The 71,034-nt window shown below is 46.2% G+C and overlaps 3 protein-coding genes across 3 annotated transcripts; all 3 read right to left on the bottom strand.

Moving 5' to 3' along the window:
* Nucleotides 1-10,033: 10,033 nt before the first annotated feature.
* On the bottom strand, nt 10,034-19,661 carry LOC149525970 (protein maestro-like). Its single transcript, XM_089775758.1, has 7 exons — nt 18,850-19,661; nt 17,659-17,841; nt 16,620-16,775; nt 15,453-15,587; nt 13,134-13,236; nt 12,096-12,161; nt 10,034-10,175 (listed from the first exon to the last, which is right to left on the bottom strand). The coding sequence occupies exons 1-7, from the start codon at nt 19,036-19,038 to the stop codon at nt 10,102-10,104; spliced, it is 906 nt and encodes a 301-aa protein (XP_089631884.1). The 5' UTR covers nt 19,039-19,661; the 3' UTR covers nt 10,034-10,101.
* Nucleotides 19,662-22,604: 2,943 nt separating this feature from the next.
* LOC149525971 (maestro heat-like repeat-containing protein family member 2B) lies at nt 22,605-34,761 on the bottom strand. The gene is made up of 9 exons (XM_089776549.1): nt 34,643-34,761; nt 33,062-33,185; nt 31,704-31,813; nt 29,452-29,604; nt 27,532-27,686; nt 25,851-26,013; nt 25,211-25,407; nt 23,781-23,918; nt 22,605-23,572 (listed from the first exon to the last, which is right to left on the bottom strand). Exons 1-9 carry the CDS (start codon nt 34,757-34,759, stop codon nt 23,455-23,457), a joined length of 1,275 nt encoding a protein of 424 aa, XP_089632675.1. The 5' UTR covers nt 34,760-34,761; the 3' UTR covers nt 22,605-23,454.
* A 7,816-nt stretch (nt 34,762-42,577) lies between these two features.
* LOC142825327 (maestro heat-like repeat-containing protein family member 2A) lies at nt 42,578-54,209 on the bottom strand. The gene is made up of 7 exons (XM_075917283.2): nt 54,073-54,209; nt 51,019-51,161; nt 47,567-47,689; nt 46,571-46,733; nt 45,972-46,070; nt 44,318-44,469; nt 42,578-43,384 (listed from the first exon to the last, which is right to left on the bottom strand). The coding sequence occupies exons 1-7, from the start codon at nt 54,110-54,112 to the stop codon at nt 43,220-43,222; spliced, it is 885 nt and encodes a 294-aa protein (XP_075773398.2). The 5' UTR covers nt 54,113-54,209; the 3' UTR covers nt 42,578-43,219.
* Nucleotides 54,210-71,034: the final 16,825 nt, after the last annotated feature.

Consider the following 71,034-nt stretch of genomic DNA (forward strand, 5'->3'; position numbering starts at 1 on the left):
TGCCTTTCTAGCTGACCGTCAGACCCGGGACAGCATTGCATCGGACGAGGAAGACGAACCGGGCCCACCTTGTTTTTGCTCAACACTGATACAAAGCATTGAAGAGAACGCCAAGGATGACGGCCATGAAGAATTCAGGAGGTGGCTGTGCATTGACCTCGTTGAGCCAGTGCCACATCATAAGCGTAAAAAAGTTATGCGCTCTATTGTACGCGTTGGTGTTTATACCATCCTTAGTCACTGTCTTAGGGAAAAGCTTTTTGAGGACTGTGAGGGTTGTGTCATAAATGCGCCAGCTCAGCGGTACCATGACTGTTTGACTTGGACTCCAGAGGGTATAAACTGCAAGCTCCGGGGCCTATGTGCTGAACTGTGTTTGGAAAGCTTATTAAATACTGTTATTGCCGTAGGTCCGTGGTCCCCAACACGGTGCCCGCGGGTGCCATGGCGCCCGCAGGGGCATTTGCATGCACCTGCCAGGTGCTTGGGGTTGACCTGGCCCTGGGTACATAGCGTGTGGCGCTTGCGCCGGGGGGGGGCGCGCTGGCCCCGGGCGCGCGGTGCTTGAGGGTGGGGGTGCCGGCCCCGGGCGCGCGGTGCTTGGCGGAGATGAGCATTATTATGGGGTTCTGGATGTGAAAAAGTTGTTCGGAGCGAAAAATTATTGTGAGTTTTGCCACACAGTGTACAGTCATGACCACTCTTGCAGGTATTGTTGCCGCCTCTGCTTGAGCGGAACGTGCTCAGACAGCGTGGGCGTGCCGCTGCGGTGTCCTAGCTGTAGACTATTTTGTCGAGCCAAAGAGTGCTTAGTCAGACACATAGACTGCGCATCGAAAAAACAAGTTGAATGCCTGTCTAAAACTTTGTGTGATGTGTGTCAGTCTTACATGGACAAGCGGCACCGCTGTAAAGGGCGACGCTGTAAGCAGTGTAAGGGCTTGCTTGTTGGCAACATTGACAATCATTTCTGTTTTATGGACAGCCTTAGAAAGCCCGAAGCCTCAGAAAAGTATATTTTTTATGATTTCGAATGCACGCAGGAGACGGGGTTGCACACTCCCAATTACATTTTTGCTCTGGCCCTAAAGCCAGAAAAATCCTGGGAATTTAAGGGTAGCAAGTGTCTTTCTATGTTCGTTAAGACCTTTATTGGCAAAGAGTTCCGTGACTACACATTCATAGCGCACAATTCCAAAGGTTACGATGCGTACTTTGTCGTGAGACAGCTACTGAAGGAAAAGATGTGCCTAGAGCTGATCACTCAGGGTAGTAAACTAATGTGTGTGAAAGTTAAGGCCCTGGACATTCGTTTTATAGACTCTTTAAACTTCTTGCCCATGAAGCTTAGCAAGCTACTGCAGGCGATGGGGTTTGAAGGGTGCAAAGGGTATTTTCCACATTTTTTTCACACCAAAATTACGTGGGGCCTATGCCTGGTGTGGGACACTATGGTGTAGACAGTATGATGCCCAGGGAAAAAGCAGAGTTTCTCGACTGGTATCGGGACCACAGCTATGAGACGTTTGACTTGCAGAAAGAGCTCGCGTATTACTGTCAACAGGATGTTAACATTTTGAGACAGGCTTGTATTCTATATAGAAAAGAGATTATGAACATGACAGAGATGGGGGATGTAGCAGAGAGAGGCCCTGGTAAATTCACTGAGATAAACCTGTATATCGATCCTTTCCAGTACATCACGCTGGCCTCCATCTGCATGGCGATGTACAGGTTTATGCTTTTGGAGCCTAACACGGTAGCTCTTCTCCCTCCAGACAATTACCACCGGCAGAAAAAGAGATATTCGACCCCATCTATTCAGTGGCTGCTGTATACCTCTTACAAAGAAAATATACAAATACGGCATGCTTTACAGGGTGGGGCACTACAGGTAGGCCCCTACTTTTTAGACGGTTATGCCAATGTTGACGGGGTACGCACGGCCTTTGAGTTTAACGGGTGTTTTTTCCATGGCTGTGTCACCTGTTATTGTGAAAAAGCACAAAACCCTATGACAGGGACAACTTTTGGGTTTCTTTATTACAAGACGCAGCTTAAGACTGACTATCTAAAACGACTTGGTTTTGTAGTGAGGACTCTCTGGGAGCACGAGTGGGAGGTGATGAAAGAAACAGACAGGGAGCTTGCAGGCTTTTTAAACCGAGCCCAGTTACCCCAGCCTCTCAGGCCTAAGGATGCTCTTTTCGGGGGGAGGACAAACGCTATCCGCCTATATTACAAGCCTAACCCCGGGGAAGAAATCCACTATTATGATTTTACCCTTTCGTAAACAAAACCAAAGAATACCCTATTGGACACCCCGATATAGTTTATGACAACTTTGGACCCCTTGCAAATTATTTTGGAATTGCAAAAGTTAAGGTGTACCCCCCGCAAGGCCTCTTTTTCCCATTGTTACCTGTCAGAGTGGGTGGCAAGCTTATGTTCCCGCTATGCCAAACATGTGCGGAAACCGAGCAGCGGGAGACGTGCACCCATACTGATGAGGAGAGAGCTATCCTGGGGACATGGTGCACGGTGGAATTGACTGTGGCCATAGCAAAGGGGTATACAGTGGCTAAAATCTGTGAAATCTGGCATTTCAGTGACAAATCTGACAAACTCTTGTCAGAGTATATCAAATTACACCTCCGTCAGGAACAAGAGGCTTCAGGGTATCCCGGCTGGTGCACAGACGAACAAAAACAAAATAAGTACGTTAACGATTTTTACCAAAAAGAAGGCGTGCGTTTACGCCAACACGAGATCAGATCGAACCCAGCTAAACGCCAAATTGCTAAACTGTTTTTAAATTCTCTGTGGGGTAAATTCGGCCAAAGAACAAACCTACCCAACACCAGCATCGTAAGAGACCCTGATGAACTCTTTCGGTACCTGTTTTCCCCCAATTACGAGGTTTCATCCTGCGAGTTTATCGACAATGAAACAGCATGCGTGTCTTGGAAGCACGCAAAAGACCGGTACTCTGTCTCTGGCAATACCAATGTTTTCATAGCCTGTTTCACCACCGCTTATGCCCACTTAGAATTATACAGTCTCCTAGATGGGTTGCAAGAGCGGTGCCTATACCATGACACTGACTCAGTGATATTTGTGAAAAGGGAAGGTGACTGGAATCCCCCTCTGGGGGATTATTTAGGGGACCTCACGAGCGAGATCCCGTCAGATCAACACATCACTGAGTTTGTGTCGGCAGGCCCGAAAACCTACGGGTATAAGCTGTCGGGAGGAAAGGCCTGTATGAAAGTCAAAGGAATTACCCTAAACGTAGCAAACTGTGAAAAGATCAACTTTGACAGTTTGAAAGATCTAGTCCTGGACTATTGCACGGGTCTGCAAGAAAACACCTCAAAAAAGATAGAGGTGCAACAGCCCTCGATTGTAAGAAACAAAAATCAGTGGCAAATAGAGACAAAAACCCTTAAAAAACACAAAGGTGTTTATAACAAGAGGGTCCTAGGAGAAGGGTTTAAAACCCGGCCCTTCGGCTTTTGAAAAATGGATACGAGGTGGAAACACCCCTTTTCTGCAATTCTCGCAGGGCCTAGCAACTGTGGGAAAAGTTACTTTATAAAAAACGTATTGGATAATGCCAAACACACACTGTCTGTTATGCCTGAGAATATTTTGTGGTGTTACAGTTGTTGGCAACCTCTGTATAAAGAACTGCTCTGTAAATATCCCTTTACTAATTTTGTGGAGGGTCTGCCTAATGCTTTTGACGATGACCATTTGTTTCCTACTAATAAAGTGAATCTGATTATCGTGGATGATCTGATGAACTCTGCTTGTGAAAGCGATGAAATTGAGAAAGCCTTTACCAAGTACGTGCACCACAGGAAATTGAGCATTATGTATATCGTTCAGAACGTATTTTGTCAGGGGAAAAAGAGCCGTACGATTAACCTAAACACTAAGTACATGGTTCTGTTCAAAAACCCCAGGGATAAACTGCAAATCGCTACGCTTGCTCGGCAAATTTACCTCGGCAAGGCTCAATTCTTTCTAGAAGCTTTTGAGGATGCTACCAAAAGACCTTATGGCTACCTGGTGGTGGATTTAAATGCGTCCACGCCAGAAGCTTATAGACTAAGAACTGGTCTTTTCCCTCCAGACTGGCCGGTGGCTTCTACTTTGAAAAGAACAACCGCCGGGTATAAAAAGAGATGATTTATCGGCAGACCCTTTTTAACAGCTGGGGGTTGCCGACCGAAAACATGTCTAGCTGCGTGAAGAGAAACCTGGCTCTTTTAAAATTACTTAGCAAATCACCCCCGCAGAAAAGGAAGGCTATACTGTGTTTGGCCTCTGACGATTTAGTAGCGGCCATCTCAGAACTAGCACTCAATACCTTAAAAGAAAACGTGCCTTTGACGCAGAATCAAGTGAGCGTGCTGAAAAAGAAACGCACGCTTATAAAAACATTGTCTAATAAAAGGGTCTCGCTTAAAAGAAAGAAGCATCTGGTGAAGCAGTCTGGGGGGTTTATCGGCCCTTTGTTAAGTTTTGCTGTCCCTCTGATAACGGGGCTTTTGAATAACCGATAATGGAGTATGCAGAAAAAATGTACCTGGTGCCCAGTCATCAGCTGGAGCAATTAAGGGCTCCCCCTCCAGTGGAGGAAAATATCAGAACAACTGCAACTCGCTTACTGGATGCTGAAATGAAGTCTGTTCTTCAAAGGACTGACTTAGCCGAATACGAAAAGGTTAAACTCTACAGCGCTGTGCTTCAGAGATACCTAACGTACGTGAGGCAAAGTGATGCAGATAAAAGGAAAATAAGTCTGTTTCTACCAGAACAGAGTGACACCGCCAAACCTCCAGAAACAGAAAACACCTCAGACTCTGTGGTTCAGGAGCTGTTGGATAACGTGAATAAGCGTTATAAGAAAAACGCCTCAGTGTTGCTAAATAAGCTGGGCCAGGATAAAACTATCGCTTCCTGGAATGATAAAGGTGCATTTGTGTACAAAGGCTCGGTGGTGAATGGTTCTAACATGCTTGACTTAGTCAGAGCCGTCACCCAGACGCGTTCTGTCCCTAGCAGACATGTACCTAAAGGATGGGATGTGTTTATCAATGCCATGGCAGAACTAAACGTTCCATCTTCCATCATGGGCAGTGCAGACAACAGAGTTCTTTTGGAACGCCTGAAGGCCTCAGCCACTGACGCTGGGATGGATCGAGAAACACCAACTCCTTTTTTGCCTTCTAAAAAACAAAAATTGGCTAAACTGTCTGACTGGCTCAGTGTGTGAAGTTTGTCATGTTCTAAAAATAATTTTTGAACTTGATCACATTTTGCTTTAAATAAAACACTTCTCTATATATAGAATATCTATTTAATATATATATATTATGTCTAGGTATTTTTTCTGAATTGTTCATTGTTTTTAAGAAGAAAAATTAAGAAAAACAACCATCAGTTGCCTTTAAACCCCTCACCTGGGGTGCTTTACTGCGTGTCAATTTAATTTTCACATCCACCCCGTTCAACAAAAGTTTTTCTTGAAAAAACAGGTCGCTGTGTAGATGACCCAACAACTCCATTGTCCTGCTCTGGGACGTCAGCCTTGCACACCTCACAAATCCTAGATTCTCACCATCCAGCTGTTTTTTCGTGTTGTCCAGGAGTGTCTTTGTAAAAGAGTCAGGCGGAAAATTGCTTACTAGGCGGTCTCCCAATGTAACGTCCAATTGACTGAAAATAGAGGCCACTGGGTAATTCACCAGGCCTACCGCGGCATCCCTGGGGAGTGCAGTCCCATCGCCTTTTACTATCTTGCAACAAAGGTAGAGTAGGATGTTGTTTAAATCCATATAATCTATGCCATTCCCTGCTATAAAAAAGTCGATGGGGGCAGTTTCTGTCACGGCTGACAGAGGCGGCACCTCGATGTAGATGCTTTTCTCAATGCTGGTCTGAGTAGGGGCTATCTGAAACAAGTCTAGTTCAGATTTGGTGCACTCTTCCGACCCGCAGTGAACGAAAGCCATGTTGACTAAAATATATCTCTTTTACCAGGTACAGAGCGTGTCCTCTTTCTCCCTGGCTTCCTCTTGGACTTTTGCTGATGGCCTGTCCTGCGTGTCAAGGCTCTTCTTTTAAAGGGTTTCGGGGGTCCTGTGCGTCGCGGATATGACGCATTTCTCTTTCTCTTCCTCCTTTTAATATACATCAGCCCTGACCCTTCCTGTTTAGCCGGATTCCCCACCTTCTCCAAGACAGCCTGGGAAACGTGGCCTACCACATCTCTGGCTATGTTTTGAGCGGCTGTTTTTATGTGGGGTTTAATAATCTCTAGCCCTCTTCGCAAAAGCGGTACAGCTTTTCGAAAAAGGCTACGGAATATACCGCCCACGCCGGCCCCGTACATCACAGGGGCTCCATGATATCCAGGAAGGGCATATCCAGCCTGGGCTTTGTAATAGTTGCTGTAGACTTTGGAGTCACCGTAATTTTTTACGATCGCCATAATAGTGTTTTGCTTTTTAGAAACCTCGCTCTTTCCGGGAACGCAGGTGCAGCTTCACAATCACCTTGCCAAAGCGAAATGAAACGCATCTGTTTTGATCCGTCTTTATTTCAATGGTGATGGTGTCGATGTGGTGTTGACTGATGGGTACGTAATGAGGCTTATCGTAGGTGATGGTAACAAACTCATTGTTATTTCCTCTGACAGGGACGCAGCGTAACAGGGGGACAGAAAAGTCCCCCACAAACTGGTGTTCTACAATATCCGTGTATAGATACAAGGAGTTGAAACCCCCTGTGATGTCTGCTGAGAAGGGACTCTTCTGGACACTGTGCCCGGGGGCCAAACCCAGAATGTTAGCTAGCTCCCCGAGGGTAGAAAACGTAGCAGTAGCATCGGTGGATTTAAGTCTACATTTTCTACTCACGGGGTCATAATTCATGATAACATCAGGCGGTCCAGAATGACGTGCCACAATGCTATTCATATGTTCCAATAATTCGGGTATAGTTGAGTAATAACCTCGCCGTAGGATATAACTCCATGGTTTATCTCCAAAGGTGATTTGGAAAGGGGTGTCCTCAGTAATGTTGTTCCAGCTGTGTGGATATTGTATTTCCGCTAACCCCACTTCCCAGGCCCCCGGGAGATCCAACGACTTTATTAGCTGTATTGTAAAGGCCGAGCTGGTGTTTTGGGGAAAAACCCCAGAGCTGGCGTTGCTGGGCAGAGTGATGTAGAAGCCCCCGTCCCCCATTTCTCTCCTTGCAGGTGGGATTGTTTTTATTCTCGCTTAAACGTTACAGAGTTGAGAAGCTTCTACCCAACTGTTAAATTTGTTGGGCCACCCCAGCCATTTCACCAATAGCTGCTTTTTTCTTCCTTTCCCTTTCTCTGCTAGAACTTTTTCAATCCTGTAAATCCTGTCTTGTTTGGGGTTCACCTTTTGTAATTCTTCAGGGTAAAACGACCCCGTCACTGTCTCACCCTCATAATCTTTTAATCGGTAGACAGGTCTCTCACCCCTGGTTAAGGCTTCATCCACTATGAATATCTCATCGGTAAATGTTTGTTCATAACCTTTTTTAAAGGCACCTTTGGTTTTAGAGAGTCTCACGTGGTCCCCTTTTCTAAAAGGAACAACAGCCTGTTTTATTTTAACATCATCTCCATAAACAGTTTTCCAGACCTTCAGAGAATTTGCGGGGTTCACATCAGCAGGTCTGGTCCGTATAGTTCTGTGAAAGCTCCAGCTGTAACTCTTTATAAACTCAGATAATATGTCAATGTAGCGAAAGGTATTGTGGGCTGTAAAATATCTCCACATCCTAGATTTTAAAGTTCTGTTAAATCGCTCCACAACCCCCGCTTTGACTTCATTGTTAGTAACAAAATGGTGGACACCATGCCGCTTTAACAATCCACTTAAAGGTTTGTTTAAAAATTCTTTTCCCCGATCCGTTTGTAATTTTTGAGGCACGCGACCTTCGCTGAAAATAGCTTTAAAGGCCTTGGCTACCTCCTTGCCCGTCTTGTCCTTTAGGCCTAAGGCCCAGGCATATTTTGATAAAATGTCTATCACTGTTAAAATATACTTAAAACCGCTGTTGCGTTTGGAGAACCGGTGCATATCCACCAAATCTGCTTGCCATTGTGCATCCACGTCTGAGACAATGGTCTTGTCTCTTTTAAAATGTATTCGAGCAGGCTTGTGCAAAGAGTAAGCGTCTTGGTCCGAAAGCCATGATGTTACCTGTCTTCTGTTCAAAGTTTTACTGTGCTTTTTGACTGCTTGAAACAGAGGGTTCACCCCACCAAAGCTGCCAGCTTCCCTGGGGGTGTAATGTATTTTCTCTAACAGAGCAATCTGCGTAGACATGACTGTTATTTGTGTTAGTAAAAGATGCTGTAAGTATGGAAGGAACACATTCACACCAACACATTTCATACAAGTTTTATTAAGCATCTGGATTAACACACCCTTTTACAGCCATCTGCAAATGGGCACCATGACACCCCCACCACTATCGCTATTAGGGAGTCCGAGTTAATTCATTCTTGCACGTTTGTTCTCGAGATCCATGTGTCAGATATGAGCAAAAAAAGCGGGCACAAGATAGATTTACTCCCACAGGATTACCGATGTGCAATTTCTCAAAGGTTTCTAGAAAGTCATCGTCGACCTGGCAAGAGATTGTCAAAAAAGAGAATAAGCTACAGCTGCTGGTTTTTAGATTCACAAAACACCCATGATGCCCCCCACCTCGATTTTTTCATTTACCTGTTTGACTTCTTTTCCGTTCACCTTGTCCGACTCCTGGGAGAGATGGGCAGCATCCTCCACAGGGACAGATAACGAGAGGCCGTCTAGCTCGTCAGGCTGCCGTGGGAGGAGTTGGGTTTCGGGATCAGATCCTGGTGTATCCAATAGCAGAGGGGGCAAAGGGCCCCTTTTTGCCTCTCCCTCGTCCTCGGAACTGTTGCTGATGTGGCACTTTCTTCTCATGTGGTGGAAGGCCCTCGTCACCAAAACAAACTCCAAACTTCTGGTGGGGGTGGTGAAAGAGTCCATGTTTCTGCTCAGCGTTTGCACGCTCTCTGAAACACGCGCTCTTGGAACAAGATGGCTTCTTTTGTGTGGCGCTAGAACTTATGGGGAAGTGCTATGCTCTGATTGACAGAGGGTGTCACGGGAAGCTCTTAGAGGGGTCACACGACCAGCTTCCGGTCTGGTCAACGGGTCCCAGAACTGCACCCCCCAAATGGTCAAAGCGATTTGTGGGGCGGTCCTACAGGGAAAAAAACCCTCCTGATTGGTAGAGGGAGGCAGGGTGAGTTCTTAGAGGGGTCACACAACCCACTACTGGGCGGGTCTTCCGGTCCCGGAACTGCCCCCTGATTGGTCAAAGCAGTTCACGAGGCAGTCCTACAGGGAAAAAACCCCTCCTGATTGGTGGAGGGAGGCGGGGCGAGTTCTTAGAGGGGTCACACGACCCACTTCTGGGCGGGTCATCCGGTCCCGGAACTGCCCCCCGATTGGTCAAAGCGGTTCGCGGGGCGGTCCTACGGGGAAAGCCCTTCCTGATTGGTAGAGGGAGGCGGGGCAAGTCCTTAGAGGGGTCACATGACACCCCTTACTTCCGGTCACCTGCCCCTCTTGACCCCGGATGTATTACCCCCAAGGGCGGGACTTCCGGTGACAGGGGACGGGCCTAACGGGGGTCACATGACATCCTTTTTTACTTCCGGTCACCTGTCCCTCTCGACCCGGATGTACTACCCTCCAGGGGCGGGACTGCCGGTGACAAGGGAGAAGGAACTTCCGGGGAGTCGGGGGGGGGGGACTTCCAGGGTCAGGTGGCAGGGCTAATGTTTGATTGATGGTAGGGCCCTTATACTACTCTCCTACCCCATAGCAGAGCTGGCCGCATACCACCAAGGTCTAGCTTCCCACCGAAGTATATGAGGTGCAAGCTGGAAACAAGCTGGCACAGACAGAGCACATTGTCCTCCAGCAATCCCTCTCTTGTTCCCATTCAAGGTAGCAGGAGCTCTTTGATCTATTTGTCTGTGCTTCATTCCCCGAGCACTCATCCAGGTCAGATGTCTCTTAGGACCTGAGTTGCCACCATCTGGACAATGGGACTTGGGTCATTCTGTAGTACCTGGAGAGCTGGAATTACAGAGAATATGACTCACTTTTCATATAGTCACCTATGCCTGCAGTAGCTGGAGATTTAGTACCAGTGAGTACCAAGCTACAGAAGCTCTCTGTACAAACAAAGCTTTAGGTTCCTCCATTGGGATCCTTCCAAGCTCCAAACTGAGATGGAGGAGGGGGGAGAGGGGAGACCCTGACCCTACCAGAAACTCATCCAATTGGAAGGTGCTCCATTGACTCAATAGCTTCTGCTTTTAAGTTATTTTACATCTCCTGACAGAAATAAATCTGATGGTGTGGAGTTTGGGGTAGCAAAAAGTGGCTTCCAGGGAGCCGATGGAGCCCAAAGAGTGGATCACACAGGTTGGGAAGAGGCATTGCCAGGATAGCCAGGAGATGCACTGACTTATATCACACTGGCTGCAGTTTCCTCCAGGTACGTCTACACCGCAAAGTTAATTCAAAATAACAGCTGTTATTTTGAATTAACTTTAATAGCATCTATACATGCAAACCGCTATTTCGATATTAATTCGAAATAGCAGAGCGCTTAATTCAAATTTGGTAAACCCCAGAGCTATTAAAGGGATAGACCCTGGCCCGTGCCAGATCCAAGCCTACCAGCCAAGAGCCAGCAGTGGCCACTGGGGCCCCTGAGCCAGTAGCCACAAAACGTGAGCCAGCAAGGCACTGGCAGCCAACCCTCCACTGCTCCTCAGGAGCAGTCTGCCAGCACCCAGGAGCCTGACAGGGGCTGGAGAAGGCGGGTGCCTTCCTGGTCCAGGGTGGAGATCATGGACCTTATTCAGGTTTGGGAGGGATGCCCCAGCATCCATGATCTCCGCACTAGACAGAGGAACACGGCCGTCAATGGCAGGATAGCTGCCAGCCTGGCCACCAAAGGCCACATGCGAACCCAGGAGCAGGTTTGCATGACATTCAAGTTGGTGCGGTGAGACCCCCAACCTTGGGCCCTGATCTTCCCTTCTCCTTTCTTCCCTTTGCTTCTCCCTTCCAACTTCCTCCTCCCAGGTTTCACCCTCCCCTCTCCCACCCACTCTATTCCTCTCTCCCACCTCCTTTTCCCAGTCTCCCCAGAGGTTCACCCTGTTGTTCAATAAACCCAGTTTCTATTTTTGAACATACATGTCTTTTATTTGACATCAGGAAGGGAGGCTAGGGAGGAGTAAGTAGATGGACGTGAGGGAGGAATGGGGCACGAGCCCCCGGTGGGGAGGACCGGGGTGGTTCTGAGGGCTCCTCGGGGTGGACACTCTCCTGCAGGGCCTCCTGGATCCTGACAGCCCCCCAATGGACTCCCCGGACGGTAGCCTGCAGCAAGTGCAGCTGGGCTGATGGCAACAACCCTACGAGACGCACCGGTGTGCCCAGGGGCAGCTCTGGCTCCATGTGGCCGAGTGCTGTGGTGTCCCGAGTGCAGGCACTCAGGGCACTCCAAGACAGGACTGCTTTGTTGTCCCTCATCGGGGTAGACAAGCGAGCGGGGAACCCGGGGTGGGGGTAGGGTCCCGTGAAGCACGGAGCTCAGTTAGCCTGAGGCAGCAGCCCCACACACTATGTCCTAACCTGATGCCCTGCCAGCACTGGTTCCGGCCAGCCTGAACTTCGGTTCAGGGTCCACTCAGTGTGGACGCGCTATTTCAAAATAACAAAATGCTATTTTGAAATAGGTTTTGTGTATAGATGCATAATTCGAATTAGCTTAATTCAAATGAACAATTTCGAATTAAGTTAACTTGAATTAACGCTGTAGTGTAGACGTACCTCTTTCAGAGCAGACTAAAGCTGAATCTGTCCTTTGATGTGTGGCTGATGCACTTCACACCTGTGGTATCAGTTACTGCTTGCTTGTCAGCTAAATTTCTTTATAACTCACTAATGAATAGGATTTCACCTGTATTTGTTACTTACAGGTCAACAGATGTTCCATGTCCAGCCATTTCATATTTTTGGTGTCCGTATGTTCCAGGATGATGCCTAAATAAGCAGTGTAAAATAAACATCAATAAAAAACCTTCTCTTGTTAAGTGCAAGGTGATAACATTGGCCCTTTGGCTTCTATTGTGGGTCTAAGGTGAGCTGTAGGCAAGAAAATACTAGAAAAGTTTAGCGTCCACACTGAAGAGAATAAGAGAAAAAAATTAAGAATGTTTACATAAAACCTCATTTGCTTTAAACAATCTATGTTCCTCTTGCCACTGCTGTCAGTTATTGGAGATATACTAGGATAGTGTATTAATCTAGTGGTGTGAACAAAGGGCTGGGGCCAGGAATAAGTGCGTACTAAGCAAGGATCTCACATGGATAAATTAATTAGGCCACAATGCTTGCCTGGCTTGCATGGGTGTGCTAAGGAAAGGATGGCACAGGGCCAAAGGGGAGGAATCTAGTGCTTCCTGGGCAAGGCAATCAGGAACCTGCAACAGCAGGCACTGTGTGGCGGTGGCCTGCCTACCTCCCAGTGATGAAGCACCAGTAAGGAACAGTGAACAACACTGAGCTTAGGTCTATAGTTTGAGTCCACACTAACTCTGACTACTAAAAATAGAGTGCAGGTAAGATGACAGAAGCAGTCGGAGGAGCTAGCCACCTTGAGAACAGACTTTTGGGTTTGGATGGGATCATCCTTGGAATAGTTAACCCCTCCTGCTACTCCTGCCACAGCTACTCTATTTTTAGCACACTAGTTTGATCGGAGAATAAACATACCCTACGTGACAGTGTGCCAGCCTCTGCTACTAAATGACTGCGCCATCTCAAAGCATTCTATTGCAACTTACAAATTCCTCCTAACACCACACTGGAGAAGTAGGAGAACATTAACATCTCCATTTATGCATGAGAAGTCACAGCACGGAGAGATTAATAGTAGCTCAGTGCTGCACACAGGGACTTTTTCTGTCTACCTCAAAGGGAATACCAAAAGGGACACGGCACACTTTCTCTCACCAGCTAACTTGGCTGCAACTGCCCGGATCTCTTCCCAGCTGCTGCAGAAGTATGTGATGGTAGTTTTGTAAAAGTTCTCCAGTAGCTCAGCCTTCTCTTTGGCCTAGAGAAAATCAGGGACACATGAGCTCTCTCTGGCTAGAAATGCCCTTTGACTGCCAACACATGCCTTTACAAACCACAAGTAAACAGTCTGTGTTCCTCTTGCCACTGCTGTCAGTTATTGGACTCACTCAGACTTTTTTTTTAATTTAAACAAGTAAATAAAAGAAAGGACAGGAGGCTGTGTAGAAGTGGGGAAAGTGGGAATCTATGGCAGATTTACATTCCTCTCACCCTCAGTCCTGTATCCCACTCTAATAGGGTACGTCTACACTACAACGTTAATTCGAACTCACTTAGTTCGAATTACTTAATTCGAACTAAGCTAATTAAAACTAACGGATCTAGACTAAAAAACTAGTTCGAATTAGCGTTTTACTAATTCGAACTAGCATGTCAACATTAAGTGGACCCTGAACCGGGCTTAAGGATTGCCGGAAGCAGTGCCGGCAGGTCATCAGAGGAGGACTTAGAGCGTGGAGATGCTGTCTCAGGCTAGCCGAGGGCTGTGCTTAAAGGGTCCCAACCCCCACCCCGGACAGACAGTTCTCAGGGGTGCCCCGCTTGCAAAGCAGTCTTGGCTTGGAGTGCCCGGAGTACCCACACTGGGCACATCACAGCACTTGGCCATCAGACCGGCTGCACTTGCCGCAGCCTGCCATCTGGGGAGATGGGGCAATTGGGGGGCTGCAGGAGAGCTTCCACCACAAAAGCCCGCAGAGCCAGCCCAGTCCTCCCCATCGGGGGCGCGTACCCCATTCCTCCCTCAACTCCTTCCACTTACCCTTCCTAGCCCCTCTTCTTGATGTACAAAATAAAGGACAATTGTGTTCAAAAATGGAATCTGTCTTTATTGAACAAAACTGGGGGAGACTGGGAAAAGGGGGTGGAAGAGGGGAAGAGAGAGGGTGGCAGAGGGGAGGGCAACTAAAATGATCAGGGGTTGGGAACAGGTCTCATATGAAGAGAGGCTAAAGAGACTGGGACTTTTCAGCTTAGAAAAGAGGGGACGGAGGGGGGACACGATAGAGGTCTCTAAAACCAGGAGTTGGGTGGAGAGGGTGCATACAGAAAAGTTCTTCATTAGTTCCCATAAAGAAGGACTAGAGGACACCAAAGGAAAGGAATGGGTAGCAGGCTTCAAACTAGTAACAGAAAGTTGTTCTTCGCAAAGCACAGAGTCAACCTGTGGAACTCCTTGCTGCTGGAGGCTGTGAAGGCTACAACTAGAACAGAGTTTAAAGGGAAGTGAGATCAAGCCATGGAGGTTGGGTCCATGGAGTGGTATTAGCCAGGGGGTAGGAGTGGTGTCCCTGCCCAAAGTTTGTGGAAGGCTGGAGAGGGATGGCACGAGACAAATGGCTTGGTCACTGTCTTCGGTCCATCCCCTCCAGGGTCCCTAGGGTTGGCCGCTGTCGGCAGACAGGCTACTGGGATAGATGAACCTTTGTTCTGACCCAGGATGGCCATTGTAAGCTCAGTGCTCAGGGTCGGGGGTCTCAGTGGACCCCCTTGATTTTCATGCACACCTGCTCCTGGGTGGCCAGGCTGGCAGCTCTCCTGCCCTAGCCGGCCACCTTCCTGTGCCTAGTGCGGAGATCGTGGATGAGGTCCACGATGTCCGCACTAGCCCAGGAGGGAGCCCGCCTTTTGCGGTCCCGGGCAAGCTCCCAGGACCTGCCAGCCTGGTCCCGGGAAGAGGGGGAGGGCTGGGGGGCATCGGGTGGGTGGCTCGATCCGCACCAGGTGCAGGGTCTGCTGGCTGGGTGCTGGCAGGCTTGCACCTGGCACGGGCACCGTAGCCAGACCGTGCCCCTTTAAGGGGTCCGGGGCCGGGAGGGGGGCATAGAGTTTCCCTGGTGTTGGCCGGAGTGGCCACCAGGGAAAGCTGGGGAGGGCTAGCCTCCCACTAGTTCGCATTAAGGGGCTACACAGCCCTTAATTCGAACTAGTAAATTTGAACTAGGCTTAATCCTCGTGGAATGAGGATTACCTAGTTCGAACTAAGCGCTCCGTTAGTTCGAATTAAATTCAAACTAACGGAGCGCTAGTGTAGCACCTATGAAAGTTAGTTCGAACTAACGTCCGTTAGTTCAAACTAACTTTGTAGCATAGACATACCCATAGATACTTACATTGCCCATCACACATTCCCCCTGCTTCTACACCACAAGCCTATGCTGTCAATAATCTCATATAATTCTGTAGGTCACTCACAAGGTGTCTGCAGATATCCATCTGGAGCTCCTCAGGGTTCAGCTTGGTTCTCCAACTAAGATGCTCATTAAGTATAGTTTGGAGCCTCTTCAGTCCCAAAAATGGGGCACAGAGATGAAATGTAGCTCTGCACTCCTGAAAAAGAGGGTTGCACCAGTGAATTGTTCCATAACACGTATTGTGCTCATTCAAATGGAACTCATGTCCTTGACTGCTCATCTACCCCAAGAATAAAAGGGATTCCCCTGAAGTAATAGACAGAAAATATGCCAGCATGACTTTAATAGGGGGAAAGGGATTCTACTTCTGGAGTATTGCATCCAATTCTGGGCACCCCATTACTTAAAAAATGTTGATACATTGGAGAAAGTCCAATGGAGGGCAACAAAGATGATTAGGAGGCTGGAACACATGATTTACAAGGAGAGGCTGAGGGATTTGGGATTATTTAGTCTTCAGAAGAGAAGAGTGAGGGGAGCTTTGATAGAAGGCTTTAACTACCTGAAGGGGGATTTCAAAGAGGATGGAGAGAGGCTGTTCTCAGTGGTACTAGATGACTGAATGAGGAGCAATGGTCTCAAGTTACAGTGGGGGAGGTCTAGGTTGGAGATTCGGAAAAACTATTTTCCTAGGAAGGTGGTGAAGCACTGGAATGGGTTACCTAGGGAGGCAACGGAACCTCTAAATCTAGAGTTTTCAAATCCTAGCTTGACAAAGCCCTGGCTGGGATTGTTTAGTTGAGGCTGGTCCTGTTTTGGGCAGGAGGTTGGACTCAGTGACCTCCTGAGGTCTCCTCCAAACCTATGGTTCTATGATTTTATAATACTGAAAACTGGAGATAGCAGCAATGTTTTTTCAGAACAGATGTAGCTATGAAAGCTGCTTCACTAGGCATAGCTGTGGTCTTTCCTCTGTTGTGGGGAGGCAGGAACGTGGGGTGCAGAGATAGGCAGGAATGAACTCTTGGGATCAGACCCATGACCTATCCTGAACTCCAGTGAGACAACCCTGGCTGCTAAGGACCAGCCTGTCTGGGATTGACTCAAAAGGAGGGCAATGAACTGAGGGAAGAATTTAGGTCTCCACTGCGGGAAGGAATAGCAGAGCTCCCCTGGCATCAGGAGGAAGATTCTTTTTGCTTAGTAATTAAGTCACTGTCATTCTTACCATTGAAACCTCAGGGCTTGGATCTTGCAGGTGCAGCAGAAGCGTGACCCAGCTCTGTCTAACCTGCTTGGCAAAATAGTCCTTCCATTTTCTCTTTGCAGAGCCGGCCAGGATACCAAACAGGACAAAGGCCAATGCACGAAGAGTGTTGTCCTCCTATAGCCAAGAAAGCCACACAGGTTGGTAACGAAGAAATAACCACATCATGTATCTAGCACAGCTGTCTCTTCTACATTAGGGTAGAGTGATTCCAACTACAGAAGTTTAAAAGAACTGGAATTAATCAAGTTTGGGCCAAATGTGTTGATTCATCAAAATACTTTGAAGACAGTTCAATTTTGACAACATTCTTCCAGAAGCCAAGTAGGGGTACTTGGTCAGCTTCTTGGTGACCCATCTAGCAGGCTAACTGGGATCTTGGGCTTCCTGGCCCTCACCTTCAGAACAGCCTGTCTGGCAGGCTGACAAGGAGCCAGGAAATGTGCACCCTGGCACCTCTAATTCCCAGTGTTTCCAGGTTCCCTGTCTCCAGCATAGTCTGCCAGTAGACTGCCCTCAGGCAAGGCTCCCAGTAGAGCTGGGTTGAGAATAGTATTACGGTTTCACAAAGAGTTTTGAAATTTGGGCTGGGGGGTGTGTCCCCCAAATAGGAACAAAACCAAAATTTGAAATCTCAAACTTCTCTGCAAAATGGAATAATTTCAACCATCTGACATAAAAATCGTATGGAGCAGGCCCAAAACAGTCTATTACACCCTGTATGCCCATTTTCCTTGTATGCAGCTACCTAATCTAGTATTCATACTTCCTTTGCCATTCTCATTGGAAATAAAGATGAACAGAAGGGTGAGACTGAAGGAGCAGGGATGGCATCCTCATTTTCTTAATTCTCTGCTCCTCCATAAAACACATCTCTTCCCTAAGGCCTAAAATCACTTCATTCTGACATGAACAATGCCCAGTGAGGACACATCATGCATTGTAAATGGAGCCTCATCAATGTCAGCTGAACTGGGGTTGAAGGCTTCTGTTCACGTACATTATCGAAGTACTTCCGGATCTGTGTGGTGAGGTCTCTGAAGGAAGAACCTATGTCCTTCCCTTTCAGCTCGTTCAGAACGTTGGCCAGTGCCTTCAGGCTTTCGGCAGTGACTTCAGAACTGAAAGTGTCTTCTAAAGTCCTGATCAGTGCCTCCAGAAGAAACTTCTTGTACTTTTTCACCTGTTCAGACGTATGACATTAAAAAACACTTTCCACTAACCACATTTCTAATATGTTTTTTTAGCAATTATGAAGCAGTGGGAATTTCATCTGCCCCCCTATTGACCTATAGCTATATTTTACATCAGGTACTAGCTACAATAAGCCAAACTCTGTGCCATATTACACCTATGTAATCCTATTAGATTTCTAATTACTTAGATTTGAAGGCCAAAAGGGACCATTGTGATCATTCAGTCTGACCTCCTTCACAACACAGAACCTCCCCAAAATAATGTCTGTTTGACTAGAGCACCTCTTTTAGAAAAACAGCCCATCTTGTTTTTAAAGTTGCTACTGATAGAGACCCCACCACAACCCTTGGTAAATGGTTCCAATGATTAAAATTACCATTAAAATGTATGCCTTACTAGCAGTCTGAATTAGTTTAGCTTCATTCCCCCTCCCTCCCCCATTGAATCTAAAGGCACATTTTCTAGCCCTTTGAAAATTCTTGTGACTCTTCTCCAATTTATCAACATCCTTCTTGAATTGCAGGCATGATCCTGACATAGTGTTCTAGCAGTTCTCACACCAGTGCCATAAGCAGAGGTAAAATAACTTCTATTTCTTATTCAGAATCCCTCTGTCTATGCCTCCGAGGATCACCTCAGCTCTTTTGGTCACAGCTTTGTACTGGGTGCTTACGTTCAGCTGATTATCTATCATGATTTGAGTTTTTTAGTGTCTCTGTTTCCTGGAATAGAATCTCTCATCGTGGAAATAAAGCCTACACTCTTCATTCCTAGGAGTATACATTTACATATGATCATATTAAGTACATATTGTTTCCTTATGCCCAGCTTACCAAGAGAACAAACCTGCTGTGTATTGACTGCAAAGAGGTTACAGGGGTATGAGAGAGCAGACATTGGCCTAGTGCATTGTGCATGGCCTCTGTAAATCCTGAGCAATTGTTTCCTTTAGTTTCTCTAGTTATGCTGCATTGTATTCAGTATTCTATCTTACCTTCTCAGGTGCCCCATAGACTAAATTGCCTAGGCCTCTTACAGCCATTTGACGGACAATGCTGTTATTGTCCCGTGACCTTTCTTCTAAGCTATGTAAGATAGACTTAAGGATCTTCTTCTCCCTGAGTATGGGATCAGTCATTAGCTGAAATAAAATCAACATGTCCATTAGCTCTAATATGTTCATTAAGATAGCGAATATAATTTGAGGAGACACGTAATACACTGTAATTTATTATTCTATATGAATGAGTACTGTGTTAAAAACATGGATTTTTCCTTTTAGGCACTATAATGGGTGATTGCTCATCCCTTGAAAGCCTCTCAGTGACTGCATTTGATACCACAATCCTTTTCTCGCCCAGGTGCATCCTGCCAGTCGATCTTAGTGAGTCTTCCATGGCTCAGCCCTCTGGCCAAGTCCCAAAGTCCAAACAAATGCCTTTTAGGTCCTGTTGCCCTCACTAGGGTCTTCAGCCCCAACTCTGGACCCTTTATAGTCTGTTCTTTGTTCAACCTCTCCATAAGCCTTGTCCCCTTCATCGGGTTTATGCCACTGGGGAACCTGAGCCTGCCCACTACTCTTGGTTCCAACCTAGAAATAGCAGCGAGTCATTGCTTCATTTCAGTTTATTGCTACTTTTTCCTTGGGTTCTTCCTATGGGGCCACTTTCAGTTTCTCCCTCTAATTATATGTTTAAGGCTCGTAAGGACTCTCTCTCTGCAAATTCAGCTTCAGAAAATGCTGCCTGAAATAAACCCCTGTGAATTGGTTTGGCCAGAGAATAGCATCTTTTCTTGGCCCTCCACTTCCTGAAAGGAACTGACCTAATAAAGCCCTGTAGCTCCATATATCTGAGCCAGCTGGGCTCTGATTGGCAGCTTTCATGAGGCCTCTTGAAAACCCACGTTTGTGACTCCTTTCCTAGGTGGGGTGTAGAAAGATTTTGGGGCACAAACAGATTCCTAGAACCACCAGATGAGCCTCTAAAATAGCGACTTAGCGTAAATGTGAAATATGACACAGACGTTATAGCAAGGCTGTGGAGAGGGAGGATGCTCCAGTAGTTAGCAGCCTAGGACTTAGGAGGTTCCAGTTCAATTTCCTGCACCCTCAAAGACTTCCTAGATGATGTTGGGCAAGTCACTTGGGCCTTCTGTGCATCAGTTTCCTGTTTGCAAAATGGGACTAATAGTGTTTCCCTGCCTCACAGGGGTATTGTAGGGATACATACTTTTAAAGAGTTTTGAGGCACTCAGATACTACATTATCATTTTGAAGTACTCAGATAATACAAGTTTCTAAAAGGATGTTTTAAGGAAGATGGAGAAAAATTGTTCTCCTTGGCCTCTAAGGATAGGATAAGAAGCAATGAGCTTAAATTACATCAAGGGAAGTTTAGGTTGGACAGCAGGAAAAACGTCCTGCCTGTCAGGGTGGTTAAACCCTGCAATAAATTGCCTCAGGAGATTGTGGAATCTGCATCACTAGAAATATTTAAGAGCAGGTTAGACAAACACCTGTCAGGGATGATCTAGACTGTGCTTGGTCCTGCCGTGATGGCTGGGGATTGGACTCGAAGACCTCTCAAGATCCCTTCCAGTTCGAATGTTCTATGAATCTATTATTCTAGATTAATGAGAATCTAAGATAGATGTTAATGTATTTGTATGTTGCTTATTTTATAGTATTAGGACACTAGATTCATTTAGAAGATTTGCTGAGCTAGACCAAAATCAGGAGCTGTTGGTCAGTATTAGCCCTAGGAATTGTCAGAAAAGGTCTAGTAATGCAAATTCTATGGCTACATCTACATTGGCATGATTTTGCGCAAAAGCAGCTGCCAGTCTACACTGGCGGGGAGTTCTTGCACAAGAACACTGACATTCTAATGTCTAAAATCAGTGCTTCTTGCGCAAAAACTATGATGCTCCCACTCAGGAAAAAGCCCTCCTGTGCAACTGTTCTTGCGCAAGAGGCCAGTGTAGACAGGCCACATTAATTTCTTGTGCAAGAAAGCCCAATGGCTAAAATGGCCATCGGAGCTTTCTTGCGCAAGAGAGCGTCTACACTGGCACGGATGATTTTGCAGAAAAGCGCCTCTTAGCACAACAGCACATGCCAGTCTAGACGCTCTCTTGCGCAAATATTCTAATGCGAAAACTCTTGCGTTAAAAGTATGGGTATGTCTACACTACAAAGTTAATTCGAACTAACAGCCATTAGTTCGAATTAACTTTAATAGCGGCTATACATACAAACTGCTAGTTCGAATTTAAATCGAACTAGCGGAGCGCTTAATTCGAACTAGGTAAACCTCATTCTACGAGGAGTAACGCCTCGTTCGAATTAAGTAGTTCAAATTAAGGGCTGTGTAGCCACTTAATTCGAACTAGTTGGAGGCTAACCCTAATCAGGTTGCCCTGATGGCCACTCTGGGCCAAACCAGGGAAACTTTTCTGCCCCTCTCCCAGCCCCAGAGCCCTTAAAGGGGCATGGTCTGGCTACAGTGCCTGTGCCAGTGGCAAGCCTGCCAGCACCCAGCCAGCAGACCCTGCACCTGGCATGGCATGAGCCAGCCACCCGCTGCCACCCAGCCCTCCGCCTCTCCCCAAGACCAGGCTGGCGGCTCCTAGGAGCCTGCCCAGGGCCACAAGAGGCAGGCGCCCGCCTGGTCTAGTGCAGAGATCGTGGACATTATCGAGGTTTGGGGGGAGGCCTCCAGCGTCCACGACCTCCACACTAGGCACAGGAATGCAGCCGTCTAGGGCAGGATAGCTGCCAGCCTGGCCACCAAAGGCCACATCCAAACCCAGGAGCAGGTTTGCATGAAAATCAAGTTGTTCCAGTGAGACCCCCGACCCTGAGCCCTGCGCTTAGTACATAAGAACATAAGAATGGCCGTACTGGGTCAGACCAAAGGTCCATCTAGTCCAGTAGCCTGTCTGCCAACAGCGGCCAACACCAGGTACCCCAGAGGGGATGGACCGAAGACAATGACCAAGCAATTTGTCTCGTGCCATCCATCTTCAGCCTTCCACAAACAGAGGCCAGGGACACCATTCCTACCCCCTGGCTAATAGCACTCCACGGACCCAACCTCCATGAATTTATCTAACTTCTCTTTAAACTCTGTTATAGTTCTAGGCTTCAAAGCCTCCTGTGGCAAGGAGTTCCACAGGTTGACTATAAGAAGAACTTTGTGTGAAGAAGAACTTTCTTTTATTAGTTTTAAACCTGATGTCCATTCATTTCATTTGGTGACCTCTAGTCCTTATATTATGGGAACTAATGAAGAACTTTTCTTTATGCACCCTCTCCACACCACTCATGATTTTATAGACCTCTATCATATCCCCCCTCAGTCTCCTCTTTTCTAAGCTGAAAAGTCCCAGTCTCTTTAGCCTCTCTTCATATGGGACCTGTTCCAAACCCCTAATCATTGTACTTGCCCTTTTCTGAACCCTTTCTAAGGCCATATCTTTTTTGAGGTGAGAAGACCACATCTGTAGACAGTTCTGAAGATATGGCGTACCATAGTTTTATACTTCCCCTCCTCCTTCTTCCCCTGGCTTCCCCCTTCCAGCTCCCTCCTCCCAGGTTTCTACCTCCCCTCTCCCACCCTCTTTCTTCCCCTCTCCCACCTCCTTTTCCCAGTCCCCCAGAGGTTAATCCCCCCCGCCCCCAGTTTTGTTAAATAAAGAGAGTTTCTTTTTTTGAACACGTGTCCTTTATTTTTTACATCAGGAAGAGGGGGCTTGGGAAGGGTAAGTGGAAGGAGGTGAGGGAGGAATGGGGCACGAGCCCCCGATGGGGAGGACTGGGGTGGCTCTGCGGGCTCCTCGGGGTGGAAGCTTTCCTGTAGGGCCTCCTGGATCCTGATAGCCCCCTGATTGACCTCCCCCGGATGGCAGCCTGCGGCAAGTGCAGCCGGGCTGATGGTCGAGTGCTGAAATGTGCCGAGTGTGGGCATTCAGGGCACTCCAAGACAGGACTGCTTTGATGTCCCCATCGAGTTAGACATGCAAGCGGGGAATCCTGAGAACTGTCTGTCCGGGATGGGGGTCAGGTCTTTTTAAGCACAGCCCTCGGCTAGCCTGAGGAAGCAGCTCCACACCTTAAGTCCTAACCTGATGCCCTGACGGCACTGGTTCTGGCCAGCCTTAACTTCGGTTCAGGGTCCACTCAATGTGGACATGCTATTTCGAATTAGCAAAATGCTAATTTGAATTAGTTTTTAGGTCTAAATGCACTCATTCGAATTAGCTTATTTCAAATTAACTAATTTGAATTAAGTTAATTCGAATTAGTGCTGTAGTGTAGACATACCCTATTTGCGCAAAATCTTGCCAATGTAGACGTAGCCTATCTATATCTTGCTCACTCTCTCTTAACCAGCAACTAGAATAGGCAGCTAGGCTAGGCTAGTTTAGGCCCCAAAAATAACAAAGAGAAAATGATTAAGAAAGGTGTAATGAAGTTCCTTATGAGATTTCCTTATAAAGGACACATTCTACTATCTAAAATGAATTCCTGTGAACTGAACTGTACAATTCCCCAGAGAAAGGTAAACAACAGATAACAGCCTAATGGTGGAACTGCTCATACCTGAGCAAAGAAAGCTGTGCTGGTGACTCGCTGGTTTTCTGATGGGGAATTTACCCAGGGAAGGAGGCTCTGTATGATCTCCACTGTTATTACTCCAGATCTTTGCAGAACCCTGGAAGACAAAAGGAACCACTTATGGGGCAGACTGTGCACTTCAAAAGCTTAGCTGCTATGACCATACAACTCTAAAACCTACGCATGGAAGCTCTGTGTTTCTCACCCAGGGCACCCCGCACAAAGCTATACCTGAAAGTTCCCTGTCAGTCACTCTATTTGTTGCCGATCCCTGAGGATGAAGTGCTGTCTCCTAGATCTCTTACCTCACCAGCAAACACACCCCCTCGTGGTGAGTCTGCGGATTTTCAAGAAGCATCCAAGTTTTCTGCATCCAGAGAGTTCTTATCAGTTTCTCATTCGTAGCCTTGAGAAGCACAGCCTCTAATGCTTCAATAGAAAGCCTGGGGGAAAAGAGGCACAGAACTGTAGTAACCAATAGAAAGGCACAGCCTAAGCAGTCAGGAAACCCCAGTTACTTGTCAGGTCTGTTGTTCATTGACAGTTCATCCATTGACAGTATCCTGAGGACCACTCTTTTTGGAAGGACTTAATTCCAGGAGGTATTTCAGTCTCATACATCTCATATTACTAGTGTTGCTATGGACAACATTTTGCAGTCACTTTCTCCTATCTGCAAGGTGTATGGGCACTAGCACAGTACAGTAATATGGAAAAAATACACAACCAGACCCCAAAAGCTGGGACACAGAGAGATTAGTGATCACTAATGGTTATTTTGGGGCCCTATGTCCAGCGAGATGTGACAGGGTGCTGAGAGCTTGCACTTGGGGTCAGCACTCTGGTAACTACTAGTACTAATTAGCTTCCCCAGAGAAAGCCTAATTGGATAGAAATGTACCTGATTGCCTGGCTAGAGTGGGGCTATAGAATCAACAAACCTATTATCCCATTAATAAGGAATCTGCCTAAAGGGACACCCACAGGAGTGTTTGAGGGAAACAGAGAGCAAAAGAGACAAAATGCTAGAGGCATCTAGATAGACTTATGTGTAGTGCTGGGGAGGAGCCGGTGGTCGTGGTACATGTAGGTCTCAATGACATAGGGAAGGGTAGGAGAGATGTCCTGGAGGCCAAATTTAGGTTGCTAGGAAAGAGACTGAAATCCAGGACCTCTATGGTGGCATTCTTGGAAATGCTTCCAGTTCCACGCGCAGGACCAGGTAGGCAGGCAAAGCTTCAGAGTCTCAATGTGTGGATGAGACAATGGTGTAGGGAAGAGGGGTTTGGATTTATCAAGAACTGGGGACACTTTTGGGAGAGGGGGAGCCTATACAGGAAGGATGGGCTCCACCTAAACCAGGGTGGAACCAGACTACTGGCACTAAACATTTAAAAGGCTGTAGAGCAGTTTTTAAACTAAGAGATGGGGGAAAGCCGATTGGTGGGGAGATGCAGGGAGACTTCTCTTAGAGGAGAATCCGTTGATAGAGATTCTCTAAGCTGTAGTCAGAAAGAGAGGACAAAGAGACTGAGGCCTGAGGAGGCCTAGATAGTAGTGTTTGTGTTGCCAGAGGTTGGTGGTTTCAGGGAACTGACCTATAGCAAGCACAAACAAGACTTTCTCATATTAAAAGCAGGTGATGGTAAGGTGCCTCATAACCCTGAGAACTCCTGGGGAGTGTCACACAAATGTACTGGGATTCTCTTTGTTTTGCTCCCTTTCTTCTAATTACCTGCAAGGGTTGCCCTCACATAGTTGTTGTCCTTTTCTAAATAACCTCCTTCGGCTGCTCATCCTGGGCAAAGGCATCTTTTGTCCTAGGGTTTGGCTGATCTGCTGCAGAAGAACAGTGAACAACTCCGGGAACAGCTCCTGCACAGTTTTGCTCAACTGCAATGCTGACACCACTTCAAAGATGGCACATGTTGCCTGAAAGGAGAGCATGGTAAAAGAAGAGGTCTCTTCCTAACACTATCACACTCTCTCCCCTTCTGATACCTGCTGGACTAAATTCCCACTCCTGTCACTAACTTGATGAATGACCGAGAGCAATTCACTCCATGTGTGCCTTAGCGTCCCATATCTGTAAAAATGTGTACGACCTATCAAGGCATGTTATGAGTTGCACAAAACATTTGCAAAGCACTGTAAGAAATCTTATTCAAAGACTTTCTAATTGCCAGATATTATTAAGTGAATCAGCCACATACTCTAAATCTGCCATCTGTTGTGCCACAGAAAGCACAGCTGGAATCCAGGAAACAGTACTTCAGAAAAGAAGTGCCCATATGACAATATTATACCACTCATCTAGCTTTCCATCAGCATGTGTGTCACAAGGCAGAGAAATACATGTCTGTCGTCTAACTTACTGTGAGAGGTTCAGCAGCTGCTAAATGCAGGTCAGTTTCTGTCTCTGAGGTCGTGCTTCCTTCTTGGCTTGTTGGAGTCTTTATTCTTTCTATTAGGACCTTCAGGACTTGAGGGGCGAGCAAGGGATCTGTCCCCAGAGATCTCCACAGCTCAGTGGTGTCACTGCAATTTAACATAAGTTATATGTGACCCCTGGAGACTTTTGTGGCTCTGACTATATGCATCATATTCAAGTAAAGAACAAATTTTCTCCTTGACTATGATCAGGGCTCACCAACCGCGCTGTCCGGCGATCTGCGCGTGCACAGATCGCCCAAACCTGGCTCTTCCAGGTTACAATCTACACGCCATGGGTGAGTAGATTGTATTATTTGTCAAGCCCTGCCTATGATGAGCAAGTTCAGAGTGCTGTCCTCCTTATATGGTCCTCATGTTTTACATATTGAGTTTCTAGTTACAGAACTAAGTTAAATTACATTTCAGGTTACATTTCTACAGTGCATGACTATTTGGGGATCCTGGAGGTATCCTGAAATAGCTACCCCACATTTACACAAGCAGCCCGTTATTTTGAAATATTTTTCAAAATAATGGGCACACTATTTTGCCATCCCAATAAACTTTGTTGCATGAGGGATAAGGGATGGCTTGAAATAGCACATTATTTCGACATTTGGTGCTGTGTAGAAGCGCCACATTTCAAAATAGGCTATGCAAAATATGATACGCAATTTGCAGAGTGCATATTGTGCATCTTATTTCAAGTTTAGGGTGCTGTATAGACACAACCCTAGTCTTACTGCACCATAACCATTAATGCTAGACTTCAGAAGGAAAGGACACAGAGCTCTAATCACAGTTCCTGTTTTCCTACTTCTCAGTAGATATGGAATCATGAGCATGTGATGCCCAAAGATCTACGGCCTGGGAGACAAGTTGAAGAAAGAAAAATGATCTTCCTACTAACTGGATGTACAACTATGAGAACAAATATTTGTGGCTAGCCCATGACCTCTTCACAAATGGCATTCCCTGGCCTCTATTTGCCAGAATGGGCATGTTCTGTTCACTCCCTATGGGGCACCTGGCATTGGCCACTGTCTGAAGACAGGATCCTGGGCTAGATGGACGTTTGGTCTGACCCACTACAGCCGTTCTCATGTTCTTAGATTCCTGCACTGATGACTGATAATTCAGCTAGGGATGTTTGAATGAAATGATAGATATGCTTACCACCCTGTCTTTAAGTACCAAGAATGACAATTCCATTCCAGCAGCCATACCCTTGCTGATACCAAAAGCCTGGTGCCCTATCCTTGCTAATCAGCCAGGAATTTGGATTTGAAGCTTTCATGCTACCAGAAAACGAACAGTCACTGGCAATTTCCAGGGTGATGTTAGTTCAGGGGTCTGGAGAGGCAAAAGTCCACTCCAGTGATGCCAGTAAAGGGAAGTCTTTAGGATGCCAAAGCAACTATTAATTAATGGAAACAGAATGACACTTAATTTCTCCCTGCACCCACCTTGACATGGTCTTGGACCTTTCTGCAGAAAGACCCAAGCTATTAACCTTTAGGAATTATCTCAAACTGTCTGTGGCTTAAATGAAGCCTTACATCTTCCAGTGAAGCCGTGGGATCCATGGTTACCAAAATGAACACTGTAAGGAGCACTATATACCTGTCCATCGGCAGACGTTTGAGGAGGAGGCTGAAGATCACTGCCTCTAGGTGATGGTGACCTAGAATGGACACTGCCTCCACCAGGAACTGCCTCAAGCTACCCTGCTTGATGGTAGGCATGTGAATGTATATTCTACTCAGGATAGCTGGCACCTGGACAGAATAAAACCAGAAAAAATGTCCCTTTTCCATTCTCTCCATTCATTCCGCAGAACCAAAACGTTTATTTAGTCGTTTAGCAATTTGCTGTTCTTGTAGAAAATCCTTCCTTCAAAAAACAAGTATTTAGACATGGCTGCATAGATTTAACCCACAAAAATTATACATATCTCTGCCCATACCTGGCTGCAACACCGGGTTAAGACATGCTGAGGCCCTAAGCTATGTCAAGTTAAAGAGGCCTCATTGCATTTCCAAAAAAACATGTATTATTCTAACAGAAAGGACAATGAAAATAGAAATAATCTATCTATCTATCTATCTATCTATCTATCTATCTATCTATCTATCTATCTATCTATCTATCTATCTGTACATAGGCAAAGAGGCAAGTAAAAACTAGTAATTTGGGGGTATTTTTAGAGACCCCTCATTATCTGAGGCCCTAAGACGTAGTTCACTTAGCTTGTCTCTTGGGGCCGGATATTCTCTTTTTGCATTTTACTCGGAGTCTAATTTTTCCAAGCCTTTCATGGCTGGAAACTGTGACAATAAGATAGACATTAATCAAGCATCTTCCTTTTCCCTTGGGGTACGGCTACACTAGCTCGTTAGTTCGAGCTAGGTAGGGTAATGAGGGCAAGCAGAGTTGCAAATGAAGCCCAGGATTTAAATATCCCAGGCTTCATTTGCATGTTCCCGGGTGCTGCCATTTTAAAATCCTCCTTAATCCGAACTCCGTGCCCGCGGCTACACGCGGCACGGAGTAGGTAGTTCTAATTAAAGATCCTAATTCCATGAGGAGTAACGGTAGTTCGAATTAGGATCTTTAATTTGAACTACCTAGTCCAGGGGTGTCCAAACTTTTTTCAAAGAGGGCCAGATTTGATGAAGTGAACATGCGTGAGGGCCGACCATTTTGCCTGACATTCTTTGAACCATTAAAATTAAATGCAAATTAACTATTTTATGCAAAGTTTATTGCAAACGGCATACTTTTCATTTCGTCACATGGATGACAAATCTAAACAGGTGTTAAATCACTCTGCCTTTCATATCTGAAGGCCAGATGAAAAAAAAATCCAGGAAGCTGAAATATATGTCAGGAACATTGTAAATACATTACATATTATTGGTAATAAAGGTTGTCTGTCAACTTTTAAGTTCAAAAAATATGAACAGGAACATAACACCAAGTATACATGTTGTGTCCAAATATATTTATAACTGATTTAGACCAACTGACATTAACTGAGATTTTACAATGTATTCATCTCAATACATATGGATTCGTTGGGGGCCATAAAAGATAGATATTGCCAAATTACCTGTGGGGCCGTATTAAACTGGAACACGGGCCACAATTGGCCCGCGGACCGGACTTTGGACACGCCTGACCTAGTCCATGCCGCATGTAGCCGCGGGCACGGAGTTTGGAGTAAGGGGGATTTAAAAATGGTGGCGCCAGGGAACATGCAAATGAAGCCCGGGATATTTAAATCTCGGGCTTCATTTGCAACTCCGCTTGCCCTCATTACCCTACCGAGCTCGAACTAACGAGCTAGTGCAGATGTACCGTTAGATTATCTCTGTCTTCTGCTGTTGATTCCCCCATTGCCTGACTCAGGATAGGAACACAGATGGAATTAACTTCCAATCCCAGGGGGAGAAACAGCAAGACTTGTGTTCACTGCAAATGATGGCAAAGACCTGAAAGCCTGCAGGTTAGCCAGAAAAACCTCTCCAGCTTCTATTTTACCTCATCCAGCATGGCACCTCCACACTCCTTCAGGATGATCTTCATCCACAGACCGGCTGCTGTGGCACAGGAGGGGCTAGCAGACAGCATACGATCCAGTATGGCCTCAATAAAATCTGTGGCTTGTTCAGAGGGAAAGTACTTACTAACCACCTGTGGACAGATCAAAAACAGGAAAGATTGCAATGATAGTCGGCTCCAGTACTTTTAAGAAAGGAGGCCTAAGAGCTGTATAGGAAAATAATGTATTCATCAGCAAATTGCTAATTGGGCTCATATCTGGCAAGGCAGTTGCAATTAAAATTTTCTCTGTAATCTTTCTAGCTACCACATCTCTATTCTACACTAATAATATCAGGTTAGATCTTAGGTTGTACAGTTAGCACAACATTGTATGGGACAAACAGGATGTAAATTTCCAGTTTATATTCTATTATGTACATGACATCTTTTCACAAAATATAAAAATATGCAAAGAGATGCATGCACACAAATATAGGTTCAGGTAAACACACAAGGTGCCAAGACTGGTTTCTCAGCTTGATGTCCCGCTCACATATTTTCCCCCTGGATGGATGGATGGATGGATGGATGGATGTGCGCGCGCACATGCATGGGCATGTTCATGCAACTGTCTGGAATCTGTTTGTTTTTTACATGGCATTCATAGCATATACCTATGAAAAGCATGTTACTGATTACCCATGAATGCCTCACTCCCATAGCTCGCTCCAAGTGTGGAAAGACATCACAAAAGCATAAAACAATCATAGAATCATAGAATACTAGGACTGGAAGGGACCTTGAGAGTTCATCGAGTCCAATCCCCTGCCCTCATGGCAGGATCAAATACTGTCTAAACCATCCCTGATAGACATTTATCTAACCTACTCTTAAATATCTCCAGAAATGGAGATTCCACAACCTCCCTGGGCAATTTATTCCAGTGTTTGACTACCCTGACAATTAGGAACTTTTTCCTAATGTCCAATCTAAATCTCCCTTGCTGCAGTTTAAGCCCATTGCTTCTTGTTCTATCCCCATAGGCCAAGATGAACAAGTTTTCTCCCTCCTCCTTATGGCACCCTTTTAGATATCTGAAAACTGCTATCATGTTCCCCCTCGATCTTCTCTTTTCTAAACTAAACAAACCTAATTCCTTCAGCCTTCCCTCATAGGTCATGTTCTCTAGACCTTTCATCATTCTCGTTGCTCTTCTCTGGACCCTCTCCAATTTCTCCACATCTTTCTTGAAATGCGGTGCTCAGAACTGAACACAATACTCCAATTGAGGCCTAACCAGCGCAAAGTAGAGCGGAAGAATGACTTCTCATGTCTTGCTCACAACACCCCTGTTAATGCATCTCAGAATTATGTTTGCTTTCTTTGCAACGGCATCACACTGCTGACTCATATTCAACTTGTGGTCCACTATAACCCCTAGATCCCTTTCTGCCGTACTCCTTCCCAGACAGTCGCTTCCCATTCTGTATGTATGAAACTGATTGTTCCTTCCTAAGTGGAGAACTTGGCATTTGTCTTAAACTTCATCCTATTTACCTCAGACCATTTCTCCAATTTGTCCAAGTCATTTTGAATTAGTGACCCTATCCTGCAGATTAGTCGCAACCCCTCCCAGCTTGGTATCATCTGCAAACTTAATAAGCGTACTTTCTATATCAATATCTAAATCGTTGATGAAGATATTGAACAAAGCCGGTCCCAAAACAGACCTCTGTGGAACCCCACTTGTTATGCCTTTCCAGCAGGATTGTGAACCATTAATAACTACTCTCTGAGTATGGTTATCCAGCCAGTTATGCACCCACCTTATAGTAGCCCCATCTAAGTTGTATTTACCTAGTTTATTGATAAGAATATCATGCGAGACTGTATCAAATGCCTTACTAAAGTCTAGGTATACCACATCCACCACTTCTCCCTTATCCACAAGACTCGTTATCCTATCAAAGAAAACTATCAGATTGGTTTGACATGATTTGTTCTTTACAAATCCAGGCTGGCTGTTCCCTATCACCTTGCCACTTTCCAAGTGTTTACAGACGATTTCCTTAATTACTTGCTCCATTATCTTCCCAGGCACAGAAGTTAAACTAACTGGTCTGTAGTTTCCTGGGTTGTTCTTATTTCCCTTTTTATAGATGGGCACTATATTTGCCCTTTTCCAGTCCTCTGGACAAGGGAAAATGAATGGTGCACAGCCACTAGGACAGTCACCTAGTGTTTGTTACCTTAGCCATTTTGGAAGATGCTTGAAACAGAGCCTCAGGGTCTGGAGTTGTTAGTGCCTCACGGAGACAACTCAGCTCCTCCTCTGCTGACCCCAGGTTAGTGCACTGACCTAGGATAGAGAAAAGGAGAAAAAGTATGGCAACATTTAATAAAACTGAACCTCTGATCCATAGATAATCATACAGGAGGATCTATGGGGTATGTTATTACCAGCTGTGTGTGAAATTTTGGCCCCACTAAAGCCAATGACGAAATTCTTGTTGACTTTAACGGAGTCAGAATTTTACCGTCAGGCTATGTCTAGACTACATCCCTTTTTCGGAAAAGGGATGTAAATTAGACGTATCGCAATTGCTAATGAAGCGGGGATTTAAATCTCCCCTGCTTCATTAGCATAAAAATGGCTGCAGCTTTTTTCGGCACGGAGCTTTGCCGGAGAAAAGCGCCAGTCTAGATGCTGATCTTGCGGAAAATTAAGCCTTTTCCGAAAGATCCCTTATCCCTCCGAAAAAGGGATGTAGTCTAGACGTAGCCCCTATGTCTGAAAGTTAACAGTAATGGCATGTGATTCATTGTGATTCGTACAGGATTAAACAGGCACTGTATTCTGTGTGGAGCATCTTTCTCTGTATATCTGGTTTCAGTAGCCACTCTGCTCTCAGTCTCTTTAAGGGAAAGCTGTCCTGCTCTGTCATCTCCCTCTCCCCACCCCACTCTGCAGAGCGGGGGCATATGGGCATATGGCGGGGGAGAGAGTGTGTGTGAGACAATGTGTGTGTGTGTGTGTGTGTGTGTGTGAGAGAGAGAGAGAGAGAGAGAGAGAGAGGGACATGCTGGCTGCCAGAGAAATCTTAGAAACAGTGCACTGCCTCTTTAGATAGGCACTCCGTTACTCACCATACTTCAGACTGGAGCAGCACTATTGTATGTGTCCCTCTCCCCAAACTCTGCTCTGCAGAGATGATGACAAGGGCAAAGGGGTCACCCTGACTTCTGCACGTCTCCCTGCTCACCTCCCCTCCACACACCACTAGCAGCAGATAGGATGGAGCAAGGTCGGAGAGGGGCAGCTGAACACATGCTGCTGGCATGCTTGCTAATCAGCTGAGCGCTCCAGACAGAAATTCTGGGGAGAAGGGCAGATCTGGCCTGTGTGCTATATTTTGTCCACCCTCTAATATTTGCAGATTATTTATTATTTGTGCAGTTCTCTTCCAGCAATGTACTTACAAGGCCCCAATCGTTCTGTTATATAAGTGTTGCTAACAAGACAGAAAGAATTACAGATGGAAAAAATGGTCATTACAACAATGAAAGAAAGTGAAGAGTTACTTACACCTGCTCATGGTCTCCTCACCTTGTATATTGAGAAGACAGTTGATACAGTCAACCACCCTCTGACGCGATGTCGTAACTGAATCACAGGTGTATGGTGCTAACAGCCCAATCAGAGATCCAATCTGATGAAAAGTTTCCTGAGGCTAATTTTAAAAGAATGAAGAATGAAAGTTCTCCGGCTATACTGGACATTATTTGCCTTCTTTATTGTGAACTCCATTACTGTACCTGGGTACGGCACATTGGAAAACATAATCCTTGTTGTACATGCAAATTGATGGGGTCTAAATTAGCTGTAGCACTCAAGAAAAATCTCAGAGTCATTGTGGATAGTCCTCTAAAAACATCTGTTCAACATGCAGCTGCAGTTAAAAATGCTAATGGTATGTTAGGAACCACTAGGAAAAGGGATGAATAATAATATGATAAATATCATCATGCCACTGTTTCAAATCCATGGTACACTCACACCTTGAATATTGCAAGCAATTGTAGTCCTCCAACTTAAATAAAGTTAGGTTATAATTGGAAAAAGTTCAGAGAAAAGCAACAAAAATGATATGGGATATGGGACAACTCATACAAGGAGAAGTTAAAAGGACTGGGACCATTCATCTTAGAAAAGAGATGCTTACAGGGGGGTATGATAGAGCCATATAAGATGATCAGAGATGCATGATATGGGTGTCCCTATATCTCTGACTGCCTGGGGCTGGGACTGGACAACAAGGGAGAGATCACTCAACAATTGCCTTGTTCTGTTTGTTCCCTCTGATGCACATAACACCCACCACTGTCAGAAGACAGGCTACATGAACCATTTGTCTGGGGGATCCAGAATGGCCATTCATGTTTTATGTTCTTATCTGATTAAATAGAAATAGAAATTCAACTTTAACAGCGATAGAAATGTAGCTGTGTTAGTCTGGGGTAGCTGAAGCAAATGCAGGACAATGTAGCACTTTAAAGACTAACAAGATTTATTTATTTTTATTTTTTTTTAAGATGGTTTATTAGATGATGAGATTTCGTGGGCCAGACCCACTTCCTCAGATCAGGAAGTGGGTCTGGCCCACGAAAGCTCATCATCTAATAAACCATCTTGTTAGTCTTTAAAGTGCTACATTGTCCTGCATTTTGCTTCAACTTTAACAGCCTGAGAGTATAGGAATGCATCTATGACACTGACACAGCCAACCTATGTGTGACCACAATAACTTAACAAGCGGCACTGCAATTGTATCAAGAGTCTATTTATAAAAAAGATGTGCTTCCTTATACAAGAGCATTTCACTGAAAGATTGTGTTGTCAGAATTTTCACTGACTTGCCCGAGGTCTAAGGAATGTAGGTCGCACTGTCAGATGTAAATATCCAGAATCAGATTCTGGTCTCTGTTACACTTGTGTAAATCCAAAATAATGCCACTGAAGTCAGGGGCATTACCCTGGCTTTACACGAATATCACTGATCAGATTCTAGCTCTAATCCTTCAGTCCAGCTGCATCCTTGAGCATCCAAAGCTCCCACTGAAGTCAAGGGGAACAATCAGCATGCCAGAATGGCAGAACTGAGTCCTAAGTGTTAAGAACTCTCCTTACCAGATTTCTGGTGGACACATCGAACTCTCTGAATACATAGGCGACCATATCCCCTGCTGCACAATTCTCCACACTTCCTGAACTGAGCAGCTTCAGGACAAAATGGAGAGCTGCCATCCTCACCTGCAAGGGTAGAGATTATGCACGAGTTATTATTATCTCTTCTGCATGCAATATGAGACAGGATATGAGAGTCCTTTTGCTTTTGCTTTTATCTCTTTGGAATAGTGGCTGAAGTACAAATGATTAACACATCTGTTATGTAAATTCCTTGCAACACTGGCTACAGAAGTACCATGCAAATGCCAGTTTTCACTTTCAGGTGACACTGTAATTAGGAAAAAGGCAGCATTTTCTCCTATAAATGTAAACAAACTTGTTTGTCTTAGTGTCTGGCTGAACAAGAAGTAGGTCTGAATGGACTTGTAGACTCTAAAGTTTTACATTGTTTCGTTACAGTTAACAAAAAATATCTACATTTGTAAGTTGCATTTTCACGCTAAAGAGATTGCTCTACATCACTTCTATGAGATGAATTGAAAAATATTATTTCTTTTGTCATTTTTACAATGCAAATGTTTGTTATAAAAATAATATAAAGTGCATAGTACACACTTGTCATTGTGTTGTAATTGAAATCAATATATTTGAAAATGTAAAAAACCACAAAAATATTTAATAAATTTCAATTTTTAATCGCATTAATTTTTAGTTAACTGTGATTAATTGAAACCCTATTAATAATCTCACCCTAAAAATGTGTCTCATTGCCAGACTCTCCACTGAGTGAAATACTTCCCAGATATTAACAGCAATACCACTATTCCACACACAATCTTACCTTAGCACTCTGATCACTGAGAGCAGATTGCACTGCCTTCACAATCAGAAACTTTCTAACTCTTGTCTCAGGCACTGAAAGATAAGGAGAAGTGTGCAATATAGTATATCTTTGTTCCAAACACTCATGCTCCACATTAGAATGTGTCCTGTGCCCTATTTAAGAGTACTACCAAGCTTCACTCATATACAGAATCAGCGGGGAAAATATAGGACCAGACTCTGATCTCAGTTACACCAGTCTAAGTCTGAAGTATTTCCACTTCTGTAAATAGCACCATCATACTATCCTGATGGAAATATTGTAAGAGAGTTAGACAAATGGAGGTTAGTGAAGTTAGTCTGTGTTTACCACCAGTATAGCAGAATTCGGAATCTATTCTAGAGTGTCTAATACTTATTCAGTCAGGAGTACTATTTTGTTTTTATCTCATTATTATTAACATGCATCCGCCACAAGATTACATTTGTATTTGTACCTTGAAAATATTTTAGGCTACATTCAGCACTTAATTAACCCTGTTGATTTCTGTGTGACCACATGGGAGTTACTTAGCGCAGCACTGGGTCCCTTTAGTGAATTTCCAACCCTCTGGTGAGCATGCATCTAAAAGGGTGTCGCAAGGAGAAGGGAGAAAAATTGTTCTCTTTGGCCTCTGATGATAGGACAAGAAGCAATGGGCTTAAATTGCAGCAAGGGAGGTTTAGGTTGGACATTAGGAAACACGTCCCAACTGTTAGGTTGGTTAAACACTGTGAAAAATTGCCCAGGGAAGTTGTGGAATCTCCACCACTGGAGATATTTAAGAGCAGATTGGATAGACACCTATCAGGGGTGATCTAGACAGTGCTTGGTCCTGCCATGAGGGCAGGGGACTGGACTTGATGACCTCTCAAGGTCCCTTCCAGTTCTAATAATCTATGACTATATGACTCTATGTGTTGCAGCAGGGGCAGATGACCGTTTTGCGGGGCCCCGGGCAGCATAATTCCGCGGGGCCCCCCCTTTGCCACGGCGCATGCACAGTGATGCCATGCTCATGCGCGGTGGCACCACGGCGCGTGCGCGGGGCTTTTTGAAGCGCGGGACCCGGGGCGGCCACCCCACTCGCCCTGCCCTATATCCGCCCCTGTGTTACAGATCCTCTGTGCCCCATTTGCAGAGATCATGAGTATGTTATAGCCCTACCATGCCTGCAAAGCCTTGGTTCTTTAGATCAACCTATAGCAGCTCATGCTTTTAGCTCTGGATGTCCCCAACTCAACCCCCAGCACGATGGCGATGATCGCAGCAGTCACAGTTACTCCTGTGTTACTTACAGTCAGCACCAATAATAGCTGTGAGCAGATTCAGGGATGCCACACGAACAGTCTCATTCTCAATCTTCAGCTGCGAGTGCAGAAATGCTATGAGGTCATCAGGAGAAGAACGGGCTGCAAAGGAAGAAATCACATCCTCACTAACAACTGAAAGCTCATTCTTACCACACCTACAAAAGAAGGAAGTTACAAGGAAACTACTGTGTAATTTGGAGTCTCTTCCCCTACCTAGCAGTAGGATACAATAGCACAGCTCCATTTGATTTTCCATGATGAGCTGCTGAGTTGGAGAACAGATCTGTGGGAAGAAGAGAAGTGATCAAAGGAAAACTAATCAGAACAAGCAACTGAAAAGAAGATGCTCAATTAATTTCTAAGCACTCACTTCCTACCTTTCCAAATAGAGCTCTGAACCCAAAATAAATGGTACTGACTGCACAACAAGAATCAGAAACAATGACCGATACACTGGATAACAGAAGTTCATGCTTTCAAAGTGTTTTTAGCAGCAGAGCTAATTGAATCAAGACTTGACCCTTGGTAACTGGTTCAAATGGTTAATTATTCCACCATAAAAATGTAGGCCTTATTTGCAGTCTGAATTTGTCCAGCTTCATTTTCTAGTTATTGGCTCACGTTCTGCCTTTCTCTGCTAGATTATTACATATGTTTCCCCACATAGATATTATAGACTGCAATTAAGTCACCCTGTCACAGGATAGGTCCTCCCCATTTGGATGGGATCAGTTTTTACTATATAACTCTAACTCCCTCTAAGAACTGGCTTATGCTAAAATTGCTTTACAAACTGAGCTGGATTTTAGCTAATAAAATGAGACCACTATCTGCTTATTCTTAAGCCAGCAGAAACCAATAAGGCATGAGAAGGTCTCTGGGCTCTTCACTAGCATTCAAAAGATGTTTATTCTTAATATGCTTCAGATCTGCTGTGCTTAAGCTCAAGTGATACAAGAACAAGTTCCCCTCACCTGGTCGTGCAGAGCACTGCAGATGGCTTGAAATTTCCCTTCAGGTAGAAGGATCTTATATTCACCGGAGACTTCCAAGAGCTGCCTCAGACTCTACAACAGAGGGTGAAAGTTAGAAGGTGGGCATACAAAGGAGCAATATGCAATGACTGAAGCAGGTTCATGGAATTCATAGATTCCAAGGCCAAAAGGGATGATTGTCATCAACTAGTCAGGCCTTCTGTATGACACAGGCCTTAGAAATTGCCAAAATAATTCCTAAAGCAGAACTTTCAGAAAAAAATCCAATCTTGATTTTAAAATGATCACCTTGACTCTTGGTAAATGGTTTGAATGGCTAATATCCCACCACTGAAAAGGTAGACCTTATTTCCCATCTGAATGTATCCTGTTTCAGCTTGTAGCCACTGGATCATATCATGCCTTTCTCTGCTAGGTCATTACATATATTTCCCCATGAAGATATTATAGACTGTAAGTAAGTCACCTGTCACAGGGTAGGTCCACCCTGTTTGGATGGTATCAGGTTGTGGAGGAGTTAAAGAACTAAGGCAGCCCAAGTGACCTAGTCTCCCCAACCACCATAGCAGGCCTGGTTCTTAGAGCAGCATTGCCTAATAGTCAGGGTCAGTGCAGCAGCCCTTTAATGAGGCTCTTCAGCTCAATGACCCAAGCCCTTCTAGGTACGACCGTGCAACCTAGTGCTCAACCACCCTTTGGGGCAAACCAGTGTTGCCTAGTGGCCAGCCCTTCTCCACCAGGCTCTACCTACTCCACAGGGTCCCAGCCCAGGGCCTTGTCTTGCAGCTCAATGGGGTTTCTTCCAAAACATGCAGAGTCAAAGCCTAATACCTCAACTCAATAATGCTTAGTTCACATAGATTACTTCCCACCATTCTTCTGCAGCAGGTCATCTCAGTAACTCCGTGGTCTCTCCTCCATCTGTGGCATTGGATGGTTGTGGGGGGGTCAACTGGAACCACAGGCTGGCTGGTTTCTGCATCCTAGGGCACTGGCAGTCCCTCCACAAAAGCCTGCAAAGCACCTCTGCTCCCTTCAGCTGTCAGCCTAGACAGAACTGAGCTGCTCCCTTTTATATCCTGATTCCAGTTGGAGCATTCCCAGCAAGTATGAAGGGGCATAGCCCACAGATCATGATTAGCCCCCGCTGAACCATGCATGGTGGGTATCCTCTGTCACAAACACTCCCCCTTAAGAGGGTGTCCATTGGTGGACCTTCCTCTTCATCGTCTCCTTCCACTTGGGAGAAGTCTGTGTTTGCATGAGCCTTCCCTGCCCCAGTGTAACATACAGAAGTCATAGGGTTGGAGCGGGAAGTACTACCTCATGATTCAGGCACTGGTGTCCTTCATGTTATTAATCCATCTGAGGGGTGCATGGTTGGTGACCAGTTGAAAGGGCTTCCCCAGTACAGAATATCCCAGGGTATGTCTACACTACAGCGCTAATTCGAACTAACTTAGTTCGAATTAGTTAATTCGAACTAAGCTAATTCGAACTAATGCATCCAGACTAAAAAAACTAGTTCGAATTAGCGTTTTGCTAATTCGAACTAGCATGTCCACATTAAGTGGACCCTGAACCGGGGTTAAGGATGGCCGGAAGCAGTGCCGGCAGGGCATCAGATGAGGACTTAGAGCGTGGAGCTGCTGCCTCAGGCTAGCCGAGGGCTGTGCTTAAAGGGACCCGACCCCCACCCCGGACAGACAGTTCTCAGGGGTGCCCCTCTTGCAAAGCAGTCCTGGCTTGGAGTGCTCTGAGTGCCCACACTGGGCACATCACAGCACTCGGCCATCAGACCGGCTGTACTTGCCGCAGGCTGCCATCTGGGGAGAGGGAGCAATTGGGGGGCTGCAGGAGAGCTTCCACCCCCAGAAGCCCGCAGAGCCAGCCCAGTCCTCCCCGTCGGGGGCTCGTACCCCATTCCTCCCTCACCTCCTTCCACTTACCCTTCCCTAGCCCCCCTTCCTGATGTACAAAATAAAGAAAACGTGTGGTCAAAAATAGAATCTGTCTTTATTGAACAAAACTGGGGGAGACTGGGAAAAGGAGGTGGGAGAGGGGAAGAGAGAGGGTGGGAGAGGGGAGGGCAACTACAATGATCAGAGGTTTGGAACAGGTCCCATATAAAGAGAGGCTAAAGAGACTGGGACTTCTCAGCTTAGAAAAGAGGAGACTGAGGGGGGATAGGATAGAAGTCCATAAAAGCATGAGTGGGGTGGAGAGGGTGCATTAAGAAAAGTTCTCCATTAGTCCCCATAATAGAAGGACTAGAGGACACCAAAGGAAAAGAATGGGTAGCAGGCTTCAAACTACTAACAGAAAGTTGCTCTTCACAAAGCAAAGATTCAACCTGTGGAGCTCCTTGCTGCAGGAGGTTGTGACGGCTAGAACTAGAACAGAGTTTAAAGAGAAGTGAGATAAAGTGATGGAGGTTGGGTCCATGGAGTGCTATTAGCCAGGGGGTAGGAGTGGTGTCCCTGCCCAAAGTTTGTGGAAGGCTGGAGAGGGATGGCACGAGACAAATGGCTTGATCACTGTCTTCGGTCCATCCCCTCCAGGGTCCCAAGGGTTGGCCACTGTCGGCAGACAGGCTACTGGGCTAGATGGACCTTTGGTCTGACCCAGGACGGCCATTGTAAGCTCAGGGCTCAGGGTCGGGGGTCTCAGTGGACCACCTTCATTTTCATGCACACCTGCTCCTAGGTGGCCAGGCTGGCAGCTCTCCTGCCCTAGACGGCCACTTTTCTGTGCCTAGTGCGGAGGTCGTGGACGAGGTCCATGATGTCCGCACTAAACCAGGCGGGTGCGGTCCTGGGCAGGCTCCCGAGAGCCGCCAGCCTGGTCCCGGGAAGAGGGGGATGGCTGGGTGGCAGCGGGTGGCTGGCTCGAGCCGTGCCAGGTGCAGGGTCTGCTAGCTGGGTGCTGGCCAGCCTGTGCCCCTTTAAGAGGTCCGGGGCCGGAAGGGGGGCAGACGAGTTTCCCTGGTGTTGGCCAGAGTGGCCACCAGGGAAAGCTGGGGAGGGCTAGCCTCCCACTAATTTGAATTAAGGGGCTACACACCCCTTAATTCGAACTAGTAAGTTCGAACTAGGCTTAGTCCTCGTTCAATGAGGTTTACCTAGTTCGAACTAAGCACACCGCTAGTTCGAATTAAGTTCGAACTAGCGGAGCGCTAGTGTAGCACCTATCAAAGTTAATTCGAACTAACATCCGTTAGTTCGAATTAACTTTGTAGTGTAGACATACCCCCAGGGTGTAGATCACCCACTTGATGGCCAGGGCCTCCCTTGCTATAGTAGGGCGGCAGGTCTCTCAGGAGAACAGCTTGCAGCTGAGATAAAGGATCTGGTGCTCCTTCCCACCTATTTCTTGAGATAGTACCACTCCTGGTCCTACCTCCGAGACCTCCATTTGAAGGATAGAAGGCTTTGTGAAGTTGGATGGGATAGGACCAGCTCTTGGTTCAGCTGTTTTCACAGGGCCTGGAAGGCTTCCTCACAGTCTTCTGATTACTGGACTTTCTGTGATTGGGTGTTCTTCATCAGGTCCAATAATAGGGTGCCCAGTGTGATGAAGTTGAGTACTAAGCAGCCACTGTGTCTGAAGTATTGTGGCACCTGTTTCTTTGTCATGGAGGTGGGGCAGTCACACAAGCCTTAGACCTTATTTATCAAGGAGCTATAGTTTTCCCCTTCCTACTGTGTTCACTAAGATGGCACTTGGCTGGATTCACAGTGAGTCCTGCATCTATTGGGGCTTACAATACCTTGCTAAGATGTCAGAGGTGTTTCCCCCAGCTGGTGCTGTGGATGACAATATTCTTAATGCACACGGCTGTATATTGCATATATGTTTGCAATATTTGGTTCATGAGCTGCTGAAAAGTGGCTGAGGCTCTGTGCAGCCCAAATGGCATCCTGCTGAATTGCTATAAGCCAAGCAGGGTGTGGAAGGCACTCTTCTCACAGGAAGCCGGTATCAGGGGTATCTACTAATAACTGTTGGTCAGTTCTAGTGTGGAAATGAACTTTGCATTTCCCACTATATTCCTCCTTGAGATTTCCCCATGTATGCATCCCAGTATCACTTCAGCTTTTTTGGCCACAGCATCACATTTGTAGGTCATGTTCAGCTGAGTATTCACCAAGTTTCCCAAAATATTTTTCAGAGTTACTGTTTCTCAGGAAGCATCCCTCAACATGTATGTATCACCTACATTGTTTTGTTCCTAGATGCATCTATTTACATTCAGCCATATTTAAATGCACATTTATTGTTAGCACCCAGTTTACCAAATGATCTATATCACTCTGAATCAGTGAGTTGTCCTTTCCATTATTTACCACTCCCCAATTTTTATTTCATCTGCCAATTTTATCAATGATGATTTTATGTTCTCTTCCAGGCTATTGATAATGAGATGACAGTCTAACTCCTTCCGGTACCTACACACTTTTCTTCTTTGCTGCTTGAAGCTTCCAGGATATCTCTGATGAAATCTACATATTTTACTACATTTAGGCTCTTGTGTAGTCCTCTGATACTTTTAGTCAAGTCCATGAGACATTGATTCCCTCAAAATCATGGGCATTCCAATCCCAAAAGCAACCACATATTCTGGACCAGAAAGCCAACATAGATTGGGAGTAAACCATGGAGGAAGTGGGGAGGGGGGAAGGGCAGCAGGGTTGTGGCCCTGGATTTGCTGCTTGGCTTGTACTGAGCCAGCTCACATAGACTGAGCATGCTCAATCATACTACTGAAGCCAACTGCCCTCAATCCATCCTCTCACTATCAGCAGACAAGAGTTACCTTGGTCATGTGATACTGAGGGTAGATGAAATAAGAGAGACAAGGTGGGTGAAATAATATCTTTAATTATATTATCTCACCCACCTTGTCCCTCTAATATCCTTGAACCAACACAGCTACAACAGCCCTGTACACAACGGTAGATGAACTAGACGGTGATTTTATATCTATCTAGTTATATAATCTAAAGCAATGCACTTCAGGCCTTCTTAGTATTAATTTTCAGCTACTGGCAGTTTATTTAATACTGCCCAGAGACAACACACAGCAGCCCCTGCTCTGAGGAGTTTATTTATAATCTAAAAGAGAGACACAGAGTTGATAGGATGTACCAGTAAATCACAAGGAGGGAGTATCTTATGGGGGGGCGGGGGGAGGGAACAGGTGTTTTGTTTCTTACCTCCTTATCATCTCCAGAAACAGAAGATACTTTTCATGAGAGGCTTTTACCTACAAAACTTGTCACCTGGGTCACCATGTCTATAAAATCAAGACTTGCGTGTTTATCTATTATCTAACAAGTCACTATGTAGACCAGGAAACGCCACTGGTAGCAGCTAGTGCAGTTCACCTATGCGCACACATTGATAGTTATTTTAATAAGTATCTCACCTTGGTGACATGAAAAACATTAACATCCTCTTTATATTGCTCAAGGAGCCATGGGATCTGTTCGAACACCTTATCTTGATGATCTTCTTTATGCAGGAGGAGGCTCATCATAGTACCAAGGGCTTTGATAATGGCCTGCTTGACCTACATAGAGACACAGAATTTATGTTCCTACAAATTCATTCAATATCATGCAATGGGCCCATCTTTTCTACTTCTGACGAGTGCAATTTCCCTTTTCCACTGTTGAAACAGCCCTATCTCAATATTTCCTGGTAAAGAGTTAAGACTCATGGGCTTCGTCTACACTGGCATGATTTTCCGAAAATGCTTTTAACGGAAAAGTTTTCCGTTAAAAGCATTTTCGGAAAAGCACGTCTAGATTGGCAGGATGCTTTTCCGCAAAAGCACTTTTTGCGGAAAAGCGTCCGTGGCCAATCTAGACACGCTTTTCCGCAAAAAAGTCCCAATTGCCATTTTCGCGATCGGGGCTTTTTTGCAGAAAACACTACTGTGCTGTCTACACTGGCCCTTTTGCGCAAAAGTCTTTCGGAAAAGGACTTTTGCCTGAACGGGAGCAGCATAGTATTTCCGGAAAAGCATTGACGATCTTACATGAGATCGTCAGTGCTTTTCCGGAAATTCAAGCAGCCAGTGTAGACAGCTGGCAAGTTTTTCCAGTCTAGAGACAGCTATGGTGTTGGTTTCAGAATTATATTCTACTGCACCTCACAACTTTCCCAAGTGGGATATTTCCCCAGATTAGTATGCACACTAAACCAACTCATTCCTGCTGTAACTCTACTGGAACTGAATAGACATCTGCCAGGAATGAATTTAGCCCATTCTCCTATATTCATCTGCATGTCAGGTGACAAAACTGGAATCTATGTACACTATGTACAGACAGAATTTCCATGAGATTGTGACATTATAATCTTTTTTAAATGTTTTACATCATACTCCGTTCTATCCCAAAGAACCTGCCATTGAACTCCATCATCACAAAGAGTGCCATACACAGAGAATTTAACAATATAATTTCTCATAAAGGTTTAGAAAGCCTACAATTCTCACCTCCAAATCTTCACATGTGGTCCATTTGCTTGTCACATGACGATAGAGGGGAAGAATTTCATCACAGAATTGAGATTTACCCATTTTGGGAAATGGCCACCTTTCCCAGTTCCTAAAATATAGATTTACTGCCCTTGACCATTTTTCCAGAACTGCATGGAAGGAAAAAAGACAGGCAATATGAAAAGGATGCAATAGTAATAAGGATACGTTGTTTTATCAGTGAAGACACCCAGGCTTGTAGTTTATTACAATTCCATGCCCAATTCAGGAACAGCTGATGAAATCCAATAACAGTTTTGAATTATTTCTCTTCCCTCCTTTCCGTTTCTTGTTTCTCAAAAGGCTTTCTTCTCTTTTGTCTCTCTCCATCTCTTTTTAATTCCCATCATTTGAAAACATATTTTTTTCTCCCTTGTTACCTCTTAATTAGAGCTGATTGTAAAGGTAGTTTAAATTAAATTAAAAGTGTTTACTCTTGTTTTTTTCAAAATTTCAAATTACAAAGATCATTCACATGTTTCAAAAATCAACAAATTTCAGCCACCTTTTTAGCTGTACAAAAACACTGAACACATCCTGATTAAAACTGTCATTGACATTTTTTCAGTTTAATATTCCATCAACTTGGAAAAAAATATGAAAAATGTAATAAAAAAACAAAATATTTTGACCAGCTGTTTTCTGAATGATTCATGTCCTCTGCAGTTATTGCTTATTTAGCCCTAAAACTGTATGATTTCCTATTGGGTTACAGTTTGTCTGAAAGATGTTCAGTGCCCCTAACTCCTATTAGCTATACTGAGATTTGACAGCATTTTGCCCTAAAATTAGATGCACCCGCTGCCCTTGAAAGGAAAATTAAGGCTCAATCCTATGTTCTATGAAGCTGATGGCAAAATTCCCATTTATCTCAAAGGTGCAGGATTAATCCCTTAGGCCTGATCTACACTAAAGGGGAAAGTTGACTTAAGGTACGCAACTCCAGCTATGTTAATTATGCAGCTGGAGTTGACGTATCTTAAATCGTGTTTTCAGACTGTCCACACAGTGGAAGGTTGACAGGAGTGTTATTCCTCATGAGAAGCAGGACTACCGGTGCCAACGGGAGCACCCACTCAGTTCGAATTAGTGGGTCTTCACTAGACCTGCTAATTTGGACCCTGGTGATCAACTGCAGCAGCATTGATCTTCTGCATAGTGTAGACGTGGCCTTACTTGAGCATCAACTAAAAAGCAAAGGAAGAGAGAAGTGGAGAAGACCAGAGGACAGAGAAAGAGGGTGAAAGGAGATGATAATTAAGAAACTAAAGAGGAGGAATGGGTGGAGGGGTGGAAAACGGGACATTTTTAAATGTAATTCAGTCTGTTGCCTGCACATTCTCCCCCAGGAATTTCCTGGCACATGGGCAGCATCAGCTTTTGTTTATTTTTAAAATATCCACAAGTCATAAAGGGCCTGAACTTACAAATGCTCAGCACCTCCAGCAAAGTAAGGAGCACTCTCAACTCCACTGAGTGCCACAGGAGCATGAGGACTCAGCCCCTGGTACAATCCAGTTCAGAGCCTGTTTGTAAACGATCAGTCACTTAACTCTGTACCAAGGCCCCTAAATATCCATTTTGGACATCTACAATAAGTGCTGGCACTTACCACCACAAAATGGTTGCCTCAGCCTGCTCTCGCCGACTAACATCCGCATGGAGCTCATGCTGTACAGGGTCATTCCCTCAAAAGGAATGCACTTGAGTGCTGAAAAGAAGGACCAGAAGAAAAGGAAGACAGTCAATTGACTGTTATCTGCCTTCTTACTATCGCATTTAGAAACACCGCTGGGTCGGATGCTATGGGCTCCTAGGTCATTTTGTGCTGCGTACACAAATGATAAGGCAGAAGTAAAAAATCAGTGGGGGATTTACCCTGAGGAGGAGCATTCTCCACCAATGTGCAGCTGTGCCAGATGCCCAATCCTCTCCCAGAGTAGGAGAGAGAGCACTGGGGAGGGATGAGAAATGGAATGGAGAAGAGCTCCACTAGACCTGATTTTCCTCAATCCTGTCCTTTAAGAACTTCAAATGGGGCATAAGAGCTTGCACCTTGGTGTGGATAGCTCATGGTCTAGCAACTGGAACCAGCCACAGCAGTTCATCTCATGCCCCCCAAATAGCACTCTGTGTAGCTGTACAGAGCGTGAACCTCTCTCCTTAAATGGAAGACAATAACTTTGAAACAAAAGATGGAAGTTGACATACGATAGGCTGATGATAGGTTGTCCAGCGTAATCAAAGTGAACACGTCAGACAGCTTCAGTGGTTTCAGATGACATTGAAGCTCATACATCACCTCATTGAAATAGCAGCGTGCCAGAGCCACTAATGTGTTGCTCGCTGCCACTTTTAGTTCATTTGTTGCTTCCTTAAAAAATACAAAAAGAGAGAGACTGAAGTGATTAAAGCCAACTACACTAGCCAATGCTGCTCAAATGAATCAAGTTCTTATTTCTGTTTTCCACCCAACTTTCTGAGAACAGAATCATGAGTCATAAATAATCATTGAATCGTTTGGCTAAACACTTGTCAGCCTTTCAGTTGTTTGCAAGCTGCTTAGACTATTCGCTATTAGCTATTTGTGGTGGATGATTGGCTATCATAGTGACATGATATTTTTCCCTCAGAGGAGGTGGGCAGCTTCAAGATATTCAGAGAATTTTCCTGAATAAACTATCCCCTAAATCCAAATACTGCTTCTTTTGGAAACAGCTCAGATTCTGTTTAAAGGTTTCATCCTGCTGCTTAACACCATAGTATCAGAGCACCTTCCACACAAAATCAGTATCAATAATGAAATCCCTAGTAGACTTCACAAAATACTTGCTTGTTAAGAAACGGTAGGCCTCTCTGCATCTGATATATGTCACAATATCCTGACCTTACAAAGCACTTAAGCACATGTGTAACTTGAACAAGATGAAACTAGTCACATGCTGCTTAGGACCTGGGATTTCTGGAGGACGGTGTGGGGATCTGTGGGCCCCTAGCAGTCATTAATCCTGGAGTTTCAGTATATAGTTTACAAAAAATGTTTTAATTAGTGTTTTAATGCTTTCATTCCTGTCATTAGCATATAGGGAAAACTAACTTACCTGAGTATCAGAGGGGTAGCCGTGTTAGTCTGAATCTGCAAAAGCAGTGAAGTGGGTCTTTGACCACAAAAGCTTATGCTCCAACACTTCCGTTAATCTAACTTACCTGAGTCTCTCTCATGTGGTTTGAGGCAAGTGTTATTATTTTGCTCAGTAGCCTTCTCTCTAGGACCTGGGCATCCTGCTGTAATACTTTCTCCAGGATACAGTAAATGTCTACTCTGTTTTTCTGGGGACAAAACATAAAAGAACAATTGGGGAAAATGTTTCCTTGATGACAATATAGTAATGCTATAAGCTAATATAGTAACGCAATATAGTAACACTTACGCTAATAAGCTTCTGCCCAAAAGAGTTTACAATCTAAACATGAAACAACTAGCCCAGGCTAAAAGAGCAGATCAATAGCCAGGAAAATAATTCAGGTCTTCTGATTCACTATCTGGAGTCCTCTCCACTAGACCACACTGATTCCACAGCCTGCATACTCACTCAAGTAACCCCTAGTCTTCATTTGTATAAAACTTGCTATGCCCTCCACAATCACCCCAGCTAGCAGCATTTCAGAAGAAGCTGAGCAATTTACAAATTTTTTAATCAGAAGAAGGGCCCTGCACTGCCCCCTTATCTAATTTCGTTTATTATTATTATTATTGTTGTTGTTATTATTATTATTATTGTTGTTATTGTTGTTCTTGTTATTATTAGCATCATGCCTTTTTTTATCCACTCCAGACAGAATTTGTAAATACAATTATAAAATACCCAACTCCTGCAGTAAATCTTCTGCAGCTTTTAGGGAAAATTAGCTCAGGAGTTACCTCTACATTGACAGTAGCACACTTGAAGGTCTCTTTTATGGGGTCCATCAAAGTTCAAATTCACAGATGATACTAAATATGGAGGAGTTGAAGGTATGAGTTGTGACAGAGAAATAATCAAGAGGGGCACAGAGAAATTAGAAACCTGAGCAGAACAAGACTGATTTCAGAGAACTGCAAACTAGCGCACCTAGAGAGGGGGTCAATATAACTGACATAATGAGAGGGAGAAAAGTGGGAAACAACAAGTGACCTGGAGTGACAGTGAAAAAAAAAGTCAGCCATCTGGGTTGGGTTTGTTACATACAGGAATCTTGTCATAAAGCAGGAAGACAACAGTTTCTCATTGTTCATCTGAGGTGTGACTGCTTCTGGCTTATTTCACTTTTTTGGCACCACATTCCCCAGAAAAGATCAACAGCTTGGAAGTAATTCAGGAGAAAATTTTAAAAAGTGCAGGGAGGCCAGCAGAACTGACTTTTAAATAGAGACCTGCAACCTCTATGGGATCTGACCTCATGCATCAGGGTGAGGTTGGGTGGGTGTAGGGGAGCCTGCCTTGACAATAAATGGCCACGTCTCCCTTTGACACGTGCGGATCTCTAACAAGCAAAACCCAGGCCTGTCTCAAGTCTGGTGCACATAAGCATGCAGGCAAGGTCATGGGAGAAGCTGTGAGAGGAAGGAATGTTTTGCATAACAATGCAGATGAAGCATGGTACGTGAGACTATGTCAAGAACACATGGCAAGCAATCTTGTACAGGTACTTCTGTTTCTGATAACCACAAATTACAGATGCAGCCATACAACTGTCAACTATGCACATAGCAGCAACATCCTGAGTGACAGGATGTACTCCAGATAGGGTATTGGGCATGTTACATATCCTACACAATATGTAATCAATTGGTAAATATTATTAGAACAACCAAGTCTCGCTTTGCTATAAAATGGGCTTAGTAAGAACAATCAGTGGGAGGGAATGAGCAGGATTGACCCACAGGTACTGCTCGATGTAACTAGAAGTAAATAGGCCCTACACACCGGTGATCCAGTGCATGGTGTTCCAATGCATGGGAAGAAAATGAACCCTGACCTCCTGCCTGCTACTGTAGGTAGCATACGGGTGAAGTGTAAGTGAACTAGTCTTTATTATTGTATTATAGTAGCTCTTTTATTAATTGCTTTTGCATTGCTTTGCACTATATTATTGCTTTAGAATGTATGGCATTTAAGGTTTAAATTGTGTAGTAATTGTTTTTAAGGCTTGTAAAACTTAAACAACTGTAATAACTGCTTAAAGCTTGCAATAAATAAGAAAGTGGTTAAGTATCCCTGGAGTGTCCTGGTTTCTCTTGGATCTAAAATAAATCGTATCACATCACAGTGGGAAAACAACTGGACTCCCCTGGGCTCAGATCAGGTCAGCTCTCCTCCACAGAGTCAGCACAACCGTGACTGCCTACTCCAGCCAGCCACCACCTCCTTGCTGCATAGCATGCACTGTGGAGTGAGGATGCTTAGGAGTCAGTGTTTCTTACCCTGCAGCACGTACATTGCACAGCAGGGGGCAGTATCAGAGACATAAAATTTAGACTTTAACATCAGGAAAAATGCCCCAGCTATAAGACATCTATCAGGTTATTACATAGTCTTCATTGGAAAGTGGTGGAAACCCAGTCACTAGGAGCTGTTAAAATTGGTTTGGCCCAAAAAAATGAAAAAGGCACTGCTGGGAAATTGGATGATCCAACAAGCCTTTCGCATCTGTCTCCTGTGAGTCTATAACTCTGAATTCAGGCAGCTGAAGGTGTGAACTGCCTGCTAAGGTCATAAAGCACTTTGGAATGTTCAAAGCCAATGGTTGGCTACACATTCCAGTGGCTGTGCTTTTAAAGGATGCTGCTGCAAACTGCTATCACTGCTCTAGTGGGGAGAGGCTCTGCCTCTTTCCATTCATTTTTAAATGTAAGGAGGATTTTTAATTGAAAATCATAATTGATAACTTATGAATACAAGAACCCCACACTATTCAAGCGAGCCAGAAATGAACTGCTTGTCTTGGCTTCCTGGTACTTGAAACTAAAATGCCTTCTGTGTTGACCCTTAATAGAGAAATGGACTTTGCTGGATGCGAGTATTAATAAAGGAAAAAGGGGTTTGGATTATTTAAGAACCCTTCAAAGCTATATCCCAATCATATGTCATTATAATTAAGAAGTGTTGTCTTGGGTTTAGAGCAGAGAGTCAGTTCACATGGGTTTTATTCACCATTCTTCTACTAACTCACTATGTGGTGTTGAGCAAGTTATTTAATTCCCCATGACACAGCCCATCAGTAAATGGGGATGTTTATCACTCTCCCAAAGGTGCTGTAAAACCTAATTCATGAGTAAGTAGGTAAGTGCTTTGAGGTTTTTGGATGAAGATGCTAAAGGAGGACAAAATACTGCTATAAGAGATTATAGATACCCCTACAGTGCACTTTTATAATATACAGCCCATGTACTCCAGTGTGTACAAAAGGACAGTGCTCCTCTGAGTGTCTCTTTATTATATCATCCTGATCTGTAACAGAATTTTGCAGGATGAGTTTTGCATGAAGACAGAAGGGTAAATACTGATTACACTGAAGGTGGGCTGAGCCAAGTTCTGTATTGAATTACTTCCATGAAGTCAAACAGAATTTGGAGTGGAAACATGGAAAACAGATGTGATTTGATGAAACTGCCTTACCTCATCCTGCTGAAGTTTTTCTAGCAGAACAGTCACAACGACAGCCAGTTTGGTCTCAGCTATCTTGACAATCTCAAGGGCAATAGAGGCCTTATCTTGATCGTCCATATGGTCCAGGAGGAGAACAACCTTGCTGTAAACAGCTGAAATTAAAGGAAAGGATTCTGCTGGTTATCATTGATGTTGGGATTCAGTGCTTGTGTCTTTAATTCACTATCTAGTAAAGACTCTGTAGGAGACCAGACATGGTGATAAGTGGACCTGGGAATCATGCAAATCCTTTTCTTCCCTCATGGTGACCATGTCTGTTTGCAGAGCTATTGTGGGGGGACGGATTATAATAAGGAAAAGCTGCTCCTTTTAAATAAGATCCCCACATAAACTAATCTTTTCCACCTTTACTATTAATTTAGGCATTTTGATAGCACACAGAATAATTTATAGCCAAGATTTTTAAAACTGGGTGCCTAAACTAAAACTCCTAAATCCATATTAACACGCCTACATCCTGATTCAGCAACTTAATCACATGCCTAACTCTATGCCAACAAATAAATCTAAAGTTAAACACATGCATGCTGAAGTGTTTTGCTTAGTCAGGGTGTCATTTCCAAAAGTGCTGAGCACCCAGAATTACCTATGGATGGTGCAAAAATCTTCTAGGGGTTCAGTATCTCTAGAAAATCAAGCCACTTTTCAAAGACCCCACTGTATGAATTTAGAAGTCAAACTTTATGCACTCTGTTTTGAAAAAAGGCTTCAGTTTTATTTTATGATAATTTAAATACTTGCAGAGAAGACACACGGACTAGGTATTTGTCCAGTTGCCTCTAGAGACCCTAAAAGATTTTCCCCCAATGCACAACATAAGAACATAAGAACGGCCGTACTGGGTCAGACCAAAGGTCCATCTAGCCCAGTATCCTGTCTGCCGACAGTGGCCAGCACCAGGTGCCCCAGAGAGGGTGGACCGAAGACAATGATCAAGCGATTTATCTCCTGCCATCCCTCTCCAGCCTCTGACAAACAGAGGCCAGGGACACCATTTTATCCCCTGGCCAATAGCCTTTTATGGACCTAACCTCCATGAAATTATCTAGCTAGGTGTTTTCCATGGGTAGGGTGATTGCCCCATACCTTTATGTGAAGCCTCAGAGATTAAGTCTTGGTAAGTCTTGCTCACATAGTCAGGATCAGTGTTACCTGTAAACTGAGCACTTGGGTGGCAGACATGTGTTTCTAATGGTTGTACACATCCGTACATGCCTCAATGCACCTAAAATGTATTCTACACGTAGAATTGGAGAGAACATTGGTCAGGATGCAATTGATCTCCAGATTTGAGGGTGGGGAGGAATTTTCCCTGGGTCAGACTAGCAGGGATTATTGTTTGGGAGGTTGGGAATTTGTCTTCTTCAGGAGTATGGGGCACTGATCAACCACCAGGATCATCAGGGCTTTTCTGACCTAATCATTTCTCTACCATTGCAAAGGCCTCAGGCATTGGTAGCATTTCAGTTTCTCCTATCCTCTGTCTGCAGCACACAGCATCTTAGTCTCCTAGGCCTTGGGCACATCTACACAGCAGGGCTAAAGCAGAAATAAGCTACACAACTTGAGCTATCAATTGTGCAGTTTAAGTTGAAATAGTTTATTTCGGCTTTTGGCGCTGTCTACACAGCAGGAAGTCGGGGAAAGAGCACTCTTCCTCCTACTTCCCTTACTCCCCATAAAATGCGGGTTATAGGAGTCGGAGAAAGAAGTTCTCCAGCTTGACATTATTTGACATTATGTTGAAATAATGGCTTGCTGTGTAGATGCGGACTATGTTATTTTGCAATAACATCAGTTATTCCAAATTAACACTGCTGTGTTGACATACCCTTCAAGAGTGACAATTTTTAGTCCAAGACAAGTTTTGGTTTCAGCATAGGGTTGCTAGGTGAAACGTAATGGTTTGTGACATACAGAAGATTAAAGTACATGATCTAATGACCTACCAGCCTTAAACTCTATGAAACTGTGAAATAGTTGATGTATTAATAAAATCAGGATTTTATCTCCCATGTGTCTCTCAGCAAAAATTCTCCTGGAGACTTAATATTTAACAAGAAATCTGAAATGCCATATTTATCTGTCTCCATTGTAACAGCATTCCAAGGCATGGAGGAGGAATTGATCAGAATTTACCCTTCCCATGAAAGATTGCTCAAGATTAGGCGATTACCCATCCTTACCCTTCGATTCCAACACCCAGATGCAGATGGAATCAGAACTGTAACTTACATTGCCCATACAGTTGCAATAGTAATGGTGTAGGATTAAGAGCTAAGAAACGCTTTGTTATCCTCCATTTAATATGCTAGCTATCCACTTAATATCTTAAGTAGACAGCAGGTACATCTAGACTGCAGAGTTTTTCCAGGATACCAGAGATATCCCAGAAAAGCTCTGCCACGTCCAAGGAATGCGTCTGCTTTTCCAAAAAAATATTGGAAAAGCAGACATGTTTTTTCAGCATCTCTGTAAACCTTGTTCTACGAGGAAGAAGGGATGTTCTGAAAGAGGCTTTTTTTCTGACATTTGGCCCACTGTAGACGGGCCAACTGTCAGAAAAGCTTCTTTCAGAAGAAAAGTGATAGAACTTTGTAGTCTAGACACAGTCAGCTAGAAGAGAAGTCCTTCTGTGTTTTCTCTTCTAATTTCTCCCATCTCTGATGCTTTGCACCTCTAGATTTTGGCTCCAAGGATGCAGAAGTCATAAAATAAGGACCCATATTAAACATAAAACAACTGGAGAAAGGAAAGAAGACCTTCCCCATAACATCCAATAGTGACTCAGGTTGTCAGGAAAGTTTCCAGGTTCAGAGGCTGTAGGCCAGTCCTTCAACTCAAGTCAATTAAAAGGGAAGTCAGTAGAGGCTCACTGGATTTACAGCAGCTAATGATCTGGTCATATAAATGGAGAATATTACACGTTTCTATGCACCCATGCTCTTGAATGTGTATGTGTGGATACAGGTTGGATATAAAAAATACAATAGTGACCCTTACCTCTATCAATTACCTCCTGTTCACTCACAAATGTATTCATGGTTTAGTCTTTCCTCAACACCTTCTCTCAATCCTTTCTCCCTCCAACTAGCTCCAGTACTGAGAGATAGATGGCCTCTCAGTCTGTCAACCAGAACTTCCAGTTAAACTTACACAAGCACTATTGTGACATCCTTGTGACCAAAGCAAATTCCATAAACTGTTGATGACCAGGTAGGCACACAGGGACTCTGTCACTGTGCTGGAGAGAACTATGGTTAAGATGACCTGTCACCTGTCTATGACTTTTACTAAAAATGGCCCTAAATAAATTTTAGGTGCTGGGGAAAGGCAGCACTCCAGCAGACTCCACTGCTCTGAGAGCAGGCTAGGGTGCCACTACTACTTCCACTCCAGGTGGGTGAACTGCCCAGGGTACCCTGACTGTTCTCCAACCATTGCTCCAGCACAGCATCTGGCCCCAGGGATGCCCTGAGATGTACCACACCAACTACTGTGGAAGTCACAAAGGTCCCAGAAAGTCACAGAATCCATGATTTCTGTGATAGAAATGTAGCCGTGTTAGTCTCGTGTAGCTGAAACAAAAAACAGGACTATGTAGAACTTTAAAGACTAACAAGATGGTTTATTAGGTGATGAGCTTTCGTGGGCCAGACCCACTTCCTCAGATCAAATAGTGGAAGAAAATTGGCACAACCATATATACCAAAGGATACAATAAAAAAAAATGAACACACGAAATTTGATTTGTCCTTTTCATATGTGTTCATTTTTTTGATTGTATCCTTTGGTATATATGGTTGTGTCAATTTTCTTCCACTATTTGATCTGAGGAAGTGGGTCTGGCCCATGGAAGCTCATCACCTAATAAACCATCTTGTTAGTCTTTAAAGTGCTACATAGTCCTGGTTTTGTTTCATGATTTCTGTGACCTCCATGAATGATTCACAGCCTTATTCATAATCACTTTCACCCAAATAGGCCTCTACCTACAGGTTCACAACCATCTCCTCCCTGTTGGTCAGAATCAATTCTTAAATGCCTATGCCCTGGGTTACTTCCTTCAGTTTCTGAAACAAAGCATTGTCCCCATGACATTCCAAGAACTTATTGGATATTTTGTGTTTTATCATATTACTTTTCCCACTGATGTCTAGGTAGGTAAAGTTCCTCATTACTATAAGGGCCTGTGTTCTGGATATTTGTTTTATTTGTTCTAGAAATGCCTCATCTCCCTCCTCCTCCTGGTTTGGATGTGTTTTCCCCACTTCGTCTTTACCCAGAGACTTTCAACCGGTCTGCCTCTTGCCTCTTTCTGGAACTCAGAACAAGTGTACAATACACCAACACCGCCCTTTTATTCCTACATGCTCTTCCTGAACAAGATGTACCCCTCTATGCCAATACTGCAGTTATGAGATTTATCCCATCAAGTATCTGAGATGCCACTTAAGCTCAGTTATGACTTGTCTATTAGTACTCCCAATTCTAACTGCTTAGTCCTGTTATTCCTTGAATTTGTGAGTAGACGTCTAAAGCAGTGATACTCAAAATGGTCCATGAAACCACTTTGAGAAAACTGCTAACTGGCTACACTGGTGTGTTTATTTACTGGTGCCGCAGCCACAAAGCCTCGTGGCTCCCATTGGATCCGATTTGCTGTTTGCAGCCAAAGGGAGCCATGGGAAGCAGCAGCCACAGCTCCTTTTGCTATGACTGGCTAACCAGAGCCAAAGGGACCTGCAAGGCTCCGTGGCCTCAGTGCTGGTAAATAAACACACCGGCGCAGCCAGTTAGCAACTTTCTCAAAGTGGTTTCACGGAGCACTTTGAGAAACACTGATCTAAGGTATTGATCAAATTCCCCCCAGGGATTTCCCTCTTGTTGCTCCTGTAATTCTACTCTAATTTTCCATATCTGATTCTCCCCAAAGAACTAGTCCTCTATTAAAGATACCTTTTGAACCTAGTTGCCTTTTGTCACCTGCCCCTACTCAACTTAGTTTAAAGCCCTTCTAATAAGATTGGTGAGTCACTGCATTAAGATGTCCTTCCCTTTTGTGGTCAGATCCACCCCATCTCTTCCCAGCAAACCACCTTCCTGCAACAGTATGCCATGACTGAGGAAGTCAAAACCTCCCATCCATCCATCTTCATCACACTATTATGTGGACATGCTTACCATTTAGTGTAAAGAGCAGAAAAAACACTCAGTGCAGGAAACAAGGGGACTGAAACTGAAGCTGTCAAGTTCACCTGCTTCCATTTTCAGTAACTGATCCATCTGGATCTCTCAAGCTAGTGGGGATGTCCAAGGCAGAAAAATATTTCTGTAGATCAGCATGTGATTATTTGTATTGCGGTACTGCCTCATAGTCCCAGTCATAGGCCAGAATCTCATTGCCTTAGAACCTGTACAAACTCAGAATAAGATGGTCCTTAACTGTCATTAAGTAATATTTATTCACAGCACAACAGAGAAGATAATTAAGCAAGAAGATAAGCCTACTTTGACCAGGTACCAACATGAAACTAGTGTAATAATACTACATATTTAGGAAACTTTATCCCTGATTCAGGGTCTGTCGTGGCTAAGCTTCAGTTCCATACCATTGTGCAAACTGGGGTCTTATACAACTGCGCTAGATAGAAAGTGTACAGCAGTACAGTTCAAGAGTACTCCATATTTAATACGTGCACAGGAGGCCACTTCCACAAGAAGCTAAGGGCATGGTCAGCACAGAGAGACTTCCTGTCTCTGCTAGTTTTTCGCATCCCTCACCGTCTACACCTGCTCCATAAGTTCAGGCCTTTCAAAAACACAGCATCATGTACAGGTAACTGTAACAATGCTTGTTCGTTGTATCTGTTTACATGAGGGCAAGGCATCCAATATCAGTCCACTATGGGTGGATCAGCAATAGGAATAATGTTTGTGCATGTGACAAATAACCCCAGGACCACAGAACAGATTAAGGACACCAATGTGTGTAGCAAAGTCATCACAAACACCGTGCAGACGTCAGGGAACTCATAAGTTAGCATATAACCTTAATTCAGATCTTGGTGCAATAGTATATCCTCAAAAGGAAACTTTACTTATTCATTGGTTGTATTTTACTTATCAGTTGGTTGTATTTTACAAGATAAAAAGCTGAATCGTTGGTTGAATGTTAGTTTATTTGCCCCAGGGCCAGATTTTTACAAAAACAAGTCATGTGCACATACACAACTAAGAGTTCTGCAGCAACGCACACTGTCCTGCAGCAATTAGTAGTGGGATCCTGCCCTTAGCAAGTCCTGGGCTTACAATTCACATGCTTATCTCACTAATGAGTATCAATTGATCAGCCTGTACTGAATATGGCTTGACAATTTGCCATCACTCAAAACACATTACAGTCAGAGAGGATGATAAATATACCATTTATTCACCATTATGTACAAAGTCCAACATGTCCAAGGAGGCAAGAAAACAAAACTGGTGAATACAGAAAAAACATTACAGCCTCTCTCCGAGTTACAGACCAAACACTTGGCTGTAACTCGATCAGTTCGTAACTTGGACCCCATTGAGTTACACGTGACCGCGCTGTTTGTAAGCGCGGGTCACGTTCGTAACTCGGGGACCGCCTTTATGACTGCTCCATGGGAGCTTTGGTCGTAAGTGCGAACGGTCGTAACTCGACCATTTGCAACTCGGGGAGCAGCTGTACTGCAAAAAATAGACTGATAGCAAGAAGCTTTTGTACAATGTGCAGTAAGATGCACACCTTAATCCCGCTCAGTGTTTGACTGACTCTAATTCAACCTAAGTTTTGTCAGAGTAGGGTATGAGGCCCAGATCTTCAAAGGTATTTAGACTAATTTCCATTGAAACCAATGGGAGCCAGGAATCTCAATACCTAGGAGGATCTGAGCAAGGACGGCAGAATTTGATGCAACAACAATATGCATTTCTAGAGAGATTTTCTTTTTTAAATCATTTTACTAACTCTCTGATTCAAATATAAGCCATTATTAGCAAATAATTATATTTTTTCTATCCCTATTAGAGCACAGACAAATAGGAGAGTGGAAATAACATGATTTATTTAAAAGATTTTAACCAGGTTCTTTCATGGAAAAAAATTAAAGATCCAGCACTGTACAGATCACTCTGCTGAGATGTGAGCCAAATGACTTAAAGCAGAATTCCAATATTACTTCTCTTTTTTGAAAGTTTTCTCACAAACTCCTCAAAATATCTGCCTCCACCTAGTGGTGTGGGTTTGCATAACTTTTGTTATTTATATTCCCTGTTGTAGAAATACATCAAATTATACTCCGCATGATTCTATGATTCTATCTGTAGGGACAGGGACAGGGACAGGGATAATCTTGGGAAGAGGCTCTTTTTTCCTTTACTACTCTATAGAGGTTCTTATACTGCTTGTTGTCAGCAAGACATGAGAAGTCATTCTTCCGCTCTACTCTGCGCTGGTTAGGCCTCAGTTGGAGTATTGTGTCCAGTTCTGGGCACCACATTTCAAGAAAGATGTGGAGAAACTGGAGAGGGTCCAGAGAAGAGCAACAAGAATGATTAAAGGTCTAGAGAACATGACCTATGAAGGAAAGCTGAAAGAATTGGGTTTGTTTAGTTTAGAAAAGAGAAGACTGAGGGGGAACATGATAGCCGTTTTCAGGTATCTAAAAGGGTGTCATAAGGAGGAGGGAGAAAACTTGTTCATCTTGGCCTCTGAGGATAGAACAAGAAGCAATGGGCTTAAACTGCAGCAAGGGAGATTTAGGTTGGACATTGGGAAAAAGTTCCTAACTATCAGGGTAGTCAAACACTAGGGCTGTGTCTAGAATGCATCCTTTTTCCGTAAAAGGGATGCAAATTAGACACATCACAATTGCAAATGAAGTGGGGATTTAAATCCCCCCCACTTCATTTGCATAAACATGGCTGCCGCTTTTTTCCGGCTCGGAGCTTTGCCGGAAAAAAGCGCCAGTCTAGACGCGGATCTTTCGGAAAATAAAGCCTTTTCCAAAAGATCCCTTATACCTCTTTAAATGGACACCAGCAGCGACTGGTGGGACCGCATCGTCCTGGAGCGCTGGGACGACTGACAGTGGACCCAGAACTTTAGGATGAGGAGGGACACCTTCCTGGAGCTCTGCGAGTGGCTCGCCCCTGCCCTGCAAAGAAGGGACACTCGCATGAGACCCGCCGTCCCCCTCCAGAAGCGGGTGGCCATCGCCCTCTGGAAGCTCTCCGCGCCGGACAGCTACCGATCCGTCGGGAACCAGTTCGGCGTGGGGAGATCCACCATCGGAGCGGTGCTCATGCAGGTAAGGCGCTCGTCGGCCACCGAGCCGGGGGGGGGGAGGGGAGCTGCGAGGAGGGGATGGACCGCCCCAGGGACAAAGGGGGGGGGCGGGAGGAGGCGAAAGCGCCCCACACCGGAGGGGTCGGGCTGTCCCGGCCGTACTACACGCCGCCAGGGGGGTTGCTTCCGGGAGTGGGGCGTGGGGCACTGCAAGGACACGCACGCTCCCAGCTACCCGGGCGCCCCACTGATTGGCGCTTTGCTGTGTCTCTCTCCGCAGGTGGTCAAGGCCATCAACCGGGTGCTGCTCCGCAGGGTGGTCCGCCTCGCCGACCCGGACGCCGTCATCCGGGGATTCGGCGCCCTCGGCTTCCCCAACTGCGGGGGGGCCATCGACGGGACGCACATCCCCATCCGTGCCCCGGAACACCAGGCGTCCCGGTACGTCAACAGAAAGGGGTACTTCTCTGTGATCCTGCAGGCCGTGTGTGACCACCGGGGACAGTTCACGGACATTAATGTGGGCTGGTCCGGCAAAGCACACGACGCACGGGTGTACTGCGACTCCTCCGTGTGCCAGCGGCTGCAGGACGGGACCTTCTTCCCCGACCGCCACATCAGGGTCGGGGACGTGGACATGCCCGTGTGCCTGGTGGGGGATGCCGCCTACCCACTGCAGCCCTGGCTCATGAAGCCCTACACGGGGCACCTCAATCCCTCCCGCCAGGTCTTCAATGCCAGGCTGACCAGGGCCCGCATCGTGGTGGAGGGGGCCTTCGGACGACTGAAAGCCCGCTTTCGATGCCTCCTCACCCGTCTGGACCTGGCCGAGCACAACATCCCTCCCGTGGTGGCGGCATGTTGTGTGCTCCACAATTTGTGTGAGCGGAAGGGGGAGGCTTTCCTGCCAGCCTGGATGGCTGAGGCTGACCGCATGGCTGGACGCTACGGTTAGCCCCGCACCGCCGCCGTCCGGGAAGCCCAGCGGGGGGCCGTCCGGATCCGGGAAGCCCTGCGGGAGAGCTTCCAGGTGGAGGAGGAGGAGGACGGACCTCTCCCTTGCATGCCCCACTGGGGCCTTCTTCCACCCTACCCCCCCTCCTTCCCCTTTCCCCTCCCTACCTACTGTCAAATAAAGACACCTGTTTTTCAAACAAAACCGTCTGTTTATTTCACAGAACTGGGGTGGGGGGAGGGAAGAATGAAGGTGGGAGAAGGGAGGGGGAAACCTGGGATGAGGGAGCTGGAAGGGGAGGGGAAGGGAAGGGAGGAAGGGAAAGGAAAGCTCAGGGGTGGGAGTCCGGCTGCCTCTCCCGTCTCACCACACTGCGGGTCCGGGGGCGTTGGTGGGGAATGGTTGTGGAGGGTGGGGCAGGAGGGACGGGGGGGGTGTGGAGGAAGCAGGAGCGGAAGCAGGAGTGGGAGCAGGGGGAGCAAGAGGGGGAGCAGGGGGAGGAGGAAATGGGAAGCGGTCCAGCAGGCTCTGGAGGTGGCCTCGCAGAGCATGGCCCTGCTCCTCCAGGGCCTCCAGACTCCTCCGGCGCAGCCTGAGGTCCTCCTGGACCCAGTGGTCCTGGAAGCGGACAGGGGACTGCAGACAGGGGAGTTGAAGAGGGAGTTGGGCAGAGGGAGTGACTGATGGTGATGAAGACCCGTAGCGCTTGTGCCAGTACTTCTCCTGTCTCCTCCACCTGTGCCTGTATCCAGACAGAGAACCTGAGCATGGATGCCTCTACCCAGGTCCTGGTGTGGTTTTGCTGTATTTGTGGCTTGCAATTCCCACTGAGTGATCTCCAGGCTGGGGGAGACAACCGTTGTGAAAGGTGCCTGCTGGTGGAATCTCTCAGGCAGCAGGTGGGAGAGCTACAGGAGGAGGTGGCCAGGCTGAGGAGCATTCGAAGCCATGAGGAATTCCTGGACAGTATTCCTGTGGAGTCCACGGAGGTCACTGTCCTAGGATGTGGGACTGTTGACCAGCCACTTATGGAGGAGGCAGTGGTGCAGGGTGAGCACTGGCAGCTGGTTACTTCCGGCAGCAGGCAGTGTTCCACCCCTGCTCCTAACCCTCCCACTGTGTTGTTACATAACCGTTACACTTTACTTTCAGCAGGAGACAAGGAGTCACTCCCCACGGTGGAGGAGACCAGGCCTTGCACCACCAAGGTTGAGCAGTCTCCTGCCACCACTGCGAGGAGGAAACGTAGAGTAGTGGTGGTTGGAGACTCTCTTCTGAGGGGAACGGAGGCACCCATCTGTCGCCCTGACAGCTCATCTCGAGAGGTATGCTGTCTGCCAGGGGCCCGTATCCGAGATGTTACGGAGGCATTGTCGAGGATTATCCGGCCCTCTGACTACTACCCCATGCTACTCATCCACGTGGGCACAAATGATACTGCCAGGTGTGACACTGAGCGGATCAAGTGTGACTACAGGGCTTTGGGAGTACGGGTGAAGGAGTTTGGAGCGCAGGTGGTATTCTCTTCTATCCTTCCTGTCAAAGGTAGGGGCCCGGGCAGAGAGAGGTGCATCCTGGAGGTGAATGCCTGGCTGCGACGATGGTGTCGCCAGGAGGGATTCGGCTTCCTTGATCACGGGGTGCTCTTCCAGGAAGGACTGCTTGGCGGAGATGGAGTTCACCTTTCCAGGAGCGGGAAGGCCTTGTTTGGACACAGACTGGCTAACCTTGTGAGGAGGGCTTTAAACTAGGTTTGTCGGGGGCAGGTGAGCAAAGCCCACAGGTAAGTGCTGAATGTGCGGGACTGGGAGATGGGTTGGAAATGGGGGGGACTACGGCCTATAATGGCAAGGAGAAAGGAGGGTCAGGGCACAACAGGGAGGCAAGATCAAATCAGTATCTTAGATGCCTATATACAAATGCGAGAAGTATGGGTAATAAGCAGGAAGAACTGGAATTGCTAACCAATAAATACAACTATGATATCATTGGTATTACAGAAACCTGGTGGGATGGGACGCATGATTGGAATGTTGGTATGGAAGGGTACGGCTTGCTCAGGAAGGACAGACAGGGAAAAAAGGGAGGAGGGGTTGCCTTGTATATTAAAAATGTACACACTTGGACTGAAGTGGAGATGAACGTAGGAGATAGCTGTGTAGAGAGTCTCTGGGTTAAGCTAAAAGGGGTAAAAAACGAGGGTGATATCATGCTAGGAGTCTACTACAGGCCACCTAGCCAGGTGGAAGAGATGGATGAGGCCTTTTTTAAACAATTAACAAAACTATCCAAAGCCCAAGATTTGGTGGTGATGGGGGACTTCAACTATCCAGACATATGTTGGGAAACTAACACAGCGAGGCACAGGCTATCCAATAAGTTTCTGGACTGCATTGGAGACAACTTTCTGTTTCAGAAGGTTGAAAAAGCTACCAGAGGAGAAGCTGTTCTGGATTTGGTTTTAACAAATAGGGAGGAACTAGTTGAGAACTTGAAAGTGGAAGACAGTATAGGGGACAGTGATCACGAAATAATAGAGTTCATGATCTTAAGGAAAGGTAGAAGGGAGACCAGCACAATTGAGGTTATGGATTTCAGGAAGGCAGATTTTGATAAGCTCAGAGAACTTGTAGGTAAGGTCCCATGGGAAGCAAGACTGAAGGGAAAAACAACTGAGGAGAGTTGGAAGTATTTTAAAGGGACGTTGTTAAGGGCCCAAAAGCAAACAATTCCGCTGTGTAGGAAAGATAGAAAATATGGCAAAAGACCAACTTGGCTTAACAAGGAGATCTTGCACGATCTCAAAATAAAAAAGGAGTCATATAAAAAATGGAAACTAGGACAACTAACAAAGGAGGAATATAGGCAAGCAACACGGGAATGCAGGGGCAAGATTAGAAAGGCAAAGGCACAAAATGAGATCAAACTAGCTACAGGCATAAAGGGAAACAAGAAGACCTTTTATAAATACATTAAAAGCAAGAGGAAGACCAAGGACAGGGTAGGCCCACTGCTTAGCGAGGAGGGAGAAGCAGTAACAGGGAACTTGGAAATGGCGGAGATGCTCAATGACTTCTTTGTTTCGGTCTTCACCGAGAAGTCTGGAGGTGTGCCTAACGTAGTGAATACAAGCAGAGAGAGGGTAAGTTTAGAAGATAGGATACACAAAGAACAAGTTAAAAATCACTTAGGAAAGTTAGATGTCAGCAAGTCACCAGGTCCTGATGAAATGCATCCCAGGATACTCAAGGAGCTGATAGAGGAGGTATCTGAGCCTTTAGCTATGATCTTTGAAAAATCATGGCAGACAGGGGAGATTCCAGAAGACTGGAAAAGGGCAAATATTGTGCCCATCTATAAAAAGGGGAATAAGAACAACCCAGGAAATTATAGACCGGTCAGTTTAACGTCTGTCCCAGGGAAGATAATGGAGCAGGTAATTAAGGAAATCGTATGCAAACACTTGGAAAGTAATAAAGTGATAGGGAATAGCCAGCATGGGTTTGTGAAGAACAAGTCATGCCAAACTAATCTGATAGCTTTCTTTGATAAGATAACGAGCCTTGTGGATAAGGGAGAAGCGGTGGATGTCATATACCTAGACTTTAGTAAGGCATTTGATACGGTCTCGCATGATATTCTTATTGATAAACTAGGCAAATATAACTTAGATAGGGCCACGATAAGGTGGGTGCATAATTGGCTGGATAACCGTAGTCAGAGAGTTGTTGTTAACGGTTCTAAATCCTGCTGGAAAGGGATAACAAGTGGAGTTCCTCAAGGGTCTGTTTTGGGACCCGTACTGTTCAATATCTTCATCAATGATGTAGATATTGGGATAGAGAGTACTCTTATTAAGTTTGCAGATGATACCAAACTGGGTGGGGTTGCGACTTCTTTGGAGGATAGGGACATAATTCAGAATGACCTTAGCAAGTTAGAGAAATGGTCAGAGGTAAACAGGATGAGGTTTAATAAAGAGAAATGCAAAGTGCTCCACTTAGGAAGGAACAATCAGTTCCATACATACAAGATGGGAAGCGACTGTCTAGGAAGGAGCATGGCGGAAAGGGATCTAGGGGTCATAGTGGACCACAAGTTGAATATGAGTCAACAGTGTGATGCTGTTGCAAAAAAAGCAAATATGATTCTAGGTTGTATCAACAGGTGTGTTGTAAGCAAAACTCGTGAAGTCATTCTGCCGCTCTATTCTGCACTAGTTAGGCCTCAGCTGGAGTACTGTGTCCAGTTCTGGGCGCCACATTTCAAGAAAGATGTGGAGAAATTGGAAAGGGTACAGAGAAGAGCGACAAGAATGATTAAAGGTCTAGAGAACATGACCTATGAAGCCAGGCTTCATGAACTGGGCTTGTTTAGTTTGGAAAAAAGAAGATTAAGGGGGGACATGATAGCGGTTTTCAAATATCTAAAAGGGTGTCACAAGGAGGAAGGCGAAAATTTGTTCCTCTTGGTTTCTGAGGACAGGACAAGGAGTAATGGGCTTAAAGTGCAGCAGGGGAGGTTTAGATTGGACATTAGGAAAAAATTCCTAACTGTCAGGGTGGTCAAATATTGGAATAAATTGCCAAGGGAGGTGGTGGAATCTCCCTCTCTGGAGATATTTAAGAACAGGTTAGATAGACATCTGTCAGGGATGGTGTAGACGGAGCTTGATCCTGCCTTGAGGGCGGGGGGCTGGACTCGATGACCTCTCGAGGTCCCTTCCAGTCCTATTATTCTATGATTCTATGATTCTATGACACGGAGCTGTCGATCCAGGAACCGGAGGTGCCGCCTCTGGTAGTCTTCCTGGTCCCTGGCTGTCCTGCTTGCCTGGGCGCGGGCGGCTGCTGCAGGCGGGGTGGTGCGCCCTGCAGGCCCAGGTGCTGCAGCTGTGGTGCAAGAAGACCAGCGGTCAATTACCCCAGGGGCCCAGGTGTGTGAAACCCAGCTCCCCTCTGCAAGGCCAGGGCCCCTGCAGGATCCCCAGCTGCTGCTCCGTGGTGAGCAAGGCCCAGGCGCACGGTCCCGGCGCTCCCTCTCGCCCCAGCCCCCCGTACACATAAGGGGAACATGAGGGTACTCACAGGTGGACGCCTCCCCGGCCTCTGACGATGCAGGCGAGCGGCTCTGTGGCGTGCCTCGGGGGTCCTGGGTCCTGGGCAGGCTGGCAGCAGGCTCCTGGCTCTCAGAGCCCTCTTCCTCCTCCTCTGTGTCCAGGAGCGGTCCCTCTGCCCCGGGGTCAATCACGTCCCGGGGGGCAGGGACGGCATGAGGCCCCAGGATGCGGTCCAGGGCATGGAAGTGGGGGCAGGCCTCCGGGTCGGCCCCTGGCAGGCAAGCCCGGGAGTAGGACTGCCGCAAGTCCTTAATTTTGCAGCGCACCTGCTCCCGGCTGCGCTGGTGGCCCCTGGCGGCCAGGCTGGCAGCCATGCGTCCGTAGACGGCCGCGTTCCGGTGGCTAGTGCGGAGATCGTGGACATTGGAGGCTTCCCCCCAAACCTCGATGAGGTCCACGATCTCCGCACTTGACCAGGCGGGCGCCCGCCTTTTGCGCCCCCGGGCAGGCTCCTGGGAGCCACCAGGCTGGTCCTGGGGAGCAGTGGAGGGCTGGGAGCCCTCGGATGGCTGGCTCATCCTGTGGCAGGTGCAGGCTGTGCAGGCACGGGTGCTTGCAGCCTTGCAACTGGCACAAAGTGAGTAGCCAGCCCGTGGCCCTTTAAGGGCTCCGGGGCCGGGAGGGGGGCAATAGAGTTTCCCTGGTGTTGGCCAGAGTGGCCACCAGGGAAACCTGGGAAGCCTTAGCCTCCCACTAGTTCGAATTAAGGGTCTACACAGCCCTTAATTCGAACTAGCTAGTTCGAACTAGGCGTTAGTCCTCGTAAAATGAGGTTTATCTAGTTCGAACTAAGCGCTCCGTTAGTTTGAATTAAGTTTGAACTAACGGAGCGCTAGTGTAGCGCCTAGGAAAGTTAGTTCGAACTAACGTCCGTTTGTTCGAACTAACTTTTCAGTGTAGACATACCCTAAGTGCCTTAGGCCCAGAACCTCAGAGGTATTTAGGCTCTTAGGGTATGCCTACACTGCAGTGTTTTTCCAGAATAACTGCCGTTAGTCCAGAAAAAAATACTTGCGTCCATACTGCTATTGCATTCTTCTGACAAAAAGTTGAAAGAACGGAGGGGTTCTTTCACGAGGAAGACGTCTTTGTCTGAAAGAGCAGAAGAGGGAGTTCTTTTGAAAGAAGAGGCCTCCAGGAAATAGCACAGGTGCCCTGGTGGCCACTCCGTCCAAACTAATCAGAACTCTATAGTCCCTGTCTCCAGCCAGCTCTTAAAGCTGCAGGCACCTGGGACAACACTTGTGGCAGGGGGCTGGCCCAGAGAGCTGCACCTCACTGTGTGGCTGTGACTGCCACACTAATTGGGACCCATGGCCCAGCCACAAGCCTCCTGAGACCTCTCTGGCCCTCACAGGGAGCATGACCAGGGCTCCCAGGACTCAGCCAGAGGCCCGAAGAGGTTTGTGCCATAGTGGTCCAGGGCAGAGATCCTGGCCTTCCTGTAGGTTTTGGATGAGCAGGAGACCCTGCAGGATCTCGGCTCCCAGTGGCACAACGCCGACATATACGGTCGGATGGCCGAGGCTCTGGCCACAAGAGGCCACCACTTCCAGAACCTCATACAAGTATGGAGCAAAGTGAAGGAGCTCTGCCAGGGCTATGCGAGGGCAAGGGAGCACAGCTCTCTCTCTGGGGCAGGACCCCACTCCTAGCCCTACTACGCTGAGCTCCACCACATCCTGGGGGGTGGTTCAGCCCCTTCCTCACCCCTGGTGGTGGACTTGGGGCTGGAGATGCTCATCTTTGCCAACCCAGGGCTCCCAGGCCAGGAGGAGGAAGAATCCGACGACGAGCTGGAGGAGGAGGAGGAGACAGCCAGCACAGTCACCCTCACCCTCAAGCCCGTACCCCAGGGCCTGGATGTCTTACACGCATTCTCTGAGGACGGGGAGGAATCATCAGGTGAGTGCTCTGTTTCTCACACACACAGGGCAGGGAAGGCGGGCGCAGAGAGGATGGGATGCAATCGTCGCTTGGTCATCTTGGCCTGGATATTGTGCTACACTCCGTGCACGTGGAACTACATGCAGTGCCAGTCTGCAACATGCAGCCCCAGGAGGCAGCCCCAAAGCACCTCCAGGCAGGGCCAGCCTGAGCCCTTTGGCACCCTGGGCCCAGGCATGCGGCGCCACCCCCAGGCGCAGGGTGCATGCGTGGGCCTGCCCCCCAGGGCGCTAGGCGCATGCGCGAGCTGGTCAAGGCCACTCGTGCGCAGCCCGGGGCCGCCCCCAGGGTGCACAGCACATGCGCTGCCCAGCCTGGTCCGGCCAGCGCTGCTGGCACGCACGCCGGGCCGTGCAGGGCCCCGCAGCCATGGGTGGAAGGGTGCTGTTGGCCAGCGCCGCGGGGCCGGCGCTGCGAGATCCGGGCACGTGGCTCCTGATGGCAGCTGTAAGGGACGCCATGCACCCCTTACAGCTGCCATTAGGCGCCCCTCATCGGCTGGCGCCTTGGGCAGCTGCCCGGCTCACCCATGCCTCCATCCGGCCCTGTCCCCAGGGTCCTGTTCACGGGCTCTGGGGAGGCCACACACACACATCTGACCCCTGGGGGAGATGCCCTCCCACCACTAACCACTGCTGGAAGCAGGCTGGGGACAAGGGCACACACATGGCTGCACACAGACTTAGGAGTGCCGCACACGACACACGGGAATGCCTGCACACTTGAGGCACCACCCACTTCCACGGACAGCGCTGGCAGGTGTGCGTGCAGCCCCCATGGAAGAGCAGACTGCTCCAGGCCCCGCTCCTGTCCATGGCATCCCACTGTGGCCGACCACTTCCCTTGCCCTGCCTGTCTGTGGGATGAGGATGGGGGGGAGCAAGAAGCATGGTCCCCTGGGCACCTCAGGGCCTCTGTGAGGCAGGGCCGATGTCCAGGCCACACATAGCCTTGCTCCCGGAACATCCCTGCCCTCTAACCTGAGGACTCTTGTTCTCAGCTCACAGAGGAGGGCACGGACTCAGGGACAGTGTCTGCATGGATGACTGACCGCCTCTTCCTCTTTATTCTCCACAGCCGGACTAGCGTCACTAATGGGCGATCACCGCCAGCTGAGGCAGCCGCCTGACCCTGGGGGAGCTACAAGTGCAGGAGGGTCCAGGGGGACCTGATGAGACAGGACGTGGTCATCCTCCAAGGCATGCAACGGATCCTGGCCCAGAATGACCAGGAGGACGCTCAGGGGCCGTGTCTACATTTGCGAGATTTTGCGCAAAAACTTGCCGCCAGTCTACACTGGCCGCGAGTTCTTGCGCAAGAACTATGATGCGCCCGCTCAGGAATAAGCCCTCTTGAAGAAGTGTTCTTGCGCAAGAGGCCAGTGTAGACAGGCAACATGAATTTCTTGTGCAAGAAATCTCGATGGCTAAAATGGCCATCGGACTTTCTTGCGCAAGAGAGCGTCTACACCGGCACGGATGCTTTTTCACAAAAGCACATCTCTTGCACAAAAGTACATGCCAGTGTAGACGCTCTCTTGCACAAATACTTTAATGCAAAAACTCTTGAGTTAAAAGTATTTGTGCAAAATCTTGCCAATGTAGATGTAGCCAGGGTGTGTCTAGACTACAGGGTTTTTTCCAAAAAAGTGGCCTTTTTTTGAAAAAACTTCCCCTGCATCTAAACTGCTGCCATGTTCTTTTGAAAGTAAATCGAAAGACCATGGCTGGTTTTTTAACTATGGAAAACCTCGTTTTACGAGGAATAACGCCTTTTTTCAAAAGTGCTCTTTCAAAAAAAGGCACTATGTATTGCAAACTGTGCTTTTTCGAAAGCGAGCATCCAGACTGTCTCGGTGCTCTCTTTTGAAAAAGTGGCTTGCTTTTTCAAAAGTACCGGTTGTAGTCTAGATGCTCTTTCGAAAGAGGCTTGCAGTCTAGATGGGACCCAAATATGGGCTCAGATGGTGCAGCAGAGCCAAAACATGTGTGCTACCATATATGAAATGTCAGGATGGTGGTTGGTTTCTAGCGGAGTGCCCCAAGGTTTGGTTCTAGGACCGGTTTTGTTCAATATCTTTATTAATGACCTGGATGAGGGGATGGATTGCACCCTCGGCAAGTTTGCAGATGATATTAAGCTAGGGGGAGAAGTAGATACGCTTGAGGGCAGAGATAGGGTCCAGAGTGACTTAGACAAATTGGAGGATTGGGCCACAAGAAATCTGATGAGGTTCAACAAGACGGAAGAATCCAAAGCATAGTTACAAGCTGGGGACCAACCAGTTAAGTAGTAGTTCTGCAGAAAAGGACCTGGGGGTTACAGTGGATAAGAAGCTGGATATGAGTCAACAGTGTTCCCTTGTAGCCAAAAAGGCTAATGGCATATTAGGTTGCATTAAGAGGAGCATTGCCAGCAGATCCAGAGATGTCATTATTCCCCTTTATTCGGCTTTGGTGAGGCCACATCTGGAGTATTGTGTCCAATTCTGGGCCCCCCACTACAAAAAGGATGTGGACGCATTGGAGAGAGTCCAGCAGAGGGCAACCAAAATGATTAGGGGGCTGGAGCATATGACTTATGAGGAGAGGCTGAGGGAGCTGGGTCTGTTTAGTCTGCAGAAGATAGGAGTGAGGGGGGATTTGATAGCAGCCTTCAACTTCCTGAAGGGAGGTTCCAAAGAGGCTGGAGAGAGGCTGTTCTCAGTAGTGACAGATGGCAGAACAAGGAGCAATGGTCTCAAGTTGTGGTGGGAGAGGTTCAGGTTGGATATTAGGAAAAACTATTTCACTAGGAGGGCAGTGAAGCACTGGAATGGGTTATCTAGGGAAGTAGTGGAGTCTCCATCCCTAGAGGTGTTTAAGTCTTGGCTTGACAAAGCCCTGGCCGGGTTGATTTAGTTGGGATTGGTCCTGCCTAGAGCAGGGGGCTGGACTTGATGACCTCCTGAGGCCTTTTCCAGCTCTATGGTTCTATGATTCTATGATTCTAGGTTCTGAATCCTGCTCCTCCCTAGTTACTTTTATTATGGACAAAATACAAAGTTCTTGGTTTTCAACACAAAACTGGTATCTGTACTGATACCAAGGAAGGGGGGAAGGGAAAGATTGTTGTGGGAAAGGCAGAGAGGGGCAAGGCACAGGCCTCTAGTGGGGGGGGGTCATGGGGAGAGTTGGTGGGGTCTTTCAAAGAAACTCTCCCTCAGAGCTTCCCAGATGTGCACCCTCATTTGATGGGCCTGGTGGATGGCAGCTGTGCACGGCGCATTCCACGTGGATACAGGCCCTGTTTAGGTGGGTATTAAATTGGTCCCTGCTGAGGTCCAGGTGGCAGGTGTATAGCTTCATCAGCCATGGCATGAGGAGTAGGCCACATCCCCCATGATGCACAGTGGCATCTATGTTATACCAAATAAAAGCAAGCAGGATCTTATGAGGGGGATAAGGCAAAAAGCCACGTTTATTGTAAAGATAATAATAAAAAATAAAGATGTTGTTTAACTACTTAACCCTTATACATATAAACATTCGTTCATCCATTTATTCAGGTTCTGTGTATTTGTTATAGTTACCAGCCTGGAAGTTGCTTGTGACAGAAAAATGGCCAGGTATTCTGTACACAAGTGAT

This window comes from Pelodiscus sinensis, chromosome 1 (assembly GCF_052426305.1).
Source record: "Pelodiscus sinensis isolate ZL-2025 chromosome 1, ASM5242630v1, whole genome shotgun sequence".
NCBI lineage: Eukaryota > Metazoa > Chordata > Testudines > Trionychidae > Pelodiscus > Pelodiscus sinensis.

Bases quoted from the DNA above. Each gene is read 5' to 3' on its own strand.
- LOC149525970 (XM_089775758.1), bottom strand. From the start codon at position 19,038: ATGAACATATTAGAGCTAATGGACATGTTGATTTTATTTCAGCTAATG. The intron at 17,842-18,849 runs GTAAGATAGAAT...ACGTCTGAACAG, and splicing joins TCTATGGGGCACCTGAGAAG to GTGAAAAAGTACAAGAAGTT. The intron at 10,176-12,095 runs GTAAGTAACAAA...CTGTAATTCCAG, and splicing joins CATGGAACATCTGTTGACCT to CTCTCCAGGTACTACAGAAT.
- LOC149525971 (XM_089776549.1), bottom strand. From the start codon at position 34,759: ATGGCAGCTCTCCATTTTGTCCTGAAGCTGCTCAGTTCAGGAAGTGTG. The intron at 31,814-33,061 runs GTGAGGAGACCA...TCTCTATCCTAG, and splicing joins CTGTCTTCTCAATATACAAG to GTCAGTGCACTAACCTGGGG. The intron at 26,014-27,531 runs GTATATAGTGCT...GTTAAATTGCAG, and splicing joins AAACGTCTGCCGATGGACAG to TGACACCACTGAGCTGTGGA.
- LOC142825327 (XM_075917283.2), bottom strand. From the start codon at position 54,112: ATGAATACATTTGTGAGTGAACAGGAGGTAATTGATAGAG. The intron at 46,734-47,566 runs GTAAGTTAGATT...GTATTTTTTAAG, and splicing joins ACCACATGAGAGAGACTCAG to GAAGCAACAAATGAACTAAA. The intron at 44,470-45,971 runs GTAAGTGCCAGC...CCTTCCATGCAG, and splicing joins GAGGCAACCATTTTGTGGTG to TTCTGGAAAAATGGTCAAGG.